The sequence below is a fragment of the Cydia amplana genome, chromosome 7, assembly GCF_948474715.1.
Source record: "Cydia amplana chromosome 7, ilCydAmpl1.1, whole genome shotgun sequence".
Lineage (NCBI taxonomy): Eukaryota > Metazoa > Arthropoda > Insecta > Lepidoptera > Tortricidae > Cydia > Cydia amplana.
The window spans coordinates 855622-927710 of record NC_086075.1 but is presented as its reverse complement, the minus strand read 5'-3'; the positions used below and the strand labels follow the sequence as shown (position 1 = coordinate 927710).

General features: G+C 37.0%; 2 protein-coding genes across 2 annotated transcripts; one reads left to right on the top strand and one right to left on the bottom strand.

Annotated features, from left to right (window-relative positions):
- Window positions 1-23268: 23268 nt before the first annotated feature.
- LOC134649802 (uncharacterized) lies at window positions 23269-37404 on the bottom strand. The gene is made up of 5 exons (XM_063504630.1): window positions 37339-37404; window positions 36389-36593; window positions 25016-25108; window positions 23975-24085; window positions 23269-23426 (listed from the first exon to the last, which is right to left on the bottom strand). The coding sequence occupies exons 2-5, from the start codon at window positions 36566-36568 to the stop codon at window positions 23301-23303; spliced, it is 510 nt and encodes a 169-aa protein (XP_063360700.1). The 5' UTR covers window positions 36569-36593; window positions 37339-37404; the 3' UTR covers window positions 23269-23300.
- Window positions 37405-49462: 12058 nt separating this feature from the next.
- LOC134649337 (sodium channel protein Nach-like) lies at window positions 49463-58571 on the top strand. The gene is made up of 11 exons (XM_063504048.1): window positions 49463-49722; window positions 50162-50359; window positions 51065-51234; window positions 51858-51954; window positions 52110-52224; window positions 53592-53716; window positions 54292-54443; window positions 54856-54909; window positions 55336-55433; window positions 57599-57704; window positions 58433-58571. The coding sequence occupies exons 1-11, from the start codon at window positions 49508-49510 to the stop codon at window positions 58555-58557; spliced, it is 1455 nt and encodes a 484-aa protein (XP_063360118.1). The 5' UTR covers window positions 49463-49507; the 3' UTR covers window positions 58558-58571.
- The last annotated feature ends 13518 nt before the right edge of the window (window positions 58572-72089 follow it).

Here is a 72089-nt window from a genome sequence, read left to right as displayed (position 1 = left end):
AAATTAAGTAGGATTTTTTAAATACTTAGTGCTGTGGCGCGGCGACCTGAAGTGGATCTTGGCCTCCGACACCAAAGACCATGCTTCTCTGTCCAAAGCCGTTTCTGTCCAGTCAACGGCGCCGAATTCGCTAAGGTCTCTTTATAACGATTTTTAAAATCAAGTAGCTAATCCATTAATAAGCCAACAGACAATAAATATAAATATTGTTACGCTTGCCATAATTTTCCTTCAAACACCACATTCTTAGGTTGTATTTTCCCTCGAGATCACCTGATATTCGCCGGATGTCAGTCAGCCCGGGGCCAACAAATTTGTTGTTCCACCTGTTCCAACTTTGGGACTTGAGATTAAAATCGGTATGAATATTTTGCCGGCTTTGTTTGACGCGAGACATTTGTTTGGAACTCATGAATAATCTTGTGTTTTGTGTAGTTGCTCAACCATGCTTGCATTGCTTGCTAAAGAATTTTTACAAGCTTTTAAGTGTGGGTCTAATCTTGGAAGCTAAATTTGAGATCACGATTTTCGATTCGTCTGAAATTTTGCATATATATAAATCGGATGACAATGCATAATTTTAATATCATGGAGCTGATCTGATAATGGAGACAGGAGGTGAATCTGTGATACAACAACGCAAACAAATTGTGTTTGGGGTTGATAGGATAAAATTGTCTGGATGACCATTAGTTGCCTGTGGAAAGAAAGTTCAGTCAGCGATAAAAACTTGTACCAACATTTTTTTGCCAATAACTTATGTATCCTCGTGATTGTAAATCATAAGTTGATCCTTATTATCATCTTTAACATGTCATACATTCTGTTAGATATTCCCAGCTTCAATTGACAAAGACTTTACCCCTATCCGCTTATTTAGCCCTTTAGGGGAGACCGTGGAAAAAAGGGCGCGTACCTGAATATTCAGAGTAATTCATGCAAACGAATGCAAGCCAATTAATTAGTCGACTGAATCTGCTGCCGTCGACTCAGGCCGTTATAGACGACGGAGCTGCGATTTCTAAAGGCTGCTACATACACAACTAGTTCCGTTGTGTATCTTACCGCGCTTATGAAAAGAGTTTCTTAATGGGCCCACTGATTACCTACCAGTCCGCCGGACGATATCGGCCTGTCAGTTGCTCGGAACTGTCAACTTTTTGTTCTAACTGACAGGCCGATATCGTCTGGCGGACTGGTAATCAGTGGGCCCCTTTAAGCAAAACGAAACGTGCCAAAATTTTGTATCTGTGGGCAAAGCCAATTGATATTAGGAGAACCTCGGTAAAAAATGCTGTCACAATCAGAATGCTAAGAAGTGTCTGTGAAAGTATTGAATCCAGAAATAATTGTAAGATTGCGCGAATTATTTACTTTTGGAACAGTAGTTATATCCCAAGATATAATCACCCCGTGTCTTCTGAACATAGCTTTTCGTATTTACCAGTCTTAGTATAGTCATTCAGTAATACAAATTTATATGCAGGGGTGTACCTTTTCTCTGCAGCTGACTGTACATTCAAGTGGCCGTTAGAGTAAGCATCATTCTAGATCTCGTCAAGATACACCCTCTCTTACCAGCGACCTTCTACTTAGGTGGTGTCTTTACAGTTTTTTAATTTTTTATTTTGTTTGTCTTGATCTAAATCATAAACTTAAGCCAGTGTGTTTTAATAACATGTATCTATATCTTGCGTTGCGTTTTGAACGTCTGGCAACGCCTTTATTCGAATAATTAATTTCCGCAGCGCTTCTACAATTAGATCTCGTAAAGATTAAGGTGTGCATTTAAAATGAAAAGTATCCGCCGTCCTTTTCTGTAACAGCTCAATTTTTTTCAGAAAATTACCTCTTTCGTACTTTTCTTTGATTCGTTCACCAGTGTTGTATATTGAAAGAAAAGTACATACATTCAGCGACAAAATCTTTAACCATAAATATTTTTTTTGTAAAATTTTTTTTTGATAACTTGACTCACTAAATTAGTAATGTTTTTTTTTTCTGATCGACATTTAGGTAAATGCGCGTAAAGCACTGATTTAGTCGATCTTATTTGTAAATTTTGTAAAGTTTGGACTGCTAAAAATGGTAATTTTGTATTACACATATCCTGTACCCCAACTTGCATAGACTACATTTTTGTTATATGATATTGAACAAGAGTAATGAAAGTTAGACGAAATCAATTTTCACCAGAAATTACTTCAAAACAAGTGAACATTTTTCGCGAAAATCGCCTTAATTTCAACGTAATTTTGATACTTAAACAATCTACAACATTTCCTGAAACTGTTCTTATACATAATTTTTTATAATTTATAACTATAATGTTTTGATGAATTTTTAAAAACTGCCCCTTCTCGTCATATGTTGCCGGTGACGCACGCTCGGGACATTATTATTAAAAGGCAAGACGAGAAGACGTGTTAATAGAAACCAATACTTGTTATTTAGATATTACGTAATAAAAGGAGTACAATTTCAACGACTAAATCTATCAATTTTACATTTTGGCTCTAAAATCGTAGTAACACAAAGGAGAATGTTTAGAAGTGTCATTTGTTCAAATATGGGAAGGTAATGCGGGGGTCGACCGAATCACCCCTCGGCAAATTGAAATTATTATTTTCATTAAAACTGCTTTCAGGTAAAGTTGAAAAGTTTTTAAAAGATAGATGACGTCGTCTTGGAATTTTAATGATATTTTTAGTTGGTTCTTTGAAGTATTCAGATAGGTTTCGAAGATAGTTCTTGTGGAATGCTCATTTTATATTCTTAAAGCCGCTATTCTCTTAACTGATTCAATTGAAATCCTACTAGGCTAGACTGTAAAGTGTAATTGGAATACATAATATTTATAAAGTAATTCATTAACAAAGCTTAATACAATTTAATGTGATTGGATGGCCGTGCGTGGACCTTATCTCTACGATATAAGATCTACGCATGGTTATAGTTGAGTGTGATGCTGTCTCGCAAGATAGATTTAAGATACATACATATAAGTAAATTTATGTTCCTAATGCTAACTTGTTACTATTAATAATTAGTGTACCTAATTTAGCTTAAGATTACTCTAGAGCGCACCGCCAACAAACTGTCTCACAGTTTGGCGAAACATTAGATTACGGTACTAAAAAAAAAAAAAAAAAAAAAAAAAAAAAAAAAAAAAAAAAAATTAAATCCTTAAGGTGGTTCGATTTTCATACAAAATTCAATCGACTTTCATTAAGTAACTACACACTATTACTACATAAATATATCCGCATTTATCTTCTTTCGAATATTCATTTTCGCTAAATGAATAGGAAAGCAATGTTTCATACAGAAATCATGCAAAAATCATAGTTAACTTTTCATCAATTTTACGTATGTGTGCGTCACAAATGTCGTGTACGGATACATTTGCGACGTTGCCATACCATTTCCGACGTTGCCGGGCTGACCACGGCGTGAATTTGAAGTGCCGTCATGTTTAGTGCAATTTTGTTGACCTACCCGATTTTGTTGAATGAGTACCCGAATTTCGTCAGCTTAGCTAAGAACTATCATGGTGCGTTTTGTAAACAGTCGCTTTTTTGCTTACAAACGGAAGGTTCCCGGTTCAATCCCCAGTCATTGTATGCTGGGACATAACTTTTTGTATTTTTTTTACACCTAAATTTCGTATTGTTTTTTTTATATTTTTATTTAATTTTTCTTATTTTCAAAAAAGCGTAGCGTAAGCTAAGCGTATTCGTTTAATTTTTACAAAGATAATTAGAAATTATACTTTACCTAATCTCTTTGATTTTTACAATCAGGACATCCTCACAGCAATAAAAAAGAAATGTATAAAATTTCCTGTGGTTGAAAATAATGGAATTTTGTCTATGAATGAAAAACACAATTATTACTAGTTACTACCAGGTAAGTAAATTATAACTTGATTATAACTTTATTAGAATCCATATTGTTGCATCATCTTTCTTCCTATTACATTAGAGATTTCAGTCGGAGATTCGGTCATTACGTCAGGTTTTAGTATCAAAAATGTTTCCCAGCCTGCGTGACGTAGCGGAAACTAAAACTTCTATACAAATATTTGGGACATAGTTTTTATATTAGCTTCAGGATTCAACAAGAATATGCTAGTGATTCTGAGTTGGAAGAACCCAAAAAGATCATAATCTCTGAAAATCAGGTATTGAATTATTTTTTTTGAAAACGTTGATAAAGTAATTTATTGATAATAGCGACCCGCCCCGGCTTCGCACGGGTTAACAAATTGTACATAAACCTTCCTCTTGAATCACTCTATCTATTAAAAAAAACCGCATCAAAATCCGTTGCATACTTTTAAAGACCTAAGCATACAAAAAGACAGACAGGAAAACGACTTTGTTTTATATACTATGTAGTGATAGTGATAGTGATAGCGATGATGATGATACTGAATATCTGGGGGAAGCGCTGGTGGCCTAGCGGAAAGAGCGTACGACTTGCAATCCGGAGGTCGCGGGTTCTAACCCCGGCTCGTACCGTCGTACCAATGATTTTTCGGAGCTTTTGTACGAAATATCATTTGATACCTATTTACCGAAACCTATTTATATACCCATATCTATTTTTCGGTGAAAGAAACCAATGTGAGGAAACCGGACTAATCCCAATAAGTTTACTCTCTGGGTTGGAAGGTCAGGGCAGTCGCTTTCGTAAAAACTAGTGCCCATGCCAATTCTGGGATTAGTTGCCAAGCGGACCCCACGCGAGGAAGAAGAGATTAAATAACTGGGAGACCGACCAAAGCTAAGAAAACATATAAAACCCAAAAATGCGCGTTTTCTCACAGATCAGACCTAGCTAAGAGATCAAACCCCTTATAGCAAATTTCATCGAAATCGTTAGAGCCGTTTCCGATATCATCCAAATATATAAATAAATAAATATATATATATATATATATATATATATATATATATATATATATATATATATATATATATATATATATATATATATATATATATATATATATATTTATTTACATATATATTTATTTATATATATATATATATATATATATATATATAATTTCTCGTTACGATAACACAAAAAGGACAAAAATAAACAAAATGAAATTATCTACTCGCACCAGTCTTGAACCCCAATCCTCTTGCACGTATTTCCACGAACATACCGTAACGCTATTGCAGCATACTTACGTTGTGTGAAATTGTCTACTACAAGCATCACTGAAACACTGTTTGCATGTGTGAGTTATAGTAGGAAAAAGCATGACAGCAACACTCCGTCGACTTTAAAGGGTGGTTTCTGTAGAATGAAGTATTCAATGTCTATTTTAATAGTTCAATATTTACTTAAAGAGTTCGCTAAACATACTTTTAAGTATACAAATACCAAGACCATTCCACAAAAAAAGTAAAACATGAAATTTTGCGAAAGTGGCGCCATCTAGCGAGGGTTAAGCTTTGAGTAACCTAGTCGAACCACCTTAAAGTTAAATTTGGTTAATTATTGTTTGGCAAGCTGAAGAAAAAGGCGGTTTTGCGAAAGATCGAGCTCCCATACGAATTTTGAATATCGCGCTTTTTTCTACAGACAAACTTGGTTTGCCGGACTATATTTAGTAAATATTTATATTTAAGTTTAAATATACATTTAGTACATTTAGGTTTAATTATTAAGTTTAGTTTAATTATAGGTATGTATTATTGTATTGTACTAATTAAATCACTTTTAATACGATGTGATCATTTAAACACCATCATCACCTCTAAGTATTTCTGAAGGACATATAAACTGATAGAAAAACGACCTTCAAGACTAAAATAACCTAGCATCCCCTTGAAGTATTTCTCCAAGTGCAGCGCAGCAGTTCGTGAAATAAGAGTGAAATCGTGTGTTTAGAGAACCGCCCGCCCCGCTGCGAAGCATTTGTCACATTCCGGGCGTAGGACTGACGCAACATCGATGGTCACTTATCGATGTTTTGTGACATCGACAAATATTTGATTGTATTCGGTTTTATTGCCACGCAAATCACGTGAAAGGTCCATGAAATTAAGACGTTGACTATCATAAAAAATTACACCACCACACCACTAACCACCACCAACCAACCAACGACCAATTACACCATATCACTACTTAGAAATTATTGTTTTTTTTTTTGTGGATAATGCTTATTTTATGTTAATCAATAAATCATCAATTTAAGAGTGTTCTGGTAGGCAAGGAAGATGATGAAAAATATGTTAGGCTGTTTACAAAGTTATGTTTTTACATCCTTAGTCAAACTGACTGTTTAGTAAGTTTTCCGATCTGTCATTTTGGTATTTTGGGATATTAAATAAGTATTCATTACAACACAATTTTAAAATTACTAGGTATTTCTTTCACTATCATTGTGGAGCAACAGATTATAAATAATACCTGCGCAAAATCGACATCGACTTAATCGTCCGTGTCCCCGCCCTAGCGACACACGTTGAGTTATGCAGTCTGGCGTCTAGCGAATATCGATGAATTATTGAGCTATTTACTTTACATCACTATGCCCTGAAATATGCCGGTTCCCAAGCCCACCTGAGCGGAACGCTGCCAGCGACATTTATGATAGTTTTGCGATGAAACATGATGGTTGCTTTTGAGAAAAGTAGAATGGGAGTTTTATTAATATTCCGATATAAGGCGGGTTATAGCATACAATTATAACCTACTTTAAAATATCATTATTCTTTTGGATTGCTTGAGTTGTATTTTCGTTCTACGTCATTAATTTATTTTTTATTTTTAGACTGTTTAAATGTTGATTGAAGAGCGGTAATTGGTTATTTATAAAGTTTGCATATTTTCAATAAACTACACGGAATTAAAACATGTTAGTTACGATTAATTTAATTGGAAATTGTAAAATAGTTCAACTTAATATTTATTAAAAAAAATCACATGATGCCAATGAAATGCCATAGGTACTAATCAAAACTTCAAGAGTGCAATTAACTAAATAGCGCATATTAAAAAGCTAATTGTTGAAACGTCTTCACAATATTGAAAAATGTAGATATTTAACATTTTTATCTTCTAGTTGATGAAATCATTCTTTACTATTATAATTTACCTTAATAACATCCTGATCTAATAAAATTGAATATTTACAGAAGAATATGTAAATAGCCTTAAATATACTTTTTTCGTTAATTCCAATGTACTATTTAGCAGCAGCATAAAAAAAGTCCAAGCCAATTTTTTTTATGTACAACATTGTATATTTTTCCTGTTTTTCACGTACCTAGATGTAACAAATATTTTATTTTTACCCCCACAACCTTTAAACCCAAAGTCCAATCTCAAAACACGTAAAACATCAAGGTAGCTGAAGGAGACGGATGGCGCAGATAACTTATCTGATGCTATATAATGGAATCCAGGAGATGGGTTTTGTTTTGATGGCCAAGGTGCGGGAGAAAAAGGGGAATGTTTGTTGATTGATGAACTTACCCTTACGGATGGAATTTACTAGTAATTATTGGAACTATTTTTTTGCATGCATTTTAGTAGGTAATTCATTTGTTTGACTGCATCTGCAATTTTGTAGATTTAATCTTTTATTTTGTACACTTACAATATATTTAAAAATAAAGTGTTATTCATTTTTAATACCACATCGGTGACAAACAAGCATACGGGCCGCCTGATGGTACGTAAGCAGTCACCGTAGCCTATGGACGCCTGCAACTCCAGAGGTGTTACATGCGCGTTGCCGACCTAAAAAAGGAGCGTTATCTGAAAATTTTCCCACTTTTCTAGTGGTATAGATTATTTTATTGTATTTGTTATGGCAGCATCAGCAAAAAAAAATTAAGTGGGCTAAATTGTTCAATTGAAACCCATGATATGTGGTAGGTAGTGACCCTGCTTATGAAGCCGATGGTCCCAGGTTCGAATCCCGGTAAGGGCATTTATTTGTGTGATGAACACAGATATTTGTTCCTGATTCATGGGTGTTTTCTATGTAGGTATATGATTATGTATTTATCTATATACGTACTAGTATGTATATCGTCGCATAGTACCGTTACTACAAGCTTTGCTTAGTTTGGGGATAGGTCGATCTGTGTAAGATTGTCCCCAAATATATATTTGATTTAAATTTATTTATTATAGGCCCCACGTTGGGTGCCAATTTTAACTTATTACGTGTGAAATAGTAAAGAGTTTATTTAAAATATAATTTAATTACACGTATTCAGGTAATATTTTGGGGTTCGAACGGAGTGAAAGAATTAAAACAGAGTGTAATATCGAAAATTACATACAATTTTAAGACAATAAAATTGGTTTACCTACAACACACTCGCATTACATAATATTAGGCTTTCATAGTTCCTTACTTTCTACAGTTCTCCCAATCCCTAAGTAGAGGTGTTACGGCAAGATCACGTTCGGTCCCCACGGATTAGTATTATAGCAGGTAATGTTAGTGCACTTAATACTGAGAGTTACGATCGCCATTCCAGTTATGGCTTAAGTGGGTTCAATTGAAACTTTGGGATTTGAGTAGATTTTGAAAGGATTGGATAATTTAGTTGCGGCTAAAACTGCGAGGATAGTTAGCTTTTGTCGTTTTATTTACAATTATAATATTTTTTTAGGCAAGACATCATTGTCAATCTTGCTTAAGTACATATCGTCGTCGGTAAAAAAAATCGCTGTGTCTTTTTACGATTTTTTGATTTTGGCATATTCTAATTCCTTTTTCAATTTCCCGTCGACCTATATCAATATTTTTTTTATATCTACATTAGTTTTGAAAATAACTAACAAATTTTGTACAAAAAAATAGCTATGTCATTTTTTTGCACATAATGAAATTAAATGCCTTGTTTTCCGTCGAATGTTGCACATGGCGATTTATTGACCCTAAAATCCGCTATGTATCATTTCTCGTGCTACGTTACTTTGGCACAAATCGTTGTGTGTCAAACTTTACACATGACGATTTTAAGTGAACCAAATTTAAGTCACTATGTAGCAAAATTCTGGTTAAAATAATTTATATTGTAAAAATTTACGAAATTTTTTTTTTATTTTCTGCATAAGTATCATGTAAAAACTATTGATCTACCAGAAAAAAAAATACAGGTGCAACAAATATATTACAAACAGGAAAATAAACAGTTTTTTTTTGTCTCCTGTAAAGTAGCTAAAAAATACATGGCGATTTTTTTATTCGCACCGACGATATATAATGTTGTACATAAATAAACTGCAATTAAATTAGTGATAACCTGGTGATTTTCCACGTTATAAGCTTAGCAGAGGTGGTTCTTTTTGACCTTTCTTTTTTTTTCTATGGTGATTTGCTTTTATGTAGTTTTATATATTATTATTCCCCTAATATACATAATTATATTTAGAGTTATCTGCTGTTAAATTGTCAGTAAACAATCGAAACGTGGGTGTTCGAGGTTCGGATTCGTCATCCGCCCACACCGGCCGTAATTGATTCCTACATTTGCGTCTATTGTCACGGCTCCGGTGATGTTCCTCTTGGCACTTAGCTACAATGGCTAAATAATACATGTGCTTGTGTAGCAACCAATCGTACTGTGAGGGATGAATAAATAAAATAACAATAACCACTTTATTTCTACTACCATAAATTTATACTTTATCATAAATAATGTGAGGGATATTACTCATTACTCTGTTACTCATGTTTTTCGTCAGTCTTGCAAATATTTTTTTATAGGAATTAAAAGTGAAATATGGTAAAATTCTTTAGTTTTATTTAATGATTGACGAAAAGGCATAGAAGTCAATATTAATAATTGAAAATTGTAAGTAAAAATTAGTTCATTATAGGTTTGTCACACTGTAATACAAAATGAAAATGTATAGGGCAAAGTTACCAGCTCCAATAAGAGAAAAACACCGTTTAACTGTAAGCCGAGAAGGGAACCGGATACCACCTTTTACCGCGTGCAAATACGGGCTCAGGTGTTGGAGGGATGTTGGAAAAAACGCTCACCACTGTTCGTCGAATGTGCATTACATTATACCAGTAGATAAGACCTGTTTTGTTGGAGAGATGGAAATAATGCTCACCAATGTTAGTCGAATGTGCATTAAATTGAAACTGTAGATAAGACCTGTTTGTTTTGGGTGAGAATATTGAGGGAAGGTTATCAACTTTCTGTGTGGAATTGTTTTTAAGAGTGTTGTGCTTGAAAGTTGAATTGAAAAGGTATATCTACGGAATTTTTATAAAACCCTGATCATCCCATATGTCCAATATCAGCACAACGAGATTGATATTAGACATGTCACCGCCACGGCTCGTCGCGGACGGACGGTAGCTCCATCACTGTCGCTCTGATCGATTACTTTAATTATTAAACTGCTCATTATCCTTCTTATGGGCCTGAGGGACCGTTAGGCAGTAGAGGTAAAAAACTTAGCAAAAGTCTATCATGTAGAGTCCGTCTACGCTAACTATACACCGACTTTTAGTAACAAAGTATCGTTGTGTCTATAAACGTCACATTTGAATGTCTCTAACACATTCTCTTACACTGTAAAATTTTCGGATGCTAGATTTGATAGAAAACCTATAGGTTTTCTTAACGACAAACTCAAAATCAGCAACAATATGGATTCTCTGTAGCATGTGTTATGTGTTAACCTAAACATATTTGACTACTGTCTTTGAATCCGATTCAGATTAAACAATTAGTTCGTTTTGATAATTAATTAATGGAAAGTGTCTCAGCAAATGTTTTTTCCAGTAGGACAACATTTCTTTTGAACTTATTATAATAAGAACATGAAGATCGCTCACGCTGATTGGTGCATGCGAAATGAAGTAAAAGTCGTGCGAGAGATGCGCGCAATCACAAAGACGATCGTCATAGGTCGTATCAAAACAAGTTCAAAACCGTAACAGATAAGTAAATCTGAACCAGGCTCTTTGTTTATTCGCTAACTTTACACTCAAAACCAGCTCTCGGCAACCACAAGTGATATACTTCAAACAAACTTACCTAATACCTTCTACCGGTTCAGTTCCCAAACTGCCCTCACTCCGCACGTACGCCATTACCTCAAACTAAACGATCGCCGGACCTCATTACCGTCTTACCCCCCCTAGGGTAAGGGGGGTAAGGGGGGTAAGTGACTCCGAACGGAAATAAAGGTGCATGCGACTGGAGGTAATGTTAATTGAATTTCTGCAGACGCTTGCGGTTAGGGAAGGGGGGGTTTCGATAGATTGTTTTTTGTCGTTAGAGTTTGAAGAGTGGTTTGGATAGCAGGCCGATTCAAACGTACACACGTCTCGCCTGCGACAATACACTTGTCCGTACATGTATTAATATGAACGAAATGCACGATAACTAAACAACAAGTTTAAAGATCGTTCTGATGTCCGGACAAGTACGAGCGAAATACAAGATAACTAAAATACGTAATTGATTCAAATATAATTTTGATGTTGATGTACGTTCGAATTGGCTTGTAGTTTGCAAGTTAATGTGGGATTCAAAAGTAAATCGTAGATATACCATAACAGAAAGCAGAAACAAGTCACATATGAGACCTGAAAAGTTATAATTATTATTTTTGTACCTGTAATCATGATGTGTTTTATTGACCTCTCGCTAAATTGCGAGACCTGAAACATGACCATGATGATGATGATATGATCATGATTACGGATATAATGTAGATTAACCTGGCATGAAAAAACATTAAAAATAAGGAGCTTAAAACATCGATACACAAAGACCCCAACCCTATCATCAGGCGGCAAGTGATACCCACGGCCGACGCGTTGTACGCAAGATTAAATGTCACAAACCTTCGGATATTTCTGCCAGAGGACGGCTGCCAACCCACCTATGCGCCCTCATCCTCCCTCTTCCCAATTCCTTAAAGCTCAAAATCGTTTAGCCTAGTTGTAATAGTCAATTTGCACGTCAACAATTCCAAAGCAGTTAAGCTAGCCTTTATTACAGCATTTTAAAGTTTAAAACCGTTTATTTAGATGGTAGTAGCGGTTTGGTCGGCTAGCAGTCACCCGCAGCGAACGACTTATGACATCGCCTGTAATTTTTAAAGACGAAGGTAATTTCGTGTCTGTAATTGTTATTGTTAATTGAATTTATTTTTTGGTGAATAAGTTCCTGGTGGTTTGGAAAATTAATTAAGGAAGTATTTCAGGTTTATGAATTATATTTTTATGCTTTTCTTTTTTTAAAGGATTTTATTAAACTTTGTGTACTTACTCTTTTGTTTTGGTAGGTACCTTTTAGTTTTCAGAATGAATATAAAGTATAAATCTCCAGAAATGTGACTTTAAAATACATACACTGTGTGTGTTCTTCCTAGAAATTGGTATATTGTGGAGTTTATATTTTGTATATATTTGAACTAATTGAACTTGTTGAATATATTTGTAGTTAAGTCGTACTGTACAAAAAGTCTGAGGGCTACCAACAAATCATCCTGGAACGTCATCAATTTATATTCTATATCTTATCCTTTTAAACTTAGTCAAATCCCAAACCAGTTCTCACAATTTGGCGCCCAACGTGGGGCAAAAAATAACAAACGTATTTGAAGTCTTAATTACTGTATTGACACTCAACGTGGGCCTAATGTAACAAATGTACTTATTTTATATATTATCGACCTTATATTTTTGACTTTTCCAATGAATCATAACTGAAAGTAGGAAATAAATCACACAATAAATCAAGCGCACTCGCATTACCTGCTAAGCCACTGTTACGGACGAACGTGACTTGGTCGTAACACCTCAACTTAGGACTGAAGAAATTCTACGTTATAGTTACTTTAGTTGGATATGTACAAATTTCACACAACGTTATTATCGGTATGATTATGATATTATTTTGCTTATTGAAGCTATCACAAATATTACTCATGCTGCAGGGGATATTTTAGAGATACATCGTATGACATCACTATCAATTTAATGTTTATCACGTTGAATTTAATGATAATAGTGTTGTATACGATAAAATACTTCATTAGTTATAAGTTAAGCATCTGTAAGTAGAGGTTGTAATAGCCTCCGCTCACGACTAATACAAAAAACCTATAAGTATAAGTAAAAAGTGCAAGAATAATGGCGAAAGGAGGTATGGGCCGAGAGCAATTTCCCGGCGAGGTAACAAAGTCTAAGGGAGTGACCGACCCCGATATATCGAAACGCTAGAATCACGAAAGAGCTATGAGGATATGACGAAACGTTTTTTATGTATAGAACTAGTATTTTGTTTCTCGTAGTTACTAATTTAGTCTTTCCATCTTACCAGGCGGTCTAGCATGAGTTGCGTTTTCGCGCGCGACTCCATACATCTGGCGCGACTTCAAGTATGGAGTCGCGCGCGAGAACGCAACTCATGCTAGACCACCTGGTTTACATAGCAGCAATTTCTGAAAAACGTAGCTGAATAAGTCATCATCATTACCTTACTAAATAAAAACAAAATAATCATTTGTTTCCGAAGAATTTAATTGATTTACTAATCCGCTAAATAATAAAATGCTAATCAATCAGTTCTAACCGTTCTAACTGCAATTATTCCTCCCAAAAAACCACATGCAATTAAATATAACAAACCATCACCAAACGTACAAACTCATCACGTGTTTCGCCTCTCTACGAGGAATTATGAGGTAGATGCTGAAGATGTTGACGGTCTGACGTCCGACAACGGAATCAGTTAACACTGTTTTAATAATCCATCTTTATCATTATCAGTAAACATATGAAGGAAAAGATTAGAGATTGAGGTGTGTCCTTGAGTTTCTTACGTATCTTGGGCAGTAATTGGAGCTATCAGCGTCCCTTGGTCGTAAAGAGGTAAGCCGAGGTGCGGCCGATACCGCTGGAGTTAAGTGTTCCGAGGAAAGAATAAAGGAGCATCCTGTATAGGCAGTATACGTAGGTCTAGTTATTGACTTTTCCTGCCTTTTGCGTCCCTTGAAGATGTTAGGAAAAATTAGTATTTTGTTATTTACTTACTGTGTTTTATACAGGGTGACAAACCTTGAAATCCCACGTAGGGTAGAATACGAGTAGAATTAAAACAAAAGATAAAAAAATAAATTTTCAAACAAAAGTTATTTACAATAATCTACAATAAAAAGAAACATACTGTAATAATCATTGGCAGTGCTTTTGACAATTTGTTTGAAAATATGCGCCAATGATGACATTTTGTTAGAAGTCAGAATCTTATTAATGTCATAAATACGTCACTGTATACCTATAGTTACTTCTTGTGTTATGTCCCACATCCTTTAGGGTGTTTAGGGCGAGCTAATAACGCAAATTAAATTGTAGCGAAAAAGATTTTTTTTATTGACTGTATTTTATATGGGTATCTAGTTATTGATTGTTATTATTATTGCACATTATGGTTTAAAAAAATCACTTAACACGCCAACAAGTAACATACGATCATAAATTCGGTCCCACCTTCGTTTCAGCGCAAGTAGGGTAAATGTAGCGTGAAAGAACCGTATGAATGGCTATCAGTGGCTCGGTCCGACCTGAGCATTACGTCCCTTGCCGTATTTTACGATCACTCTGTAGGGTTGACGGCTTTTAGAAATGGGATTTTTATATTAATTTCCTAGTACTGGTTATTTGAATCATCGTTTTCACTAATTAAATTAATTAGTTGTCGTCATCTCTTTGTTTATCGTGCTTTTAGTTTTTTATATTCTGTATTTATTGCACCTATTACCTACTCTAAACCTTATTCATAAAAGTATAGGGTCCTGATTTATTTAAATTATGTTTTATCCCTTTCTTACACACAAGTTAAAATGACAGATAAGGACAAAAGATTATTATTTTATCGAGGTTTGTAGCGCGTTTATAAATAAGGGGGTAAGTCTTTCAAATAACTGAAAACTATTTATTTGAGTGATCAAAATTAATCGTCGCTTTTTTATGATTATTCAAGCAGAGAAAAATCACGTTTAGCCTTTTAAAAAAATCTACCCATTTAAATCCACGATTGATAACCCTACAGTAACGCTAAAAGCCGTTTAAGGGTAGCGTGCGATTTGTAGCACAATTGACTATCGATGAATTTACCTTGCGGTCCTTTTTGCTTGTACATTCACATTTCAAACGCGGGAGATTCAGTTTTATCGTCCAGAATAACTTGCCCTTTTTTTGTTAGCCTGGTTTAGTGTCCCACTGCTGGACAAAGGACTTGTCCTTAGGAAATGTAATAAAAAAAACACTAACATACTGGAAGTTCATTTAAAAGAACAACTCAAATCTCAATAACTTCGACTCCAAGGTAAGTATATTGAAGGTACTAACTGCTTGACATATATTTTTTAAACGGGCAGCATTCCTAAAATACACAACACACCCAAATCAATTCAACTGAAATCTTTTCTTTCAGTACGCGATTTCTTGAAGGTTCTAAAACACAAGGTCAAGGTCACATCGGTCCGGAAATACCGCAGAAGACAGTCGTCTTAGCTCCCCACAATTTTTGTTACACTGTACCTTGTATATCAATACGCTTGAGCTCCAGCATAGTCTAAAGCAAGCAGCATGATCAGTCGATCATTCCATAGTTTAGCTGTGCGATACGGGAAGTTTCTGGAGAAACGCACAGTTATATTGGTTTGACTAAAGTTGACTCGTGTAAAGCTTTGGAATGACAATCCTTTCCGGATTACCTTCATCACCTCATTGACTTTGGCATTTGTTGAGCTTTTACTTTGGGGTTAGAAATGCGTTGTATGTGGTACCGTGCAAATGGAGGTGTAATGGTGATTGGTGGAAACGGAAACCCGTTGACATTTGGGCTAAAAGCCTTCTTATTTCAAATTGTAGCGATGCTGTTTGGTAAAGGTTTGAAATAAGTGTAAAAGATGTAGTGGGTGAAATTAAATTTAAATCTTTTGTTACAAAGTTAGTCTTGATTGTCTACAGTATTATTTAAGATTACTTTGTAAGAATGAAAAACAGTTAACCTTCTGCGACTGATGTGCGGTCTATCAGACACCGCCAAATAATTTATTTGTTGATATGTCGGCGTACGGGCCCGTATAGCTCTGTCTCGCTCGTTACCTTCCTCAAACGACTCGCGGCATCGGACAGTGCTGCCCGAGCGGCAACATGGTGCATGCACCGGAAGATATGAGCTGCGGGTGTCCCACAGACGTGAGCACAGCAATAAGACCTGGGTCTGATAGACCTCACCTCATCAAAATATGTACTTGTTCATAGTAATTATGGTGTCTGTCAGACGTCACCTCACAAAAATATGAATGTTTCTATAGTGTCTGAGAGACCTCACCATATAAATAATTATATTTTACATGGCTGATCGAGGAAAATCCTTTAAAATAAGTACCAACTTCAGGACTGATTAGTGCCTTATTTTGTCTTTAGATTTTCTTTATGTTTTTTTAGGTATAAATACAATGTTCAAAAAAAGGAAAATTATTTAAGTTACTTGAAGTCGTTGATTGTTAAGATTTTTTAAAATTTTTTTTTAGCCTAAGTACAAATTGTAAGAAACTGTGATGTTGATTAAAGTTTTTTTTTAATGTATTACATTTTAAACCTATTTTACAATTGAATTTATTAAATTATAAATGGAATGGTAGTTATATAAGACAATAATTCATTACCATTTTGCCGTTCGTTTATTTTTAATGAATTATCGAAAATGACGTCTGATAGACACCACATCAGTAGAATCTCTCTAAAAAAATCACCACAGTTGCAGAGGGTTAAACATTGAAACTGATAATAAATCTAAAATTGTATTAAACGCATTAAAAAGATTAAATCTCACAATACCTTAACAACAATAGAAACCTGCATTGTTACACCCTCGGCATTCCACACACTAACCATAAACCAGCCATAACCATTGTCAACTTTTCTTTATCCGTCATGGCCGACATTATTTGAGGAAAATTCTACTTTTCTCAATGACATCTCGTGATATGGAAAAGTAAGAATTTTAACGGCAATATACTTGAAGACACGTTATATTTAGGTACGTGTGTTGTGTGTTCAATGTGATTATTAGGTACCTACCAGAAAAAAAAAACAACCAGACTTCTAAGGTCAGATTTTTATAATAGGTTCTTATAGTAAATGTAATCTACAAAAAATAAGCAACAACGGTTGCACTCCGGGAGTGCCGATAGAAGTGAAAACTCACCTCACTATGTTACCGACGTCCGGTAACACGATACATACGTTTAGCGGAGGTATTCTATTTATTTATTATATATTATTATCATTCTCAAATAAGATCACACTTTTTCATTGACATGTTTATTTACATACTGCCATGACAACGTCAAATTATTTGAACATAGGTAGGTAAAGAGTCTTGAAAAGGAGTCCGCAACATAAATGTCAAATAACATTGAGTTTTTCTTTATTGATTTAAATGCCATTTAAATTATGGGTGGTCACCTTACGGTCACGTGATCGCCTTATACTGTCTCGACTCGACTGTGCCCAGCGCCGCTAAAGAAGTTTTCACTTCAAAAAAAAAAACAACTCTTAGTAGCTACCTACAAATATGTAAGTATGTATGGTGTATGGACACCATCAAATGACAATGGCTATATTTATTGATAACCAGTAAGCAATTTTCAAAGATTCAAATGAGCCATCATGGTCGATTGAAAGTTTGTAAAAACTACACAATATCACAACATTGTCAAATGCAGTTAAAGGTCTTCAAAAGTGTTTAAGTAAACGTAAACATAAGGACCACATTATTTCGTCTATGTCACGAGAGCTGTCAAATATAAAACAGCGCCCCTACAATAACACGTCTCGGACATATATCGCCGACTTTCTGGACAGTATAATTCAATTTGGCAAATTAGATTGCTGGCTACCTGCGCCCCATGATATCTCGTGATGAAGAGAAAAGATATTACCGACAGCCAATGTTGGGCCAATGTTAGCTGTTGGGCCAATGTTTGGGATTCTAATGTGTGATAGTCTGTTCGGAAAGAGAAGAGTCGTGGAATGTATTAGGCCTCATACATTCCACGACTCTTATCTTTCCGCACAGACTCAAGTCTGATAGTGCAGATAGAAGATTGGGTTTTTTAGTAAGTGATTTGAATTGGTATTGGTATTGGTTGGTTCGTTGAATTGGCTTATTGGTTTGTAATTTTGTGTGTGTCTGTATTAACTTCATCATTGTTTTAAAAAGATGTATTTTGATAGTCGCATTTTCAATATTCTTGGATTTATTTGCATTTTAGCCGTAATAGTAACGAATAAAAATGCTTTTACTGCTTTAAAAAATAAATACTTAGGTCTAACATAAAAAATTATAATTATAACTAAATCTACTTCGAATCACTAGGTATTTATATTTATAATTTTAGTTTATGTTTTAGTTGTAGCTTTATATAGTTTTTAATTTTAGTTTATAATTTTTCTTTCATGTTACATTATTGTATTACAATAAATAATAAATAAAGTAGCAGCATTTATATTTAATAAATAGTGTTACCTAATGCAATTAATAAATAAAAAAAATTCTACGTAGTCTGTTGGATGTTCAAAATAGTTTAAATTTTCTTTTCTCTATTTTTGCCATAACTGTACATTTTTGTTCTAACTGTACATTTGGCAACATTGGCCCAACAGGGGGGCAAATTAGATTGCCGGGTCAAGCGACGGCAAGTGGACAATGGAGGGGGAAATATGAAATTATTGTGTCTCCAAAAATACCCGAGACGTCGTCGAGTTCGTTACTTATGGTATTACCTTGGGTTGGAATGTTTTCAAACTTGAAATAGTTTTTCTATTTGAAGGGTTCTTGGACATATAAATGTTATTTTTTTTTTCTAAAAAGTCTGATATATATTTGAAGAATAAGTCATCCAAGCTTTTAATCAGATGTTCTTAATAACAATAATAACCTTAAAAATTTAAATACGTATCAGTTTTTACCTACCCCAATTTTTGTTGTCTTACTCCGATTTTTCGACTTGCTGAATACAGATAAAATCTGCTAAAATTGTGCTAATGGACATTGGACGATGATTTATAACTCAAGATATGTTATAGGCGCTCCAAAATTGAAGCGCTTACCTTGTGACAAATTGGACAATGTGCATGTGCTAACGAGCTCCCGCACACCGAAAAAGAAAGAGACGACTTTATGTTTAACAACGAGTGTGACAAAGATGGATGGAATGAGAAAGTTAATAAAAAATAACAGATTTCTTCGTAGACACAGAAATAAATATGGAAGTATTTTTTGTGCTCCTAAAGTATGAGTATAACCTATCTATGGTTATATAATATCATTGCTAATAGATCAATGGCTAGATCAAGTGACTAGAAATGATAGAATTCAAACGTAACTTAGGTCCTATAAATTAATACAAGTATAGCTATACTAACCTAGGTTTACATAATAAGATGGACGTCGAGTATGCTCACTGAATCGTCATTCGTTACCTATTCGTCTCAACGCTACGCCGCCGTAGCTTCGTAGCACGTTATTCTGGTTGAGCTTCAAATATCTCTCCTAAAGGTTTAAGAACGATAAAATGTATATAGTATGTTTTTTAGGAAATGTGTATATTGCACATGTGCATGACAGTCATGTCATGGTCCTATAATGTCACTAACAAATCAAGTTAGGTAGTAAAACGTCGAATAGACGGCTGGTCGTAGTAATTATCACATCCGTAAGCCATGCATCTATAAAAATTGTTTTAAGTAGCTGCCTCTAACACATTTACTGACTTTTAACGCTATAAATGTAGTGGTACCCTTAGGCTACTAGTATCTAACCACACGATTCATTTAAAGACTCCTGCTATAACAGAGCATTTCTAAATCCAACCACGGCCCGTTACCCCCGAGAGTGACTTGCGGAAAATTGGAAAGCGAAACAAGGTGAAAAATATTATTAAGCTGAGCGCTCACCGGGAGAGCTGCCGAAGTCAAAACATTATTTACAGTATATTGACTCTGGATATAGGTACCTACTCGGAGGTTCAGGGAAGAAGGAGTCACGGATTTGGGGGATTTCGGGGGTATATTCGTTTGTGACTATAACTAGTAGGTAATTTGTTTTAGTTCAGTTCAGTTTTAAAAAAAAAGCTTCTGTTCATTGGGACAGATGGGTTCAGTTTTAATAAAGCGATAGCTGAATGTTACAAACAGCTACATTAGGTTACTGTATAATAATATTACACTTTAAACAACATTAATAAAAAAAAACACGAGACGCCATCACGAATTATGGAGCCCAAACCTAAGTATATACCTACCGTATTTTGTTTTTCACTTAGAGCAAAGATTGTACAAACAATAAAATATCCTATTTTATTTTTGCTTATCATTATACTTATTTTTTTCTTTTTCCATTTTGATCCTCTGTAGTGTGTCGGGCAGTCGGGGCCGCATTGTACTTACTTACTAGTTATTTGCGGAAGTGCCGCACTCTTATGGATGCTTTTGGTAACATCATTTTATTGATATTACTAGCCAATGATGCTAACTGTCCCCAAATTTCCTAAAGTTTTCAAATTTTAAATTTTCTATAAGTAGTTAAAATACTGGCTCATGGTTATTTTTGGTACTCGTAGGACGCCCGTGGGAGTCGGCCAATCGCAGCGTGTTGTTTAAGACACTGGCTTTAAATGTTAACTTTGTAAAGACTTTGTTTTGAGACGAGGAATTGATGGCGTTTGTATCGTTGTCAGTTAGAGAATTAATCTCAATTTTATAGAAAAGCATCGAAAATTTGTCTTAAATTTCTTCAATTTTGATCGATTTAAAATATTAATCTCATTGATCATGGTTAAGGATGACTCACGTTAGACCGGGCCGTGACCGGGCCGTGTTCAGGCTGGAGCTTCCGGCGCTTTCTTTTTTATGACACATGACAGGACACGTGATGCTTTCCATAGAAAACAAAGCCCCGGAAGCTCCGGCCCGGACACGGCTTGGTTTAACGTGAGTCATCATCTATCCTCCTTATCCATTTTGATTACGTTACAGTTATGGATCAGGTTTGGCTGCAGAGTAATTATGGCTGGTCTTCACATTAAGGCCCATATTTAAACATTGATTATTGTTTACTGCAAGTCCAAACATTTGCCACTAAACGCAAGTAGCAAATCTATGAACTTGCAATAAACACTAATCAATGTGTGAACAGGCCCCAAAACGAAGGCATCCACCTTCAGGCGTCACTTACCCATATTGACCTTACGTAAAATTAACACACATTGCACATATTTGCTAGAATCAGACTGACTAAAACGTAAGCACTTATATTAATTGTTCCCGGTCCCTCTACAGATGTAGCCAAATTGGTTTTTTGCTGCGGTTACTTGGCTCGTCACGTGAGTTAGCTACAATTTATATGTAAATCAGCGAGGGTAGGTGTAGGCGAAGAGCTAGGGTCGTAAATAGAGCGCTATATTTAACATAACAAATCTAGAGCATAGTGAATATTACCTATTATGTTTTATTTGGCAGTTTCAGTGTATACCTACCTAGTGTTTTGAGAATTAAATATGACTGCGGCAATCTGATCCCGTAGACACATGCACATGCCAATCGCTAAGTAACGCTCCATAGCGAACGTAACGCAACTGTCACTGTCATACTAATATGGAAGAATGATAGAGACACACAAAGCGATTTGATGGCGAAGCCCAATCGACCGTCATCTTGGCTAGGCCGCCTGCGTAGATTGCCAAATAAACTAAATAGAATGATAAATGTTTGGATTATCTTAAATAGACAGTTTTCTAAACTAGCTCTTTGCCTAAACGTGTCGGTCGCGTCATTCTCCCGAGACATATCTAATTGCATTTCGCTGAGGTGAGCTGCACTCCGCTTTCCTCCTCCCCTGGCGACCTTCACCAACAACCGATATTTAAATCCTGCATTATTATGCATGCAGAATATCCTGGGGAAGAATTATTGCTGTTAATCTTTTTGCAGGCGCTTGTTTTTAAGGAAAAAAGATGTTTGTGTTTTACATATTTAAATCGCGCTTGGTGCATTGAAACAATGTGAAAATATTTCAAGAATATTGTTATTTTCATGTAGTGAGATAATATATACTTACTTTACTCTTTGGATAATATCTTCAAGCTCTTAAAAAGGAGGATAATCGCAGAGGGAGTGTTGCTTTTGACATTGAAATACTAAAATGGCCCACATAAAAACTAATAATTTCACCAGCCAGTTCGGACATATGACAGACTCAGGTGACATCTGTCACGCTACATACTATCCTCGTCTAGCCAATCCTATCTTATCCACTTAAAATATCACCCCTCTAACACCTTATTACGAGTTTTGAAGGTCTATTATCGCTTAACTGGAGTTACAAATAAGTTTGTAGTTATAAGCTAGGGTCAGCTATAGTTTTTGTTAATGCTTTTGTTTGATACACATGTGGCCTGTATCATCCCTTACTACGGTGACGCAACGACCCAAAGTGAGTCCTGGCCTCCGATACCAGATCACGCCATGCGTCTCGGTCTTGCGATAGTTCTCGCTAGTCGCCATTATTTTTATTTTATTTATAAGATAAGATAAGATAAAGATAAAATAAGTTTGCCAACAGCGGTTACAATGATAAATTATTAGGAACATTCGATAGGTATCTTAAGTTATTGAACAGCTAATTATAGGCAGACACCACTTTTGTTAACTTAAAGTTAAATTAAGATTATCTAGAAAATCACCACGCAAGTTCCTGACAGAGGTTGAGCAGGTCTTGAGACTCTTGAGCGATTACGTCGATTCAGCGGTACCTAGGACGTCCAATCGGGCGTCTCCCATTTGGTTGAACCAAGAACGGAGCATTCACGGCACGATCCTCTGCCATTCTCTCGAAGTAGGTATCCCTACTAACTTTAAAATGCGATAGATGAATGATAAAATCTATGCATCTCTTCATCGGGTCTGACACTATCTTTATTCAAAATTTCATCTAAATCAATTCAGTGGTTTAAGAGTGAAAAAGTAACAGACACACCTACTGACAGGCAGACAGGGATATTTCACATTTATAGAATTAATAGTTAAAGGATCCTGAATACTACAGAAAGTGTGTTGTTATTCTTGTGGTTTATAACTTCTAAATAGACGACAGATAAAAAAGTGGGTCAAAAAAGGAATAAAGAATACATCTGAAATAAATTTAATATGTAATACTATAAGTGAATATAATTATTATATTTCATTCACTACGCTAATCCTACACAAAGTGGTAAACCTCATTGCCAACGTCGGCGTCGTTTTCCTCCTTATCATCCATCAGCTGAACGCGCATGTGCGTAGAAAGCGGACCGTCGCGACGCGCCGAGAACGCACGGACGCGTACCTATAACACAATACAAATTCTCATTTCATTCCATTCATTCACATCATTCATTCCATTCCATTCATTCTCATTTCATTTGTCTTCTCTCAATTGCTCAAAGGTTGACTGGAAGAGATCCCTTATAGGGATAAGTTCGCCTTTGTACATTGTATACTCTCTTTTTAATTGTATCTTAACCTGTCTTATGTACAATAAAGTGTTTACATTTACACTTGTCATTGTATGGAACTTGCTAACTGTATAAACAAACCGCCATATTGAAAATTGACAAAAAATATGAATTTACTAGTGACCTTTGTTTACATAGTTAGCAAGTTCCATAGAATGATACTTTAGATAATCAGCCGACCTAGCCAATATGACAATCGCTGTCGCGTCGACAACGAAACGCGTTGTGTCTTTCTATCGCTCTTCCATATTAGTCCGACAGTGACAGTTGCGTTTCGTTCGCTCGAGAGCGTTAGCGATTGGCATGTTATCTACGGGGCCAGGCCAATTGGAACATAAACTTTATGTTGTACATTAACATCAGACACTAGTTTAATTACCTCATAAATAACGTTTAGTTTGATGCTAGGGACCCTAGTTTTAGAGGCATGTGGTCCGGGAACCACGATCTCCCTGGCGTCTTTTTCTGGAGGTGTGTCGGCATCACCGATCTGGAAACATTACCAAAATAAAAATTAATTTCAATTAAAATTTTTAATTTATTAAATTGTATGTGCTTTCTTTTTTTCTTTTACTAACATAGTTCTTAAGTTAAGATTTACTAACCAAATTATGGAACCTGTTTTCTGAAATAAATTATTTTTATTTATTTATTAGCACACTTAGGTTTATGGGGAACATAAAATTTTGACGTAGGTAACACAGTCGCCAACAGATATATTGGAGCCTTGACAATAGAGGCGTGTCCAGATATTTGTGAGCACCTTGGCCGCTCCGATAGATCTGATGGCGACTGGACCACATAGCCGTTATGTAATTTTTAAGTATTTGAATCGTTTTTACCATAAAATGAACTCGAAGTCGAGTCAATTTAAAATGTCGGATATTTGCAAGGCAAATATTATAAGCAATTGAAGAGTTAAGACTCGGACTCACTGCGTTTGAGCGCCAAACTACCTCGGCAGAAAAGTGCCTTTCATCCCTTAATGATTTATGATTTACTGCACTGGTGCTGTGCTGTGGTAGCACTGGTAGATGGGCGTTTTTTTTTTAAAGTTGTCCCCTACACTTTTTTTTCATTTTTGGGATTTTTATGTTATTTCTACTCAGAATCACGAGCTCTTTCTATCCTAATAGGAGAAAAAAAGTGTCCTAAGGTTTTTATTTCCATTCCGTCACCATTTTTCATAGACTTTGTATGGCGGTCGCGGAATGGAAAGATCGAAAAATGTATGGAAATTTTGGGACACTTTTTTTCTCCTATTAGGATAGAAAGAGCTCGTGATTCTGAGAAGAAATAACATAAAAAATCCCAAATTTGAAAAAAAAAGTGTAGGGGACAACTTTAAAAAAAAACGCCCAGAAACATTTTGCCCCCAAAAAACCGGGCTATGACAATTATAGTCCGTGACTGTACTTACTTTAGGAGGCATCTCTTCTTGTACTAGTGTCTTCACTCCGTCTACGAACTCATATTTGTAGGTTTTCACAGGCGGTAGCTCCCAAACCTTGACCTGAAAAGACCAATCATCATCATCATCTTCCTCGCGTTGTCCCGGCTATTTTTGTCACGGCTCATGGGAGCCTGGGGTCCACTTGGCAACTAATCCAATAATAATGAAGTAATTTATTGTTTTTTTGCGACAATAAATTACTTTTTTTTTTAATCCCAAGAATTGGCGAAGAAACTAATAGTTACGAAAGTGACTGCCATCCTGACCTTAGTTCCAACCCAGAGGCCAAAGCCTAGTTTACTGCTTTATCGGGATCTGGAGTTCGGGTTCCTCACGATGTTTTCCTATACGACATATTATAAAAACCAATACGACATATTGTTTAATCAACTATCAGAACCCCTAGTGTACATCGATAGCGTGACGGACGTACACGTTTGCGTTAAGTAGCATTTTGTATGGGATTTTGAACAGCGCGCCAAGCGGGACGTTTTGGAAACTCCAAATCCCATACAAAATGAGATTGCACGCAAACGCATACGTCACGCTATCGAATGAAATTTACACAAGGAGCAGCCATATTCCAACTTTAAGATAGGTACGTCAAATATTAGATATCTATTAGACATCACCAAGATATGTCAGTGTCAAACAAATGTCAAAAATTACATTTCTTCAAACAAAAACGTCACTTTTGACACCTGTTTGACACTGACATATCTTGGTGATGTCTAATAGATATTTAATTAGGGGGCTTCTTGTCGACCGCCATCTTGGTCACATCGGGTCGTGATTAATTTCTTTGTTTTTGCCCATTAATGTTGTTTAAAGTGTAATACTGATAGCTTATTATACAGTAAACTAATATGGAAGTGTGCGGATAATGAAGAATTAATCTTGATACGAGTTTAATCGCCATTCTGGCGTCAACGCCAGGTAGCCCCACGTGGCCCTTGTAAAGTCCAGCTATCGCCTTACAAGAGCTCATAATACAACCGAACAACGTCGTGCTCTACGAGCATTTGGTATTTCTACCTCTAACCGTGGCTGGCTAGAGCCCTAGAGGCCATAATTTTATAGTTTTATATACCGTACACTGGCTGAAGTTTATTTATTACAAATAATATTAATTCGATCCCACGAGGGATCCACTTCGACGTTGGCGAAATCATCGACAGTATCGATGGAGCCATATTACCCAAAGATTGATTGATATTTAATTAGATATCTAGTTCAAAACCCGAGTCAGGCCCTAGGCCTTAATAGGTTAAGTGACAATTAGTATTGAAAACCTTATTATCCACCGAAGTCAGTTATGAGTGTTGCTTTTAGTGCAGTCAATGAGCGTACAATACGTAAAACTAAATTTTCCTGCGACCTTGTTTCACAAATAAACCAGAATAATTATCTTTTGTGTTGATTTATCTTTCGATCTACATTGTATAGATGGCAGAGGGCATTTGTTTTACGTAGTAGGTAACAAACTAGGTACCTACCTACTTTGGTTATGCTGTACTATCTACCAGGTCCAGTATTGCTGCTAATATATATTTGTTTCAAGTGTTCTTCAATACAAATACACGTCATGATTGTTTACCCTTTTTCTAATGCTAAAAAATGAAGATAACACCTTACTGAGATCCAGGCCCAACTGGATATAATGGATAAAATTGTTGGGTTCGTGTAAACTTCGGTAGCTTAGTTGGTATACAGTGCTTGAGCATTCCATTGTTGTTTCGTTATCACACAGTTTTTGAGCGTCTTTTAGAGCGTCCGCTAGCTGGCGCGGTTGCACGGAGCGGGTGAGCCGGTTAACGAAAAATAGTACAATACTATTATGAGCGTGCGACGGATTTTACCTACAAAAAGGCACCCGCGTGCGTGCGCCCGCTCCGTGCACCCGCGCTAGCTAGCGGACGCCCTTATGCCTTTTCATAACTTAAACATAAAAGCCCTAGCTCTCATAATATTATTAATTATTGTCTGGGACAAGGTACGCAACTACGCAGTGGCATAGAAATCTCATACCTTGACCACACTCAATACAAATACAATAGGCAACTAAAACTACGAATCAATCAATCGTGAGTCACTTTCTAAGCGTATGTTTGCTCCCAGTCACTCTATAGAAGTTGTTTAAGCAACAGATTGCGTCAGCGCATCGCGCTGATCCACGCAGATCAATCTAGGGCATAAACCAGCAGAAACATATTGTCTTAGTTGCACTTTACACGGATGTAATACAAATAAGATTTACATATGTGTGCTATAGGTAAAGTTGTGTATATAAAGAAATGCAAATTGTAAATAAATCAGATACCAATTGTCCGTTGGTGTTTCACTACCTCTATACCCAAAACCTCTGCGTGCTCAGGGCGACACTCTGAGAGTAGAGGCTCCCATCCACCACCTTTTTACAGGAACCCTTGCTGTGGCATAAGACTCCTTCAGCCTTAATCGGTCGCTTGAGCCTGGGCGATCGGCAGCAAGTATCCATCCAAACCACCTTGATCCCCCCCCGTAGGGAATCCGTCTGTTACCGATAGGTCTCCCGGTACAGACATCCTTGTCATAGAATAAGTTAGGGCTAGGGAAGTAGGGACTTAGGCCAATAGGATCCCTTGCTATCGCCTCCCACCTTATTTTATGCAGTCTGTGCAGGCACATGCAACGCCTGAGTACCATTTGATTCCATAACGATTCAGTCCATTTAGTAATCCAGGTACTCGGCCTTAGCGTGTGGCTGTACATTTGGTCCTTCGAGCCGGATATCCCTTAAGGATAACATTGCTATGAGTACATGGTAACTTAAGGGGTGTCTGTTGAGTCGGTGATATTGACAACCAACCAGTCAGTAGTATCGACTATTAAATTCACCCTCCACCACTAGGTACGTTATACACCGCGACCTTGTTAACATTGTCCTCCCACGGTTAGGTATAAATTAATTTGGTAGGGTTTGACTGACAAACTGACAACATGGACGCTGTTAAACTCAACGAACTTCTGAAGAGCCAAGAAGAATTAGGAGGAGGACTTAAGACCTTGTTGACGAATATGAAAAAGGATTCGGCAAACAGGAAGACACATAAGTACATCATGGACAAAAGGACGATGCTTAACGGAATTAAAACACAAATCGAGGAAAACCACGCCCGACTTAAGCCGGAAGACCGGTTAGCCACCCACACCTACATGACCAGCTACTACGGTAGCCTCCAGAGCATCTATGAAGAAGCCACAGCCTACCTAGACAAGTGTGAAGAAGCGTTGATGGAAGTTAGCCAAGGCGGGTCTACGGGGTTCAAGGTTGTAGACAGCCAGGAAGTTTCGCCAAAGCTAGGGATGCAGAAGTGGCGCATATCCCAGCTCGTCAAGAAGTTAGCCGCAGCCAGGCAAGCCATTACTGAAAACAAGCCAATCTGGTTCCTACAAACAACTCTCCAAGCCATCCAGAAACAGTGGGAAACTGTAGAAGAGGAGCATTTGGGACTATGCGTAGAAGGAAGTTCATTTAATGACGAATATTTCACGAAAGAAGGTTTTGAAGGATGCCAAAAAGATGTTGAAGACACGTCGTACCAATTACAAGCTAGAATTAACGAGTCAGCCGAGCCCGCTATTTCACGTAGTTCCACCGAAACCAAAAAACGGGTCAACTTGCCAAAAATCACCATCCCGATATTTACGGGGGAATACGAAGCCTGGTATTCATTCCACGATTAATTTAAAAATCTTATCCACAACGACGCTACGTTATCAAACACAGAGAAAATGCAATATTTAAAAACACATTTAAAAGGAGAGCCTGCAAAAATGATTCAACAATTGAATATTAGCGAAACCAACTACGACACCGCGTGGGAATTGTTGACGCAGCGGTATGAAAATGAACGACTAATCAGTTCGAAGTTTATTGACAAGTTGCTTGATTTACCTACAATAGAACGTCCTAGCGCTGTTAAAATAAAAAACATGTTTGATACAATAAAGGAGAGCTTAGCCGCGTTAATGAACCAAGGAGTAAATACGTCGCACTGGGATCCGATGTTAACTCGTATCATTAGTCGAAAATGGGACGCTGAGACCAATAACATCTATGAACTAGCCTTGGAAACACCAAACAAAAATCAGAGTTTAACCGAAATGATGGGATTCATGGAAAAAAGATTTAAATGTTTGGAAACTGCAACCCAGGTCACTTCCACACAGACACCGAAAGGGAATGGAATTACTACTTTGCAGATGGTACAGTCAGACAACGCACACGGCCAAAAATGCTGGTACTGTCAGAATGAGGACCACAAGATTTATTCTTGCGCAAAGTTTAAATTGCTAAGTATCCCCGAGCGCCTTAAGGTGGTTCGAGACCGAAAGAAATGTTACAATTGCATAAATCATGACTCGGCAGAGAAATGTAACAGTACAGTGTTGTGCCATTTTTGCAACAAACCCCATCACTCGATGATCCATATAACTCCACCAGGTAACGTTATCAAGCCCAGGTCCAATGATATGAGAAACCAACGTGGGTTTAGATTTCAACCCCAACATAGGGAAGGTCAGAATAAGGAAAGGCGCATTCAAAAGATGATAACTCACACAGCCATGACTGCAGAGGACTCAAAGAAGACGACGTTACTAGCTACGGCGTTAGTAGAGACCTCTACATACTACGGTGAACCACGGTTGCTAAGGGTTTTGTGTGACCAAGGGTCAGAAGCGTCATTTTGTACAGAAGAAGTAGCGCAAATGTTGTCGTACCCAAGACAAAAAATATACACCCAGGTCAAAGGAATCGGGGACGAACAGCCAAAAACGTCTAAACATTGTATCACGATTACAATGAAACCACGGTTTCCAAGCCAATATAAACTGCCAGTGACACTTATAGTATTGCCAAAATTAACCTCCGTACTACCAAAACAGGACATTCCACAAGTGAACTCCAAGAAGTTAGGGAACAAGGTCATAGCAGATCCCACATACTACAAGAAAGGCCCAATTGATGTAATTTTAGGAGCGCAAGAGTACAGTCAGTTCCTGCGAAAAGGATTTGAAAAGGTAGAAACGAACATGATAGCACAGGAAACGGAGTTCGGGTGGATATTATCAGGTTGGCGAATATCTAATATCGCAAATCCTATGAAAGTATTATGCATGACATCGTTTAATGATGAGATCAGACAGTTAACGGATTTTTGGGAACTTGAAGAGGTCCCGAGAAATATTGAATTGAATGAAGAAGACCGAATTTGTGAGGAATATGTCAGTAAAAGCACTGTAAGAGGGAAAGATGGAGCATACACGGTTCGTATTCCGTTGAAGAATCCAAACCTTGAGTACGGGGAAACGCGTAATAAAGCTGCGGCACGACTATTCCAACTAGAAAAATCATTTAAGAAAAATGATATCCTACGGAGTCAATACAACGAGTTCATGGCAGAATATCTGCGTATGGGACACATGAAAAAGCTAAACAAAGCTGAGTACGGCAAAGGAAAGTTCTACATACCACACCACGCAGTAATCAGAGACGATAGCTTGACCACAAAGTTAAGGGTCGTGTTTGATGCTTCTAGTAAGGAAAAGGGATATCTCAGTCTAAATGAAAACATGTATAAGGGTCCGCGCTTACAACAAGACATATCAGACATTTTGTTACGTTGGAGAAAACATGAAGTGGCATTTATGGCGGACCTGGAGAAGATGTATCGGTTCATAAAAATTCACGAGTCAGACTTAAAATATCAGAGAATACTATGGAGATGGTCCACAAGTGACCCAATTGACCACAGTAACATATGGAACAGCCTCGGCGCCATACTTAGCTGTCAGAACCCTGCAGCAATTAGCACGTGACGAACAAGAAAGGTATCCGTTAGCAAGCAAAACAACATTACACGATTTTTATGTGGATGACATTTTATCAGGAGCAGATAGTGAAGAAGAAGCCAAGATATTACAAGACCAGTTAGTAAACATGTTGAGTGCCGGAGGATTTAACCTAAGAAAATGGTCATCGAATAAGATAGAGTTGTTAAATAACATCCCAGAAGGAAGTAGGGAAGATGACATGATAAAATTACCACAACATGAAACAAGAAAATCACTAGGCGTGATGTGGTCACCAGCAGAGGACAACTTCCACTTTCAAATAAAAATCGCCAATACCGAAAAATTAACAAAACGATTCCTTTTATCCGAAATTTCCAAAATATTTGACCCAATGGGATGGCTGGCGCCGATCATAGTAGAAATGAAGTTGCTAATTCAAGAATTGTGGACAAATGGAATAGACTGGGACACGCCCGTAGACGAAGCCATAAAAAAGAGATGGGAAGAGTTTTATACACAAATCAAAACAATTGAAACAATTCGAATACCCCGATGGATAAAACATAAACACACTACCATCGAGTTGCACGGATTTTGCGATGCGTCTGAAAAAGCTTACGGAACGGTGATATACAGCCGAATTAAGATGAACGGCCAGTACTATGTTTCTTTATTACAAGCGAAATCCAAAGTGGCCCCAAAAAAGACCAAAAGCACACTGCCCCGACTAGAGCTTTGTGCAGCACATCTATTATCCAAACTAATAATAAAAGTGAAGGACGGCCTAGATTGCGATAAAGTAACAATCCATTGTTATACAGATTCCATGATCACTATCGGCTGGATCAAAGGAGAAGCAGGGAAATGGCAAACCTTTGTCGCGAACAGAGTATCAGAGATTCAGAGAAATACGCCGAGCGAATGTTGGAATCATGTGAAAACTACAGACAACCCAGCAGATGTACTGTCAAGAGGAATAGAACCACGCAAGTTAGAGCATCATGAGTTATGGTGGAAAGGGCCCAGCTGGTTGCAAAACGACGAGATACCACATACCAAAACCATAATAGAAAAATGCCAAGAAATTGAAAATAACCACGTTACGATTACAGAAGACAAAAAAGAAAAGAAAATATGGGAAAGATTTTCACGGTTCCAACGTATGATACGGGTTCTATCGTTTTGCTACAGAATAACACGAAGAGAACAAAAAGGAGACATGTTAACGTACGTTGAAATACAACAAACAATAGGCAAAATCCTTAAACTGGTACAGCAAGAAGCCTTTACTGAAGAATATGAATCATTAAAAAACAATAAACCAGTCACGAAGAAAAGCAAACTGCGTAGTTTGGATCCATTCATAGGAGACGATGGGTTAATAAGAGTGGGTGGACGACTACACCACTCACAGTTGCCATACAATCAAAAGCACCCAATTATTCTACCGCACCACCACCACGTCTCCAGAATGCTAATTAATGAAGCACATCTTCAAACGTTGCACGGTGGGACCAAGTTGACAATAGCATTTTTAAGGCAGAAGTATTGGATTTTGGGATTAAAAAGAATGACAAAATCTAGCATCCGCAACTGTGTTAAATGTATACGGTATAAGGCGGCCCCTGCATCACAGAAGATGGGACAGTTACCAGAACCCAGAGTAACTCCATCCCAAACCTTCAGCCACACTGGTGTCGATATGGCAGGACCAATACAAGTAAGGACTACGAAAGGCAGAGGGAATAAGGCCACAAAAGGCTATATCGCAGTATTTGTCTGCCTGGCAACAAAAGCCATACACCTAGAACTGGTGGGAGATTTATCCACAGAATCATTCATCGCTGCATTTATCAGATTTAAAGCAAGACGTGGCCACATCTCACATATATACAGCGACAACGGAAGAAATTTCGTAGGTGCAGCAAGAATGCTACACACGCAACTATTAGAAATCATGCAAACGCCGCACGTCCAAAATGCCGTAACTAGTATGGGAACACAATGGCATTTCAACCCACCCCTCGCACCCCATTTTGGTGGAATTTGGGAAGCAGGGGTCAAAGCAATGAAGCATCATTTGAAGAGAGTAATAGGAGAGTCAACATTAACATACGAAGAGTTATCCACGCTCTTGAGCCAGGTAGAGACATGCTTGAACTCAAGACCCCTTTGCGCACAAAGTGATGATATCAATGACAACACTGTATTAACACCAAGCCATTTTCTCATTGGAAGAGAAGCAGTGGGCATCCCTGATCCAATAAATGATGTTAGCACAAACCTACAACAGCGATGGAAATTGATTCAAAAAATGAAAAAAGACTTCTGGAAAACATGGAGTAGAGACTATTTACATCAACTCCAGCAGAGGTATAAGTGGCAATTAGACCAAGGAAACATTAAAAAAGGAACCGTGGTTTTAATAAAAGACGAAAACATCACACCCAGTCAATGGCCATTAGCAAAGGTAATAGAAACACACCCAGGAGCTGATGGGAAAACAAGAGTACTAACATTACAAAAAGCCCCTGGAAATTGTTTAAAAAGGGCAGTCCATAAAGTAATTCCATTACCCAACAACGAGGAAGATATGACAGAGACTCAACATGTTGACGTCAACAGCAATATAGCACAACGAACACCAGTCGATGCTACGTCAGATCAATCAAACAGAACCTTTACAAAGGAATCACGAAGACGAAGCAACCAACGCACAGGTAGCAAATACCCTTGGACATTATTCATGACCCTGTTTACCTGTTTGATAAATATGACAACAGCAAATTACACAATAAAAAACATCAACGAAGGAATTTACGTGGAACACGTAGGGTCAGCGACAATTGACAGAGGAATATTCCGGATTCAAACCAATTTCGCAAAAAGTAATATAGAAAGAGATGTTGAAGACATTCGAGGAGTCACCGCACAATTCAAACACTACTGTGACACAGTAACAAAAACCAATACGGAAATTCACTGTGCCCAATTGTATCGCCAATTATATGAAGGGCAAGAGAAACTAGAGGAAGTCACTAATTTAATCCTGAATATAGGACAAATCAGAAAAAAAAGAGGATTATTCGGCCAAATGTTGACTTCAATATTCGGGGTAAATGACGAAGTCTACAAAGACATAGATACGTTACAAGGGAATCAAAACAAGCTGATAGAGGCAGCCAATCATCAAACCAAATTCATGATATCAACCATCGCAACAGTCAACCAAACAGAAGAAAGAATTATAAAAAAGCTAGAAACGTTCCAGACCAAGTTAAATCAAGCAATACAATATATGAACAATGTGAACAAATGGTACAAAAGAATAGACATCAATCACGTAAACATTAACATTCTTCACATGTATCAACTCGCAGCACATTACATAGATGAGATTATAGAACACTACTCCAGACTTCAAGAGGCATATCTACATCAAGGAACGATCTATGATGTACTACAACTTAAAGAAGTTAACCAAATTTTGACAAACGCCAATAGCAAGCTACCAACGAAGCTAAGAATAGTGCAAAATCAACTAATAGATACGAAGGTCACAGAAAACGCAACATACATAAAAGTATATGGTTATTTCGCATTACAAGATATAACTAAATACACTTTGATTCACGTGACACCAGTACCAAAGCAAAATAAAAAAGGAAAAGTATACAGTTTAGAAGTATATCACAACATAATTGCGATTGATTACAATAATGAAAATTACTTCGAATTAGAGACAGAAGAATTCAAAGCATGTCTCAGAAAGAATACCGAATACATTTGTTACCCGACATCAGTAAAAAATATGCAGGAAAATAAGAATTGCATCATTGATCTTTTATTCAAGGGAACTGAGATGGTCAACTGTAACACGAGAGAACTGAACCTAACAACAACCGTATGGAAACAATTATATATGCCAAACACTTGGCTAATCATGACAACAAAATCAGTGAAAGCGTCAATAATTTGCGATGGAGAAAGGGAAGAAATTATGATCCAAAATACAACTGTCATCCACATTGCAGAAAACTGTATTATCAAAACAAGAAGAAACATTCTAGCAGCAAGAAGAGCTAACACAATATCGGTGTTAGCAACGTTTTCAAGACAAGCCAACTTTTCATTAAATACAAACGAAACAACCAATCAAATAGAAGATATAACCAGAGATGAGGAAGTTCTTGACAGCTCCAGAGACATATTTAAACATCTCACTAGCAACGAGAATTTACTCCAAAAGCAATTAGACAATACAATTTGGAAACAGATACAAAGTAACTCAGTAGCAATTAGTCTCGGTTCGTCATTAGCAGTCTTTATTCTAATGATACTAACAGTCTGTTATGGTCCACAGGTCCTGTTACACATTCGTTCCTGCGCAACCAGCCAGCGGTCTGCTTCGCTGTCCGCCGCCCCCGCCAGGTCGGCTCCACCGAAACCCAAGCGCCACAGAACAAACCCAACGGTCAACAGCAGCCAGTTCGAAGAAATAGAGTTACGTCCGATACAGCCGCTATAGAACAGCTTCCCATCATCCCCGCTGCCTTCGGGAGTCGCCAGGATGTTTAAGCAACAGATTGCGTCAGCGCATCGCGCTGATCCACGCAGATCAATCTAGGGCATAAACCAGCAGAAACATATTGTCTTAGTTGCACTTTACACGGATGTAATACAAATAAGATTTACATATGTGTGCTATAGGTAAAGTTGTGTATATAAAGAAATGCAAATTGTAAATAAATCAGATACCAATTGTCCGTTGGTGTTTCACTACCTCTATACCCAAAACCTCTGCGTGCTCAGGGCGACACTCTGAGAGTAGAGGCTCCCATCCACCACCTTTTTACAGGAACCCTTGCTGTGGCATAAGACTCCTTCAGCCTTAATCGGTCGCTTGAGCCTGGGCGATCGGCAGCAAGTATCCATCCAAACCACCTTGATCCCCCCCCGTAGGGAATCCGTCTGTTACCGATAGGTCTCCCGGTACAGACATCCTTGTCATAGAATAAGTTAGGGCTAGGGAAGTAGGGACTTAGGCCAATAGGATCCCTTGCTATCGCCTCCCACCTTATTTTATGCAGTCTGTGCAGGCACATGCAACGCCTGAGTACCATTTGATTCCATAACGATTCAGTCCATTTAGTAATCCAGGTACTCGGTCTTAGCGTGTGGCTGTACAGAAGTGTTAACATGTAAGAGTGAGATGCTATGAGGAATAAAGGAATTCGATGTTGATGAACTGTAAAGTCTGGAATCTTATAATAGAAGGAAATTCTATCTAGAACATTGAAAATCCAAATGTAATCTCGGTATATCCTGAAAATTTTAGTCACTTACACTCACAGTAGTTTATTTATAGATACACACATACAAATTTCTTGAGAATAAGTTGAAAATACGGTAGATGAGAACAGCCGGACATACGAACATATTTTTGCCACAAGCTGAACAGGAGATGCTTCGCTTCGCATTGATAATTAACATAATACATACCTTATATCCCAAGATAGGTTCACTCGGGTCATCATGCTTCACAGGTGCCCACTCCACTTCCAAAGACGGAGGATCCAAGGCCGTCAGCGCCAGAAGATCAGGTCGCGGAAGGTTCTTCGTCTTCTGGACAGCCAGACCCTGACACGAAGACACAAAAGCCAGGAGCAGTAGACACTTCATCGTATACACTGGTGTTGATATTATGCTGTCAAATTATTCCAAAGATTATTGTTTTGTGAATATAATTACCTAGATTTGATCATATTTTGATATGACCTTGAAGATTTCTGACGCTGATTGGTGCTTGCGAATAGGGAGTATTACTGCAATGTTCTGCCGCCAGAGTGCAGCACTAGTGCCCATGTAAACCATAGAGTAACTTATACATACTATGCCTTAAACAGTGTTTTGAAAAGTTTTCAATATGACAATTGATGCACCAAGGAGGTTTTGTTTACAGGTGGCCTGCCGCGAAACGCGAAATTCGAAATTTCGTTATCTGCCTCTCTATCGATCGAATATGCAAGAGTGATTGTGCTAGTGACGCCCTCTACGCAGAGTTTTGCGCAATATTCTCTATTGAAGTGAAAGTCGTGCGTGAGATGCGTGCCACAATCATCAAGACGATCGTGTAAGTCTTATCAAAACCAGTTTAAAACTATAACAAATTATTAAATTAGAATCGACGTCATTTATTCGAATTTAAACTGTTGTGAGACATATAATAACATTGCATAATTTTACGGTTTAGACTCACATGTTTTTAGCCACTCGCGCGACATATTTCGGAGAGCCTACGTCTCCTTTCTCAAGCACTAACAGTGCGAGCAGCGTCAACACAAACATGTCGCGCGAGTGACTAAAACAAGGGAGTCTAAACCGTAAAATTATTCAACGTCATTTATTGTTCCGGTCGTGTATTTATAGTATAATTTTAATTTCATGCTTACATAAGGGTTTCTCCAAATAATATATATTGGGCTGTTGATGCTATGGTAATATGACATCCACAGAATTACACAGAATTTATTGTATAGGTACACAAAAACCTTAACAACCCAATCTTTGGATTAGTTCAAACTTGCTAAAGGTGGTGGTAAATTTGTTGGTGGATTTCAGAAAAGTGAGAATTTTGTTAGGTTAAATAAATACGTGTGTCTCGAACGGCGGTCGAGACATGAATGGTGATTGAATGACCGAATGTTTATAAATAAACCGGTCGTGAACTGTGGTTGATAAGTGGATTATGGTGGTAAAGGCTAGGTCAGACTTTAGCGTTTATGGTAATTCCCAATTAGATAAATATTTAATTTGTGGGTACTACTATTATTAGATATGTCTGAAAGTTTTTGTTTTTTTAAGGAATCTTCTAGAGTCAAGAGCAGTAATTTGGCTGTGACCGACCAACCGACAGTATGGTGAAAAATATTAGGAGACTAATTTTAAATGGCGGCCTCCATTTCTAAATTGTTTCAGATAATCCTACTACGTAATATTATTATGATTAAAATAAATATGTTCCTCTATTACGCAAAAATTGCTGAAAAAAACCTACGAACTTTGGCTCAAAGATAGTTTATACCGAGGCAACGGACACAGAGGCTATTTCGCGTTTCATATCTTTATTGTAGGTGCGTTGGATCAAGTTAACACATTCCACATAGCCGATAACACGGGAAAAACCATATGTAGCGAAAAACGCCTACGAACAGGGAACTCCCCTAGCGAGTCGCTGGCAGTTAATGTGTTAACCAGTGTGAACTACTCTGTAGAGTCGTATAGATTTATATTTACTTTACTCACTGTATGGTTTGTTTCTAGGAACTAGGTATGTAACTGATGTTGTTGCTGGTAGTAAAACATTTGAAGCCACTAAAAAAACGTTGTTTGTGCATTTGGAATCAATGGATATATTTTGTAGATATTAATATGATCGACACGCATTTTGTGATTATTAAGTAAGTACCTACTTGATTAGATTAGATTAGATGATTTATTTCTTGAAAGACAATTACATAATAAGTTTGCATTGATGTCAAAAATACAGGGTGCTTCCTGTAACAGGAGCAATAAATTAAACTGTAGGCTGTATTCCACAAACTGACCAACATTTGTTCAGCAACTTTTGAAAATGACTCATGGTTTGATTTTAAGACGCAATGTATTGCAAATTTTGTTATGTTTAAAGCGTGACAAGCAACGTCAAACACACTGATGTCAGCGTACATTGAAGGCAATATTTATTCTGTATGAAAAAGAGGAAGTCTAAAGGGTTCATAATTTTTAAAAGTTGCTGAACAAAATATTGTTGGTCAGTTTGAGGAGTACAGCCTTTAGTTTAATTTATTGCTCCTGTTACAGGAAGCATCCTGTATAAGAATTTCTATCATGATCGTCAAAATAAAATGAAAATAATAACAATACTAATGAAATAAAATTATTATTGATGGTGCTATTATAATCGAAGAGTGACTTACCAATGTAATTAATATTGGTTTTCTTTTTAACTTTTCTGTATAACGTCATCATACTCGTAGATTGGTCGACTTCGACTAAATTAAAACAGCGTGTGAGTCTAGTGAATCTTCCAATATTTACGTATTTTAAGTCCCGGCGTACTTGTACAAGTACCTACAAATTAATTTCGAGTTTTGACCTCTTATAGAAATAAAAGAAAATTCCTAATTCAAAAGCGCAACAATGAAATAAATACTTGGTCAAGCAAATCTTGTCAGTAGAAAAAGGCCGCAAATTAGAAAAATCGCGGGTTAGCAACACTACGTTTGAATTGTGTACGTGCGTACTTGTACCTGTGTTGTTAATGCATGTTTTAGAATTAAGAATTAAGTTAAAAACATATTAACTAGTAATTCTGTATAATTACCTACATATCTTAGTTAATACCTAATGTTAATAAAATAAAATAAATATGGGATGATTTATTAATATAAATTACTAAAAGACATATGTAGACAGGAATACAAAACTAAAACTAACTACAATTAAAAAAAAATTGTACTATTTATAAACCTAGGGAAGAGCGGTGCCTCCCAACACAAGCATAAGCTTACCGGGTGGCTCTATCCCCTGTATCACAAAAATGTATATTATTATGAAATAAAGAATTTTGAATTTGAATTTTGAATTGTTCGAAATTCGCGTGTCATTTATATCTTCTCTGTCGAACTGTTTTGTATACATTTCATCGGTGTACGTTGCTGCTTTTTGTTCGTTTCTTAGGGATACCATACTTTAATTTGATTTACATTGCTGCTGACATATCCAGCTTGACAGACTATACTTAGGTATGATCTTAAATAGATTTTATATCCAGTTATGGGTTCATAATCGGTTAATCTACAGGAAGTGTTACTCATTGATACATATATGTCTCTCCTCCTTTAGTGATGCATATTTAGTTGGGGTTTTTCCACGGTCATCAAATTTGACTTTGGTTTTAACAATATGTACTCTGGATAAGTGAGTTTCGTTATTCCCATTACATGCACTAACTCTATAAACCATTTAGTGAGTGTGTTGTGAGTATCTCACTCTATTATGTACCTACTTCATGTGTTTGGCTTGATACATCTTTGAAAAAAAAGGTCATCATAGAAATTGGAGTATAAGTATAGCTGTAAACCTTAGGTTGTATTACAAATTTCAAATGAAACATCTATCCGAACACTTTACGCACACAAATATAGTAATTTTCACATAGCTTCGGTACGGCCACAGCAGTCATCTCCATACAATTTATAAAATTTAAACGCAAAATATAGAAAATATGACTGTATTGAAATGACAGGTCTCATCGTACCCAAGCTATGTGAAAAAATATTATAAGAGTTGTTTTCACTAAGTTTATCTATTTCGCTTAGTATGTATTTAAATATCCCTCACAAAGTGCATATTACTCCTATAAACTATAAAAAACCAATAAAATCGTTATTCACATCGATTGCCTTATTAGACACGAAACGACTGGCCGAAAGAATTTAAATAAAAAACAAATCGTAAACCCTATAAGCCGGCAACACCGAACACATGTTAACGCCCTTCTGCCATCGGTATAAGAGCCAATTTCCCGTAACATTAGCTAAAGGTTACTCCACACCTATTCGCCGTAAGGCAGCTACACACGATCAAATAAACGGGAACACCTCCTAATAAAAATTCCTGCAAATCAATACGTTTTTACGCCTTTCCGTATTGTATTTTATTTTGCCGTGCGACTTCGTATTAAAGAAACGATTGTCGCTTTTCGTAGTGCGACTGAACGGTTTTGGTCGTAGCTGTGAATTTATGTGAATTAAAATTTAAATTAAAAAAAAAATTAAAATTATTTATTTTCGTAAAATATACAAGTAAAATAAAGTAGGGGATAGTGCTGCCCGGTAAGCAAAATTTGCCTGTGTTGGGCAACACCGCTCTTCCTTAATTAACAGATTGTTACACGAAAATTTCAAGTACTAGTTTAAGTAAGTGTAATAGTATAACATATGTTCAACATCATAACAACAATCATATATAACAATTGTTTATAGAACTAGGTAAATATCTGGGTTGTACAGACATGCAGTAATAAATAAAGGAATAAAGGAGCCAGTAAGTGTGTGTGTGTGCGTGTGTGTGTGTGTGTGTGTGTGTGTGTGTGTGTGTGTGTGTCTTTGTGGCTGTATATGTATGGATGGATTGTATGCATATACTTAGTTTATAAAGTTGATGTGTGAATCTCTAGTTAGTTATAGTGTCTGGTTAGTTTTGTAAGTCTTCTATTTCATTGTAGCTTTTTGATTTTAACCATTTTGTAATTGTTGATTTGCAATCGTAGTAAAGTTTTGGGTAAATATTTAGGCACCTATTGACTTTGTTGTAAATGTGACTAGACTTCAAATTGTATTGTGAGCGTGCAAACTTGGTTTTAGTTTTAGTTATATTAGCAACGTTTTTTATTGTCCTTCTAGAAAAATAGTCGGCACTGTAGGAAAGGGTTTTATGTTTTTTTAAAGTAATTTGTAGAATATATAGTTTTCTTATTGATAATACGTCGCTTAGTTGGTATAATGATTCTGTAGGGTAACGGATTTTTTTAAAATACATTGTTTTTAAGAGTGCACGCTGAGCTCTTTCCAGACTAATGAGTCGCGTTTTAGCCGCCCCACCCCAGACAGGTATACAGTACACCAAGAGAGACTGTACCAGGGATGTGTAAATCTCTGTTAGTATATTCCGTTGTTTTGACGGGGTTGTTTGTGATCTACCTGGTACAATATGCCTTAGTGTCCTGAAAATCCAGTGCAGCTTACGGACCCTGTTGATTAGCTGGTCAATGTGATTGTACCAGTTTAGGTGCTCGTCTAAGGTGACTCCTAGGTATTTAATTGTTGATACTTTTTCAATGATTGGACAGCTACAATTGTTGAGATTCGTACTGTCACAAGTGTGGATTTTGAGATTTACATCAAAGTTAGGTTGGGTGAAATTCGTGATGCTGAAACACATATATTTTGTTTTATCTGTGTTAAGCGTTAACAGATTTAGTTTTAACCATCTAGAAATCTGAGCAAGACCCTTTTCAGCACTAGTTTTTGCTTCCATCCAGGTTTTACCGGAGAAGACTATGGCTGTATCGTCAGCGTATGAGAATACTTTAGCATTTGTTATTGCCATGTCACAAAGATCGTTTATGTAGGCCAAGAACAGTGTTGGTCCTAAGACGCTACCCTGCGGAACTCCATACGATACATGCTCATCGTTGCTAACCTGCACATCCAGTTTAACTCGTTGCTTCCTGTCCGAAAGGTAACTTTTAAATAAGGACAAAGCAGTTCCCCTAACCCCCATCTTTTCAAGTTTTTGAATAAGGATAGGAATAGAGACGGTGTCAAAAGCCTTTTTCAGGTCTAGAAAGACTGCCAAGCATTTGTTCTTATCATCAACGTTATCTACGACTACCGAGGTGAGAGCTGTTATAGTATCTTCCGTCGATTTCCCCTGCCTAAAGCCAAACTGCGATTCTGATAGAAGATTATATTTTGTAAAAAAGTTTAGTAGTCTAGTATTAAGAATTTTTTCAAGGATCTTCGACACTGCCGGCAAAACAGATATTGGCCTATAATTGCTGACATCGCCTCTATCCCCACTCTTATAAACAGGAGTGATCAGAGATTTTTTTAGAGAATTAGGGAAAACACAGATTTATGAGGTGTGTTATGACTGGAACTATTTCTTTAGCTGTATATTTTAGAAACTTTGTTGACACATTGTCCCAGCCAGGTGCGCTACTAGATAGAATAGAAGACTTCATAAAGTTAAATTTTAGAATTTAAACTAGGTACCTATGCAGAATGTTAGTAATTAATTACCTACTGAATGAAATGAGATTCGAACTTTAGAACTGCTACTTGGTAAGCTACGGTAGCTCGGTTGTCACATCTCTTCAAGAATATCAACTTTCGAAATCTACTCACCCTCACAATGACACAAAAATCCTTTAAAATAATTAATTACAAATGACCTACTTGTGTCGACAAACCTAATGTGTAATATTTGTCTATGTGCTCAATGTTGCAATTCATATGCGCGTTATCGGTAACTTGTCTAAAATAAACAACATACCAATGTAGTTTATGGAAAACATTACTATTAAGCAATACTTACTTTATCACCAGCATAAACGTAAGTATTTTGGTGCATTAGACTACTAGGCGTTCAAATAAGGAAAATGATTTGTGATTGACGTGTTTTTTTTTACTTTCATGGAGTTAGAATAGGTACCTACTATCCACATTTCAGACCATCAAATGAATAAAATCATTTTGTCACACCGGAACTGCAGACCAAAAACGGAAACTGTGGAAGCCTGATAGAACAGGAGATCGCTTCAAATTAAACAATTTGTTATGTTTTTGATACGAACTTTCTATCGTGTTGGTAATTGACGCGTATCTAACGCACAACTCTTCATTTCGTATATATGCACCAATCAATATGAGCGATCTTCAAGGTCATACCAACGTAAGAGCAAACGGAAACAAGTTAAACAAACACGTTTTGACAAAAGTTCTAGACCAGAAACAGTAAAGTATCAAGACACCTCACAACTACAGGGACAGAGGACACGGTGCCCGTATCCTTGCAATTTGCATGCGGCTGTGTGGGTGCGATTGACGCTAAATGCCTCCGTTTGAACACTTAGAGTATTTATTGGCACGTACGGCGGAAAAATTCCAATAAGAGCGAGGGTGAGGAATTTGGACGAAAAGAATAATGTTTAATTTGTCCGGACGATTTATGTTTGAATTAGGTTTGTGATTGTTTTAGTTTGCGGATTGATTGGGTTTTGTTAAATGCTTACTGGGTATTTCTATTGGTTATTTTATTTAAAGTTGTAGATTGTGTGTGTACCTATCCTAACCTAACCTACACTTTTTTAAAATTTACATTGTTTCAACTCAGAATCATGAGCTTTTTTCATCCTATTAGGAGGAAAAAAATCCTAAGACTTTTATTTCTTGCCATTGCTATTTTATAGACTTTGTATGACAGTAATGACATGGCAGAAATGAAAAATGGCTGGAAATTGTGGAATAGTTTTATTTCCTGTTAAGATCGAAAGAGCTTCTGAGCAGAAAGCATTTCTAATTAGGAATAACGAATAACAAGAAAATTCCCCAATTAAAAAAGTGTAGTAGAAGACATTTGTACAACTGAAACAGTTAGGTACGACTGACACTAATGTGGCACATATCACTTAAATTTATACTTTCTCCATACATATACCCCGCAGCATTGCAAAACAATATTTAAAAAAAAGTTGCGATTGGTCAATAAAACTTATGATTGGCTTAGATGCTTCACCCTATGTGTTTCTACACGTAGAGTGACTTTTAGTGCCGTTTTAGGTAATTTTAGTTACCTAATTCACAATTTAAAGGTAGATACTAATTACCAAATACATCAGTAACATTAAATAAACCTAATTAATTATCCGACATCATTAAAACAAAACCAAATATTCTTAAACAACCTCAACAAACACCGTTAACGGAAAATTCTGAATTCAAATTTCGAATTGCTGAGCGAAGGCCGTAAGGGCGTGTTTACACTAAACAAGCGAAAAGGTACGGATTTGTAGGATGTAAATCAAAGTGGATGTTTTATTAAACATTCGGATGTTCAAATTAAGTGGCGATGGGTAGGGTTGTGTGGAGGGGTGTGTTTTTAATTGATTTTATGTTTAGAACTCGGGTTTTTTTGCTTACACTTGTATGTAGTCATGCTAATATCGCAAAGAGATAATTATTGTTAAGCGTCCCCGGCAAGCTCTGTTCTCCATACAAACGTAGTTACGATCTCATTTTAAAACGACCCTAGTTTGCTCTGAAACTTTGTACTTACAATAGGATAAGGTATAAATATCTATGTCCGTAAATAGTTTATGTAGATTTAGATACAGCTCAATAGGTACAGCGAATTTAAATTTCATTAGAATCCAACAGGTTTTGAAATCGAAACTCCGTTTGTATGGGAAGGTGAAATTCGGCCGAGTTTGCCAGGGACTCTTAAAAGTACAAATAAAAAAATAAAAACTGAAATCTAAAATGTGTAGAAAATGGTATGTGTTCGTAGCTCGGTGACACAAAATGCATAAGGAAATGGGAAGTTTCTACGAAAAATCATAATAAAAGTCCATCTCCACATTTACCAAGCATCCCGATCCACCTCTTGCTCGCGATATTTACACGGTACTTTCAAGCGTCTTGGAATTATACTTGTTTCGTGTATTTCTTCCTTTATACTTCAAGCACTCCTCATCACCCTTATACCTATCAGTAATAGGGTTCAAATTTGCTTGATTCATATGTATTTAAAGTTGGTTTTTTAGGTTTTATATGTAGTTAATTAAAGTAGCAACGTGTGCTGAATTCATTGTGATGATTATGTTTATTTTTAACGTGGAAGGGTTAATAATTTTGGATGTATGTCAGGGGGGTTGAAACAATAAAGGTAACATTTGTTTCTTGGTTGTATCAAAATCATCTTTAATCAAATGTTACTGGGTGTTTGGACGAGTATTTTTTTGTATAGGTATTTCGGTTTTGTAACTAAGCTAAGTTTTAATGTTTTAAATAAATAAGTAAATATTATAGGACATTATTACACAAATTGACTAAGCCCCACGGTAAGCTCAAGAAAGTTTGTGTTGTGGGTACTCAGACAGCGATATATATTATATACAAATACTTAAATACATAGAAAACAACCATGACTCAGGAACAAATATCTGTGGTCATCGCACAAATAAATGCCCTTACTGGGATTCGAACCCAGGACCGCGGCTTCACAGGCAGGGTCACTACCCACTAGGCCAGACCGGTCGTCTGTGTTCGATGCCGGTGGTCGATGTTTTATTTCATTATTATTTAAATGTTGTTCATGTTATTCCACATCAATTTAAATAGGTAAATTTATTATTATTTTTAGGTTGATAGGTACCGAAGTTTACTTAAAAGACGTTTATATCTGTAACGTAGGTATAATAAAAAAAATCGTTATGTTGGTAGTGAGTGTAGTGACCCTGCCTACGAAGCAGGGTTCGAATCCGAACCTCGTAAGGGCATTTATGTGTGTGTTGTATGTATGTGTTCCTGAGTTATGGATATTTTCTATATACTTCAGTATTTCTCTTTATCTATTTTTTTTTAATACCACATAGGTGGCAAACAAGCATACGGGCCGCCTGATGGTAAGCAGTCACCGTAGCCTATGGACACCTGCAACTCCAGAGGTGTTACATGCGCGTTGCCGACCTTTTTTTAAAAACCTGTACACTCCTTTTTTGAATCTAAATAAAATCTATTAAAATATATAGTACCCCCAACATAAGCCTTATTGGGCTTACTGCGAGACTAGATCGATTTGTATAAGATCTCCCATAATACTTATTGAATGTGTGAATAAGTGCAACAAATTACTCGCAAGCACATAAACCTTTTGCTTATTTAAAACCCCCGTAAGTAATGTGCTGTTTACACTTCTTTATTGCAGATGGTGCTGCAATCACAAAACTTTGAAAACTTTTACTTGAACCCGTTGCATAAACCCATCCAATTCCTTGAAGATAATGAACTGCAGGCATCTCTCTCCCTCCCGCAGCGATGTTCTATCTGCGTCTTTTTCATCGCGACTGTCAACGGCGTGGTGCTGTGACGTGAAATTAATTAGGGAGCCACGGGAATAATGGAACGTTGTGATTTTTAGGGGTCCGTGGGGGTTTTAATGTTTGGGATTTTTGATGTAAGGGGTATTATATTGTACATATTTATTTTAGGTCAAACACAAGCAATATCGACTTGAAGTAAGTTTGCCTATTAGCCCAACGGTTAAGATGTGCGGCTGAAAATTAGCTTTTTTATGCTATTAGAAGGCAAATAAGCAGACGAATCGTCAGATGGGAAGCAATTACCATCGCCCATGGATACCTGCAACATCACTTGTATTTTTTTTTGTGTAAGTATTAAAATTCATATACAAATTGGAGGTTTTTTTTTATTCCTGCGAAATTTTCCTAAAATTTCCGAGATTTTTTTTGGAAATTTTACGCATTCATTTAATACCTAACAGTTTAACGACTTCTACGGCGATCAGGACGTGGAAAAAATCGAATAAGTATTTAATAAGGTTCCTTTTTTAAGAGACCCTTACGGAGCCTGCCTCTCAAATTAAAAAGTGCGCACTTTAATGGAATCTATTCCGTCCACTTCATTTGTTGGCGCCCTGATACCGGACATGACGCCGGTGTGCCGTGTTCACCTTACTTCCCCTTTTTCATTATGTTACTTTTGAAACGTGTTGCCTTTTTATTTAACATATTTATTTAAACCTTATTTCACGATATTAAATTTTACAAATGGCGGATTTAATGGTTTCAGGCATGAGTCACCAATTAATTTCTTCAGGGGTCCGGTTTTTAACATAAGATGACCATCGCGGTCTGTTTATACTTGAGTTTATTAAATAAGTAAAAAAATATCTAGGTCGGCGGTCCGAATACGGACCATTTGGTGACCCCTGCTTTAAGGTATTCTTTACCAGTCAACCATTGGGTCTAAAATATAGTTGTAGTTAGTTTAGGATTGTTTTAGTACCTTTTATAATTTATTTAAGAACACCTCTTCTGAACCCCAATCTCTTTAGTAGTGCACAGTTCATTTAACCATGTTTGTTAGAGTGATTCGATCCTTATGATTGTCCTTATTCATTCGTGTTATAAAACTACAGGATATCTTTTATTTTTATTTTAGCCGGTTTGATTTCTGGGTGAGGGAAGCGTATTTTAAATCTGTGAATGAAGTTTTGTTTATTTTCGAAAATAAAGGAATGTTTCTTTTAAGTGAAATTTGCTATCTCCATTATTAGACAGTAGACAACATGCCAATCGCTAACGCTCCGAAAGCGAAAGCGATTCGATGGCGAAGCGATAGCGATTGTCACCTTGGCTAAGGCCGCCAGGTATTAGAAAATTCTACCCTGTATATATTTCGTCGCTGCAAATAACTAACCAAAAATAATCGCAATAACTCTTTCCCATCTATTTCCTTCCAAGACCTAAAGCCATCACCATCATCCATCATCAGCTAACTGGCGTTAAACGTGTCCGAACTACGAATTTATTAAACCACCAGTTTGTTGCTTCACCGTCAAAGCGATGACGTGGAAACATTTTTCTAAACCCCATTTACCAAAAAAAACAATACACATTATTCACCCCTTATGTTTTAACCTACAAGGTTGAAAATTGTCTGCGCGAACGGTAGGAGATAAATTGGCCGTTTTTTTTTCTTTTTTAAACGAAAGTGATTTTGATGGCTTCTGTCATAATGGCCATTAATTTTGTTTGTAGAACATCTTTCATGAAAAACGCTCCTGTACGCGCATAATTATTCAATTTTTTTAAATTCTTTGTTTTTAATGGATATTTATGAATGTTTGGATTGGATGGAAGTGCTAAGTGCACGGTGCCAATGTCAAATTATCTGTGAAGTGTTTTTTTTTGTTTTGAATTGTGAATTAAATAACATTTTACCTGTATAAAATAATTTCAAACAATACTATATTTATCTGTTCCATCTTTTAGGCGAAGGAAAACATCGTTAGAAAACTCAAATCCCTCCTTTTATCTGTGTTGAAATTAAGATTTTTTTAAATTTCCAGATATCCTATATGCCCAACATGATTTGTATGCTAAGTAGGTACGCTAAGCATAATTATATTATGTATGCTAACTAAGTGGGCTGCTATTAAGGGATATATTAATTAAACAAAAAAAAGAATTTTCATTACTTCGACCATTGCTCGTACCATTTTGTCAGGCGCTCAGCATGGACGTTATTAATTTATTTTATATCTCGGTTAATAAACAAACAATATTTCAACCTGTGGGTTCAATAATTCATAATTAGACCACATAACATTATAATAGCTACCGTGACAGCCGCAATCATGACAAAATGGATAACATCACCTTTCGAGTGGAAACTCATTAAAATGACACATAATTGCGATGGAATCATTGGGTTATTATATCATTGAACGATTGGTTAATGAAAGTTTGTCACGATTTGTAACAGTTTTATTAGCATTGTTATTATTTTGTTCATTAGTAGCTGAAAGAGCTTTGGGCAGTGAAAATCATTTCGTTACATGATTTTTAAAGTGTTAATTATCTTTTCCCCTACCGGTCTTCATAAAAATTAATAACTGCATTTTTTTTTAATATATTATCGAAATTATAATTTTTTTCGCATGACGTATGGAGAGTTATGTTTCTATCACGTTTCAATTTACTGGCTCTCTTGTTTTCGTTTACTGGTCTTTTCTGTTTTAATTATATTATGCTTGGTCTTTTTCGAATAATATTCATGAAAGTATTTACCTAAAGCTGGTTCACTAGAGTTTACGATTTTTTCTGGCACGTGACTGTTTTACAAGTCTCTCTGTCTTTTTGCCATTTAATTAAATTTTCTCTTTCTTCGTGTATATAAATCAAGGTTCTTAGTCAGGCCTTTCTAAGCAGAAATCATCACTTACTGAGGGTTACATCAATCCATAACCATGTTCTCTGAACGCACATACCAAGCTCGCATAATTCAAGAGGACTATCGCTCAGCAGCAACCTCAAAATACGTACCTGAGGAACCTAACAAAGTGAAGTTGCTCTTCCAAGCTGTGAAGAAGAAAGCAGCGTCGTACTTGGTGATCTTTCTGGATACGTCTTCTATACATGGACTGAACCATCTTGTTGCGCCTGGGAGACATCCTTTGGAAGTGTAAGAAATTAAGTTATAATATAAGACTCCTCCTGATCTTTTAGAAAACTTAAAAAAATCTTCGGGTGATCTTTTTGGGTAAGTCATCTGTTCATGGGCTGAACCCTCTTGTGGCACTTGTGTGAAGTGTATATCAACCACTGACTAAATAGGCATTTTCATGAGTCCAACTTATCAGAGAAGGAAATTAGTCATATTTTGTTTATAGACCCAAAAAATAATGGCCCATTGTCTCCCTATAGTTCTCCCTCGCTTTTCTTGGCAATATATTCCCATCTGATGCTGTAGTCTGTCTTCCTCGTTTTATCGATCCATTTTGCCTTGTCCAAAACGCTATATCACCGTCTTTCATAAAACTAAATCCATCCACCTTTTCGGGCTTTTCTTCCTTCTTGTTCAAGTGCCCTGTGTCCTAACAAATCATTTACTTATTTCCCAGCTTGCTCTGGCTAGCTCTGGTGATCTTCTCCGTTTTCGGCTCCGTGTACCTCTCCAGCACTACGTGGGAGCGCTACCAGTCCTCGCCCACCGTGGTGTCCATGGACCGGGACATGTTCGCGTGGAACACCACGTTCCCTTGCGTCACCATTTGCCCGCATAAAAGGATTGACCAGAAGAAACTGGAGCTCTATGTGAGGTACTTACCTAAGTTTTGTAAATTTATAATACTTAGCTGAGTGAGTACCATTTAGCGCAAATTTTCATTTTGTGTAATCTCAGTTGGTTTTAAGGTTAGGTTATTGTGCTAATAAATTATTTCTTCTTCTTCTTCTTCTTCTCCTCATTTTGTAATAAAGCGCATTTTAGTAAATAATAAACGAAACAACTGTTTAAATTAGAATACAAACCAGGTTTTTGTTACAGTCATGTTCCATCATAATCTACATAGTAGTTAAAGTTTATGGCATACGTGATCCTACTAAATAATTGATGAAAGGTAACAGCAAAATGTGAAAAAATATCCGGTTTTCTTGATCGTTTTTGCCAATTTTGTCTACAGCTTCTTTTCCACGTTTTTATAGGGTTCCGTACCACAAAAGGAAAAAACGGAACCCTTATAGGATCACTCGTGCGTCTGTCTGTCTGTCCGAGCATCCCCCCCGCCCCCCTTTTTTTCTCCGAAACTACTGGGTCTTGGAAAAAAATACACAAATTAGTTTTTTACATAATATATAGATGACAGGAAAACCTATTAGAAATGTGCAGTCAAGCGTGAGTCGGACTTAATGTACGGAACCCTTGGAACGCGAGTCTGACTCGCACTTGGCCGGTTTTTATTCGTTCACTTTGTTATTGGACTAAATTCACATATTTGTCTCATCAAGCATCAATTTTTTTGCAGAAACTCTCCTGTCCCAGACAAGACAGCCCTCAAAAAATTCATAATGCAACTATCCAACTCAACCTACAAAAATTTTGAGGATCTACCCGAGTACGACCCAATACCTACCACCGAGTACCTACCTACCCTTCTCAACTTGACTGCTTATTTTGGACCCACATTGACCATAGGTGCGTAATTTTATTTAAAGTTTATAAAATGCCATTTCTATTCACAATCAAGTCCTCTTGCGATCCCAATACGAGAAAAAAAAATTACAATTTCCATCCATTCGTTTTTTTCATTCTGTTACCGTCATACAAAGTCTATGAAAAAAATGGTAACGGAACGGAAAAAGAAATCTTGAGATACTTTATAATTTCTACTACGAAAAACTTTGGGCGTCCGCTAGCTGGCGTGGTTGCACGTAGCGGGTGAGCGGGTTAACGAAAAATAGTAAGAGCAAAGTCACAGAATAAATAATAGTGCCTACTAGGACTCACTCTCTAACAAAACGAGTCTGTTACGATCAGGACAGATATGGCCGCTAGGTGGCGACAGCGCCACGCGCGGCTTATGGCTAGCCACCAAAATTGGTGTGGAACGGATGTACTTTTAGCTACCTGTAGCAAAGCGACGAAATCGCGGAGTGAGCCACGCCTGGCAAAGTTGATGGTGCGGACGTGCGATGGATTTTACCGTCCGCCCGCCCGCTCCGTTTACCCGCGCCAGCTTGCAGACACCCTTCTGAGTAGAGAATAGTAGGTACAAACATTTAAAAAAATACGTACTTCTTTAATTTTTTATGGCCCAGGTGCTTCGGGAATTCTTCTGAAAGTGCAACCCACTATAACAGAGATGGGTCTGTGTTATGCCATCAATTCGAAAGTTGCTGAGTATAATTCGCCTGCGTAAGTACCGAAATCTGGCACTATAAATCTAAATAAGAAGTTACTTTTATTTTATGTTCAAGTGAGTTTTTGGACACGGCTCTCAAATATTATTATACCTACGCTTCAATCTCATATTCAAATGCTGTGTTATATATTAATTAATTCGTTTACAGGTATAGAGAAGCAAATAGATGGGACTTGATAAAACATCAAAATGATACGTTTTTCGTTCATCCTTTGGATGGTGAAGTTTTTGCCCAAGTGATTAATTTATCGACTGCTTATGATGTAAGTTACGACTGAATTATATTTTGTCGAACTATTCATCTTACATAAAACATCAATATTTATTCAGCAAATAGACCACAAGGGCACTTTTACACGTCAACATGGAATGTAATGTAATGTAATTTATTTATTTGCTAGAATCACACAGATGTTACATAGAGATATAAGTACAGCTCAATTCTGCTGACTTACGGCGTGCAAATTTACTATACATACTTAATACTAACATGCATTTACTCTATATTTACATTTCACGGATTAATTATTACTTAATAACAATGTTAATATTTATAAATTGCTAATTACCAAAATGAGTATAATTATATTAACGGATGTCCTACAGAATACTAATGTATGTATGGAATTTACATGCAAGCAAAAAAAAACACATCAACAATTATAAAATATATCCAAACCGCAAATTTATATGAATTCTAACTTTAGTTATACTTTAGTATTAGAACTACTTACATAGAGATTTATAAAGTCTCTAAATGTCGAATTACAAAAAAAAAACTATAATTATAATAATAAAAAAAAAGCGGCCAAGTGCGAGTCGGACTCGCCCATGAAGGGTTCCGTATTTAGGCGATTTATGACGTATAAAAAAAAAACGACTTACTAGATCTCGTTCAAACCAATTTTCGGTGGAAGTTTACATGGTAATGTACATCATATATTTTTGTTAGTTTTATCATTCTCTTATTTTAGAAGTTACAGGGGGGGGGACACACATTTTACCACTTTGGAAGTGTCTCTCGCGCAAACTATTCAGTTTAGAAAAAAATGATATTAGAAACCTCAATATCATTTTTGAAGACCTATCCATAGATACCCCACACGTATGGGTTTGATGAAAAAAAATTTTTTGAGTTTCAGTTCGAAGTATGGGGAACCCCAAAAATTTATTGTTTTTTTTCTATTTTTGTGTGAAAATCTTAATGCGGTTCACAGAATACATCTACTTACCAAGTTTCAACAGTATAGTTCTTATAGTTTCGGAGAAAAGTGGCTGTGACATACGGACGGACAGACAGACGGACAGACGGACAGACGGACAGACAGACAGACATGACGAATCTATAAGGGTTCCGTTTTTTGCCATTTGGCTACGGAACCCTAAAAACACAAACATACAAAAACAAAATTATTTATTATCAGGCCTGCATATTTTTCAAGGAATTATCTGGTAGAAATCAAATCCTGGTTAAAGAAATTTCCAAGATTCAATCTGTCCTTAGCCCCAATAGTTATCTACCTACTAATTACTAAACAAATTACTAATTACCATGACGGAGAAGTTAACTAACTTAAATAATTTCGACCAGAGTTTGAATTTTTCATAAAACGAAATCTAAATTGTGTAGGTGTATATCCACGGTCCCCTGGAAGTGCCAGACATATCAACGAAGTTCCAGCATTCGGCACAGGACTTCTACATGAAGATGTATGTGACCGCTCTTACCGTCTACACTTCGCCTGAAGCTGCTAAGTATGTCAAAGGAAATTATAACTATTATTTATCCAAAGTCAGTCCAAGCTAACAAAATACTGTACGTTTATGCTTCCATACTCCAATTCCAAGTCCATAGGAATTCCTATACATACATCTATCTCGGCTGAGAGTAAAACATTGATTCCACAAAAAGATGCGATGTTTTTTATCGCAGATCACAAATTAAAAAATGGGAGGTTGCTAAAAATCCCAAAATTTGCTATCGGTAATTTGGTAGGCGGTGGTAGTGATCTCGGTGGTGGAAAAAAGTTAATGATAACCACAAAGACATTTCAGGCAGAGTTTGGAGTTGCAGGCTACGGAGACTGCTTACCTGCAGGCCGTATGCTAAGTCTGTGCGGAATGAGAAAAGTCGTGGAATGTGAGGGAACTAATACATTCTATAACTATTTCCTCTATAATCTTTTCTTCTTGTAATGAAAGTAACGGAAGCGAAAGAGGTATGTCAGGATCGTAGCAAATGGAAATCCGTGGTCTCTGCCTACCCCTCCGGGAATTAGGCGTGATTATATGTATGTATGTAATCTTCCTGATTTAACCACTTTTTTCAGGCTAAGTGTAGCCCAGCGTCGCTGCCGCTTCCTCAACGAAAACCCGCTAAAGCATAACTCTGTCTACACTTATACTATGTGCCGTATGGAGTGTCGGATCCACCTGTGTATGAAGTACTGTGGCTGTATACCTTACTTCTACAGGAGAATTGGTGAGAGAAACATTTGTTGATTAATAGGGAATATTACCCGAAACTCTGCGTAGGGGGCGCCACTCCCACAATCAGTCACAATCTAAGGGTGTACCGCAAACGAAAGAGTCGAAATTTTGTTATCTAACCTCTCTATCACTCTTGCATATTCAAGCGATAATTTCGCGTTTCCTGGTAGGCCCTTTGTAAACAAACCGCCTTGATATATCAATGACATATTTGATTGTCTGTGCAAACTTGTCAAAAAACAGTTTAAGGTACAGGTAAGGTATCGTATACTTAAGTCGCTAGTGCTGCACTCTGGCGGCAAAACATTGCAGTAATACTCCCTATTCAATCCCTCTCAATTTTCAATAACGCCTAATGATCACTAAACTGTTATTGACTTAGTATTGCTAATAATTTCTTGCAGGCGATGAAAAGATTTGCGATGTGGCTGGAATGCGCTGTCTCTCTAGATACCAAGGTAAGGACTGCCTCTCAAAGGGTAACAGCCGAATCACCAATTTGTATACTCATTCAATTGTTCATTTTACTAAATTAAAAATTTCAACAGATTTTTCAATGTATGTTACAACTTTATTTATTGAAATAGGTAACAAAAACTTAACAGAAATAAATAACTAACCTATAAATTTAAACACCAACTAAAAACTGTGCCCCTGCGGCATGGTATCGTAGATTCTGGCAGCGCGTCCTCGCTGTATCGCAATAGGTACTTACTTATTATTTGTGCGAGGACGCTGCCAGCTCTACGATCACCGGTCAATCTCGATTTTGAATGTTTTGTTATAACTGTTATAGCTACGTGTAGTGACAGTGGGCTGAAAAAGAGTTAGAGTAAATATGTATATGTGAAAATAAATATGTACCTAATTGTATTTAATTACAGATGAGCTGTACGAGCTCGAAGTGGACAAGGACAAGAAGAAAATTAACTGTGGCTGTTTTCCAATCTGCGACGATGTCAACTATGTTATACAATCCTATGTTCGTATCTTTTTTTATCATACTTCACGTCATCATTATAATTATTGTATTCAGCTCAATTTTTGACACCATAAGCCCTCAGGAAATTGCATACCTAAACATAAAAAAAAAAGTACTTGGAAAAAATCGACCTATGCTGCCGTGGCCCTGGAGGACGAGGGGCTTAGGCACCTGCCGCAATAGCAGAGGACGCTGGTGGCCTAGCCAAGGTGCCAATCGCCTCCGCTTCGCTATCGAATCGCTTTGTGTATATCTATCAACTTCAACTTCAACTTCAACTTCAACATTTATTCAGCAAATAGGCCACAAGGGCACTTTTACACGTCAACATTGAATTTACATAAAAGCAAAATAATAATAATTATACATCAACAATTATTAAATACAACTACAACTACCAAATCAAACTAACGTAATACAATTACTTAGAGATGTATAAGGTCTCTTAATGTCGAATTACATAAAAAAACTATAATAATAATATTAAAATAAAAACAAAACAGATACATGGAAAAAAAATCTAAACTTATTTAGAGGTGTAAATGTCTCTAAGTGTCAGAACTAAAAAATAACATAGTTTATCAAATTATCCTTAGAGATGTATAGGGTCTCCAAGAGTCACAATCCTGTATGATTAACACATTACGAGAAAAAAAAACATACGAGAACCGAATGAGGCGTCTCACTGCAATTAAATTAAAAAATAAAGTTACTAAATATATTCGTGTTAGCTTAAACAGACCCGTCTCCACAAACAGCACCCGTTCACGAGTACGACGCGTATCTCAGCCATCGCCTCCCTCAACCTTCATTCGGGAAAGTGGCGACCCGATCAACGACGCCACCGTAAGCAAAGACTTTTAAGCGAGCATGACATGTTCAAGCTACCGGCCTATATTAATATTAAAATAGTGATAACACTTAGCTGTGAGACACAGCATTTTGTGCTCGTATGTTACATAAAAGACGGTATAGCTTCACATAATTACTAGCCTAAATTGACTTAGAGATGTAAAGGTCTCTAAGTGTCCGAATCATTAAAAATATAAGTATGTACAATAAAATAAAAATAATAAAATGAATAAATACTTAGGGATGTAAAGGTCTCCAAGTGTCAGAATCATTAAAAATAAAATAAATAATTACTTAGAGATGTATATGGTCTCCAAGTGTCCAAAACTAAAATTAAATTAAACAATATAATCAAGCGAGAACATGATTGTCTCATGTGTCAATTCTACTGGACACTAGCATATTTAATTTACAATGAAAAAACAATATTTATTGAACTCTTATCATACTATCGAAATCAAGCTACAGGCTTAAAGGCATCTCTATCGTGTATAAAATCATTTACAGTGTAGTACGCCTTACTTAACAAGGAGCGCTTAATGTGTGACTTAAATTTGGTAAGTGGTAAATTCGCTATGTCAGTAGGGACTTTGTTATAAAAACGTGTACAGTTCCCGACGAAAGACGTACTAACCTTACGGAGGCGGTGGGCGGGCACAGCAAGTTTATGTTTGTTTCTAGTGTTATAGTTATGGATGTCACTGTTAAGCTTGAATTCGTGGATGTTTTTCCGAACATACATAATATTCTCAAGTATGTATTGAGATGCAATGGTAAGAATGTTAACCTCTTTGAATTTCTCTCTCAGAGATACTCGAGCGCCCAGTCCATAGATGGAACGTACAGCTCGTTTTTGCAGCACAAATATTGTCTGAATGTCTGCCGCTTTTCCCCACAACAGAATTCCATACGACATAACACTATGGAAATAACTAAAGTATACCAGCCTGGCCGTCTCTACGTTTGTTAGCTGTCTGATTCTCCTCACTGCATAGGCTGCTGAACTGAGTTTGCCGGCTAGAGTGGCTATATGTGCATGCCATTGCAGTTTTGAGTCTAAAGTGACTCCCAGGAAAACAGTTCGATCTTCAAATTCCAGCGTATCACCTTTTATTTTATTTTCATCACTCTTCCATATTAGTGTGACAGTGACAGTTTCGTGTCGTTCGCTACGTAGCGTTAGCGATTGGCATGTCTACGGGGCCTGGTTCGTTTCCAGCCCTTGAGGCCTTGGTCACTTTTTCTTCATATATGACATTTAAGACAGTCGTTTGCAGACACAGAATGGGAAATGATGCACCTTAATTTTTCAGGTTTTGCAAGAGTGGTTTCTCGGTACGAACCTTCAGTGGGGCATCGTCACCTATCCCCGAATGCGGTACAGGAGGGACATTATTTTCGGTTTCACCGACGTGCTAGGTTGGTATAGACGTACAGTCGCCATCAGATATATCGGAGCGGCCAAGGTGCTCCCAAATATCTGGACACGCCACTATTGCCAAGGCGTTAGAGTGCGTGTTCAGATTTTGTGAACACCTTGGCCGCTCCGGTATATCTGATATACAGGAAAATTTCGGGGTCGTGTAGCAAGAGAACAATTAAGACATCATACAGAATTCAAAGATGACCCTAATGATGAAACTGATTTAAACTTTCACGGGTTTTACACATTATTAAATTATACAACGGGACTTAATCGCGTATCTAAGTTTTAAGATTTACCTCTGACGTTTCGAGGACGGCGTTGTCCCCGTGGTCTCGGAGAAGACTCCGTCTCCGTCCGTCTGTCTTCTCCGAGACCACGGGGACAACGCCGTCCTCGAAACGTCGGTGGTAAATCTTAAAACTTAGATACGCGATTATGTCCCGTTGTATAATCTAATGATGATGTTAATAATTATTGTGTATCACCAATAATGATGATAATTTTTCAGATGACAAGTACAAAAAAACATTTTTGCATACAATTTGGTCACCCTACTCAATGTGACGTCTTGTCGCTTTCCATACAGCGTATGTCAAAAGTCATAGGGTGACCATGATTACTTAGTATAAGATAAATTTTACATGAAAAATAAGAAAAATTAAACGAATTATCTTTTTATCAAATACTATCATATGATAATATTCGTAACTTTTGTGTTCAGTGGCTGTGGGCAGTATGGCGGGCCTGTTCCTGGGCTGCAGCGTGCTCAGCTTCATGGAGATCGTCTACTTCCTGTCGCTGAGACTCTTCTTCTATACGAAGGATGCGCTCACTAAGAATACTTAATCGAACAATTTACTTACACACACATTTTACTTAAGGGGCCCACTGATTACCAGTTTGCCGGGCGATATCAGCCTGATAGTCTGTCAAGAGGCCAAACACGAATCTGTGACATTTTTCGAGACGATTCCGGTCAGCACCGATAGATATCGGCCGGACAGTCCGTGGTCTTGGGGCGAAAACTGATGACTCTCAACTGCTAGTGTGTAGCCGCGAAGGTGGCAGCAGGCCATTGCCGGCAGGCAATAATCGCTTATGTGTAGACGTTATTGGCCACATACTGCAGGCGGACTGGTAATCGGAGGGCCCCTTTAAGCATGTCAGGAGTAAAATAAAATTTGCCTAAGCTGCATTAATTGTTCTTCTTTATACATTTGTGTAGGTATGTCTTCTTCTTCCATGGCGAAACCTCACGCCATAATGATTGTCCTTTTAAACACTAGCCGATTTTCTAAGATACCGATATCTACAAATATTAAGATACCTATAGATCACTTGAGTGAATAGTACAGGCGGCCTAGCGAAGGTGACCATCGCTTGCGCTTCGCCATCGAATCGCTTTGTGTCTCTCTAACACTCTTCCATATTAGTGCGACAGTGACAGTTGGATTTCGATCGCTACGGAGCTTTAGCGATTGGCACGTCTACGCGGCCAGGTAGTTATTTCCGAGGAACTTGTCCTGTATTCCCCAGGTGAACAAAATGGACGTTGTATTCAGTACGATTCCGAAATGCATGAACATATCGGTACAATAGGCATATTTGGTGTAATATAGCTAATATTCATTACCTTTGTCTACTCCCTATTTTCTTAATGCTATATCTAATACCTTTAACATGTAACGAGGCATAGCCTTCTCAACCCAACTGCTTACGGGACCAAAACGGCCCTAATAGTTTCAGGTAAATTAAATTCCTAAGGTAATTTCCAACACAAACACTTAACCCATCTTAAACCTTATCACAACCACATAAGGTCTACCTATTGTTGGTACTGTTATTAACACGTCACTTGCCCCTCGATAATTTGAGGTCGACAATTAAACAATACCTTTGGGTAATGTGGGTCATTTTGGGACCGTTAAGATATTGTTGATGGGTTAATTGGGTAAGGTGAGGATAGGATGTCAAAGGGTGTAAAGGGCTCAATCATGATAATATCTTATGAAGGTTACCTATTACGGAAATCGATTAGTTGGTAGTTTTTACTAACAGGCCAATTTGAACGTACACTAACATGAGAATCATAACAGAGGGTTGCTAAGCTCTTGACTTCTGTAACACAGGTCTTTACCTAGCTCAGAAGTCAGGGACTTCAAAACCTACTTGGTAACTTGTTATTTGTCAATATTTTTTTTTTAATTTAAGTATAAAGTCTAGTCGATAGTATTTAAATTTTACTCCAGGACCCGAGTAGGCCCTTTTGGCTGCCCGGTGCCATACTAAGCGGATTATATACACTCTCAATTTAAGAATTTTCTTTTCCGTAATGTTAATAAATGCACCGTTTTGCACTCTCAGAGTGACCTATATCCTAAGGTTACATACTAAATTTGTTATAAATAAATATTTAAATTTTACAACTAATGTTAAGATTAAGGCTGCCTACTATAAGTGTAGGGATCTACGTCGCCCCATTAAAAGCTCAGAATATTTAAAGCACTAAACCTATTCTAGATAGTTTAGGCGCTCAGGCACTGCAGTAAAAGGACTAACATAACCGAGTTATCTGCTGTCGGCAAGCTGCCGATATGAGGGACTTAGGATTGAAGGAGTAGGAGAGCGCAGAGGGTTCCTGTGAGGGATCACAAGTTATGTATCAGGTATTTTTTAACATTAATAGTTTTGGTTCATTCTTGGAACTACTATAGGTGTAAGGCCTGAGTGGACGCTTGAGTTGAGCGTGCAGCGGGGCGGGGCGTGCGGCGTGCATGTTAAACAAATGCAAACGTATAGGAGCGGCCTTAGTGCACTCTGCTCAAATCACTTGGGAGCTCGACGCCACGCTGCACGCCCCGCCGAACGCTCCGCTTCGAGCGTCCACTCAGGCCTTACACTAGGTGTCGTCGGGAGAGTTTGAAGTGAATGATTTCACACTCAATTAAAATCAAGTACCTATTTATAAATTACAAGTATTACAACCATGAACCAATGAAGTTGCCACTAACTACTAACGCGTATACAAAAAAAAACAGAACGGAATAACACCGATATATCTACAGAACAAACATTTGTCGGCATTACTATAATAATAACAAGCCTTTTATTCAGACCAATTTTAATTTTTTTTACAAAGTACCTATCCTTAATCTAAGACATCGACAATCGGTTAGTCTGGTTGCCTTTGCCTTTGTTGGCAATACTAATGACTTTAAAAATAAAAGAGATAATAAATAGAAAAAAATAGCTAAAAGTTAAAATATTCTAAACATTAAGTATTCAAAACATACTTAAACTTAACTTACGGAATGTTAAACATATCAATGTGTGAGAAAAGATTATTATTACACTTGCACGCTTTATCAATGAAGGAATTCGCTTTATATTTTTTTCGCGTAAAGAGGATGTGAAAGAGTTTGTGTTGTCGTGTGTTCAAACGAGGAGTTCTAATAAATTTTATTTATTAAATTATTAGACAATTGATTAGGCAATAACGAGTCCTCATATTTGCTACTAGCTGGGTTTAGTGGCAATAACTGTCCGTTGGAAACGTACAAGATTATTTCATAATTTTAAAATAGTATTTTTGATTGCATTAAAATTACCTTAAATCAAATTGAGGGTACGTTTGGGAAGAGCCCGTAAGACGGTGGAGGGCCACGCTAAAGATTATTGTTGGGAGTTAGTCGCAATGCGAGGTAATTTAATTCCCCCACCGCGGTAAGTACGGTGGGGCTGACTCGATAAACATTCACGATACATTAGACCAACTATAACCACAGAATAAATAATAGTACTAAGTACGGAAGATTCACTCTCTAACAAAACGCGTCTATTACGACAGATATGACCGCTAGGTGGCGCAAGCGCGAGCAGGCGTCAGTTTCGTAGCGGTGCGCGGCTATGGCTAGACAGTAGACACCAAAACTGGTGTGGGCCGCAACTTGTAGGTACCTACTTGTAGCGACGCGACGCAATCGCGGAGTGAGCCATGCCTAATAGAGTCTGTGCGAAAAGAGAAGAGTCGTAGAATGTATTGGGTCCCATACATTTCACAGCTCTTCTCTTTCCGCACAGACAGATAATATTAATCCCATTCGGGGTTTTTTACATATTTCGTAGGAAAAAGTTCCCAACAGATTTGTTTTGAATATTTAGGGAAATCAAACATGAAGTAGATCAGTGGGAACTGGGACAATAAATTATAACAAGTTTCATGGCGTGGTACAGATGGCTAAGTTTCGATATCCTGTCTAAAATAATGTTTTGGAATTAAAATGTATTCTTGTCTTAAGTTAAGGTATAGCTTCTTATTAAAAAATCGAGTAGTTCTGAGTTCTGAGTGACGTTTTTCTTACCAATTTTCTTGTGGAAAATGAAAATGTCAAGTCAATTGTCAAACTGTAATGATGTAAGTATGTATGATTTTTTGATTTGATTAGGTATCGATAAGTACTTAAAACTCCCTCGCGGCAGCCCTATCAAGATGGTGTTTATTAACCTTATACATTAAGATTTTAATTGCGGGCATCAAGTGGCTTACGTGTGTGAGGCAGCCCTAGATTGTTACTACAAACACTTCCCTTTTGCAAGTGAGCCGAGCGAGCTCAGTTTAGTTTGAGTTTAGTTTAGTTTGAGAGCACTATCCGTATTTTTACGAGATCCAGATGAAGTTACGCTACCGACGCCATTTACATGCGAAAGCGGTCTCCAATTTCCCACGCGGTCAACCGCTAGGGATTGACACCGGCACTAGTGTTGTCGTAAGTTTCGATTTTCCGGCTAACATGAAGGCGTAATTAGAGAGAAAGACGAAAATGCCCACAATTTGCGAACTACGACTTTCGCGGTATGTCACTTTTTGACAGATTTTGTCAGAAAGGGACTTCCGCTGGTATTACAAGTTACAAGTTTTTGAGAAACGGGCCCCTGGTCGTTATGAGAGTATGACTCGCGTTCGCTCGCGGACCAATACGAATGCGGTCTGCGTGTAGGGGTGCCGCTTTATCGCAGTCTGTTGTTACCTTTACGACTTATAAGTTACGGGACTTACGGGGAAACAATTGCCGACATGGGATGGCTAAGCTCGTTTTGTCTTTACAAGTCTTTGTATCATCATCATCATCATATCAGCCCTTTATCGCCCACTGCTGAGCATAGGCCTCTCTTCTAGTACGCCACTTGTCCCGGTCCTGAGCTAATCTCATCCAGGAGTGACCCGCAATCTTCCGGATGTCGTCCACCCAACGAGCCAGGCGCTTCTGTCATCCGAAAACGGCCACCATTCTGTTAACATCAGTCTTTGTTTTGTATACAAGAAGTATTTGTGTTGTAACAAAAGAGTCGAACCAAGGTAATTCTGCACAAACTTTGCAGTGGCAGAATGTGGTGTTACCTACCATAAACGTCGAATGCCTATGGTAACTATAGTTCCATTTTTGCCACGTTATAGCCGGAGCAGAGTTTGTGCAGATTCTAAATATTTGGTTTTATACCCTCTATCCACCCAGAGACTTATAAAAAGGTCTCATTCTATTTTGATTATTTATTCTGATACCTAGTTCAAAATTGCATTGGTTTTGGCATTTTCAAACAAAGGTTGAGAATAAGAATGTTTGCCATTTCATACATTTTAAAGAAACAATGAATACTTTTTTGTTTATACTAAGTGCTACTGAATAATAGGAAATAAGGTCTTAAAACTCCTAGAGTAGGTAAGGAGTGAATTAAAAATAAATTTAAGTACCTACCTACAAATAATGTAATGCTTATTTCTCCCGTAAGATTGTATAATAATCACATACTCGTATAATATCCTACCTCTATGCGAAGTAATCCAAGTGAGAATTGTGTAAATCCAAGGGAGTTTATAGGCATTAAGATTTTAATTGTCTGCAGCTTATGAGAGGCAGCCCTAACGCAGGGGTGTCACTTCCCCACATGCGGTTCTAATGTATTGAGGTGAGGTGTGTTGGTAATTTTGAGTCTTTTGTGAATTAATATGATTATGTCTAGCGGCGAGGGTTGTCACGAAGTGTAAAATAAATCTCGTCTTAGATATTTTATATGTCTTTTTTTTATCGTTTCTTACAATATTCACATTTATGCCCTATTAGGCGTGAGGCCATTATATTTTTAAGGATAGGTGCCCTACCTAGATACCTAAGTGTCTAGTACTTTTATTTGTGGTGACAGTAAGTTTTTGCTTGTTTTTTACATTCGATGTAGATGTATCAATATTTAAGACAAGAAACATTTTTAAACAGAAACAAAAATTTATTGAGGCATGTTAGCTTGTTAGCTCTAGTTAAAAGAAATAAATCAAGAAAAAATATGGTATACAGAAAAAAACGATGTTAAGTTCTTTGTCATATCTAACCACTGCAAATTTTAACCCTTACCAAAAAATGCAATGCATTTAAGAACTATATATATAACCCTTAACTCCGTTACTATTTCTTCCCACATTATATAAATTAAAGTACCAAATTTGTATCAAGTTCATAAAGTTGTGGCAACCCTAATCGTAGGGGTGTCACCTTATCTGCCACACGCGGTAACGCGAGGTGAGCTGTTTTGTTAATTTCGGGACTCATTTACTTTGAAATGATGTTCTCCGTCTTTTGTCTTTAAGACAATGTGATTTTAACAAGTAGGTGAGTTAGTAAATCGTGTCAAACGAATCCATATTAAAATTATGATAACAAGATATTTTATCAGAAAATGTTATTGCTATTTATTAAGTATATCGTCGGTGCGAATAAAAAAATCGCTATGTTTTTTTTTTTACGATTTTTTTGATTTTGGCATAATTATTTGAATTCCTTTTTCAATTTCCCGTCGACCCACATAAATATTTTTGGTATAATATCTTTATTAGTTTTGAAAATAACTATTCCGCTATGTGAACACAGAACAACATTTGTACAAAAAAATAGAACAAAAAAAAAAATAGCTATGTGATTATTAAATTATACAACGGGACTTAATCGCGTACCTATCTAAGTTTTAAGATTTACCTCCGACATTTCGAGGACGGCGTTGTCCCCGTGGTCTCGGAGAAGACTGGCTTAAGTTGACATCAGCATCGTCTAACCGCGCGAGTTTTTCGAACTACCCGCACTTGGTCTTGTTGTGTAAAAATCGTGAAAGTTTAAATCAGTGTTATCTATGTGATTTTTTAGCACATAACGAAATTAAAGGCCTTGTTTTCCGTCGAGGGTGATAGCGATAATGTTGCACATGGTGATTTATTGTAGAATGGATTACCCGACATAGACCCTAAAATCGCTATGTATCATCTCTCGTACTATGTTACTTTGGCAACAAATCGCTATGTGTACAAACTTCACACATGACGATTTTAAGTGAACCAAATTTAAGTCGCTATGTAGCAAAATTTTGGTTAATATAATAATATTATAAAAAATTACGAAAAATACTGTTTATTTTCTTCATAAGTATCATATAAAAATCATTGATTTATTAGAAAAAAAATACAGGTGCAACAAATATATTACAAACAGGAAAATCCCACCAAAAACATTTTCATGTAAAATGTTGCCAAGACGAAACCATAAGGCTCGCACTGACAAAAAGTTATCAGATCTCTTGTAGAGCCAAGCTTCTAACTCTACAAGCCCTAACTTCACAAACTCTACGCCTTAGTCAAAATATGTGGCTTGGCCGTTTCGCTACTGTCACATGGACGTAAGGTGAAAAATGTATTCACTATTCATTATTTTTTATAATACAATAGTTCTTGGAGTAACCAAACGGCCAAGCCACATATATTTTGACTAAGGTGTAGAGTTTGTGAAGTTAGGGCTTGTAGAGTTAGAAGCTTGGCTCTACAAGAGATCTGATAACTTTTTGTCAGTGCGAGCCTTATGGTTTCGTCTTGGCAACATTTTACATGAAAATGTTTTTGGTGGGATTTCACTTCTTTTTGTAAGTTGCTTCCATCCCCTAATTTAAAGGGTTGCGCATGTGATTTAAATACCTACTATTAAAAATCCTGAAATACGTACCTGGGGGCATCTTTTATACAATCTGCTTTTTACCGATTCCCCATACAAACTTCAACCCTCTTTTTCCCCTAACGCCCTTTTCCACCCCCTTTTCACCCTTACAGGGTGATTTTGGTGTTGAAAACTATTATATGCCATTCCCCATTACAAAAACTATCTACATATCAAACTTCAACTAAATCGGTTGAGCGGTTATTGATTTCCCATACAAAATTCCACCCCCCTTTTCCCCCCCTTAGGGGCAAAAAATTTCAAGTTTTTGAATTTTTTTGTTGTTTGTGTACTAATACTATCTTAAATACCAAATTTCAGCGTTCTAGGACTTCAGGAAGTACCCTAGAGGTTTTGATGATCAACAGTGAGTGAGTGAGTCAGTGACGAAATCGGGGTTTTTTAGATATGAATAAAATCTAAAGTATAAGAGCTATGCAATTGAAATTTTTTATGTTTAATAAGTCCACTATTGACATCATATCCCGAGAATTTTGTTTATCTGGTATAATCCAAACTCAAGTTATGAGGGTTAAAAAAAACGACGAAGCGCTTCGAGAAAAGGTAGGTAGTGCCCTTGCGCTTCGCTTTGCTCGTCTTGGCGGGGGCACTACCGTGCCCCCAGATAAACAGTTATTTTTGTCTCCTGAAAAGTAGCTTAAAAATACATGGCGATTGTTTTAATCGCACCGACGATATGTAAGTGGGGTTACTTGGAACTAGAACGAAAATAGTAGTTATAGTAATCATCGTCATCTTCTTCGCGTTGTCCGCTGCGTTGAGCCTGGGGTCCGCTTGGCAACTAATCCCAAGAATTGGCGTAGGCACTAGTTTTTACGAAAGCGACTGCTATCTGACCTTCCAGCCCAGAGGGTAAACTTATTGGGATTAGTTTAGTTTCCTCACGATGTTTGCCTTCACCGAAAAGCGACGAAAATAGTAGTAATAAGGCAAATCTTTACAACGTTATAAACGATTTACCTTAACGTTAATGTTTATAGTATACGTGGGCAATATTGAGAGTTTCTATAATGAGGCATTTAGAGATCGCGCAATGAATAAGGGGGGGATTCATATACAAATAATTCACGGAAATAGTTTACTAATAAGGTCAGAATCTCAATTGTCTTCTGAGGCTGTGATCTATAATGAAGGTTTTGAAGGGGAAGCTATTATTTTTCCAAAGAGAACACCATAATAAATCTCTCTATCCCAGTAACTATAATGAAGAGTCATACACCCCATAACGCCATTTATTTGAAACCCCATAAAACGCTTACCGTTGCCACCTTGTTATTTACCCCACCTTCCCGATTGCCAGATAAAAACTCCCTGATTTATGGGAAACTCTTAGTGATGTACTTGGGAAAATTTCCCATGGCTATATTCTCGGGAACGTTGCATAATTGTTATAACAAAACTTTCGCGAGACTCTCGACATAGGTCTACCTAATATGTCTGAGTCTCACGAAAGTCATTTACAGATAGAGACAATCAGAGTGAGGGGTGATATTTTATTTGTTAAGTTACTTTTACTCATTCTTAGGTTTATTTTAGTTTATAATTTGTATGTTTAATCAGTTAACTACCTATATTTTTGAAGTGTAAATTAAATGTATTTTACAGATAGATTATAGATATAAAGTTGTATGCTGATTTTCTTATTAATAACTACTTAACATAACAGCCATTGTTATACGTACCTGCCAGATTATGCTGGAAACAAAACCTACTTATTTATTAGAGTTATTTCTGGTGTCACATTATTTAGACTGACTTTTTGAGTTAGCCAACATCAAAAAACACGAACACATTATGGTTTTGACTGTTTTGAGTTAAGAAAAACAAAAATTACCCAATATTTCCTTGTATGAGGAAAGTTATCCGATACCACCCCAACACTATTTCCGATAAATAGTTGTCTTAGGCCGAAGGGCGAGCATACCTCATTTTTCTGAGGTGGATATTGCCCTTTTTGTGATAAAAGCCATGACTGATGCGAAGGTGCGACCTGCTTTTTGGGAATGGTAGATTTATGATAAGGCCCGAGTGCCCGGGGATTTGCTTTTTACAAGCTTATTTGAGGTGATATGAAACGTGAACGGTTTGTTTTAGTGCGAGTTAAGGTCGATATCCAATAAAATGTTGATTGAGAGACTAAAGGGGCCCACAGATTACCAGTTCGCCGGACGATATCAGCCTGTCAGTTGTTCGGAACTGCGTTTAACTGACAGGCCGATACCACCCTTACAAGCCTTAGCTACAAGCCTTAGATACAAGCCATAGCTATTAATTGTTTACCATTTTGACTTTAAGTATTTTTAAGAAAGGGATAAGACATATAATAGCTAAAGGAGGCTTGTAAAGTTTTACGAATGAATGGAAAGGTAGCCATTTTGGTTGTCCGTAATATTATAGACGCAAAATTCTATACTTATAACCGTAAGTTTCAGTATCGCACCGCGTCGGTATGGAGTGATAACAATTCTCACATAATCATAATTACGTAACGCTAACGCCCCAACCCCCCTCTTCACCTACAAACGTTAAGAAGTTACTGACAATAGAGGTGACTTAACGTCTTGTAACTACGGGATGTTTCGTGAATATAGCAATCGAATAAATTTGCTCTAAAAAATCCTTAAGTGAGTACTTTGCTGGCAGAATGGCAAATTCTTAGCGTCTCTATTTTGTTAGTTACATCTGATTTCTTATATATGTCTTTATGTATAGACATACATAGGTATAATATACAAAAAAAAAATCTGTCCCTGGCGAGGGCTACATATTTGCGCCGTTTAACCGTTTAGACCGTGGGGGCCTAGCGCAAAAACCTTTTTCAAGGAAATTTCCCAGCGCCTTATTGAAACTTCAGGTGACCGGAGGGCTGGCAGCTACCTCGGCCAGAGGATAAGCCTGGCCATCCAAAACGGTAACACTGCCAGCCTTTTGGGCACCATAACGCACGAAGGTGACCTAGGGAGCATTTTTTAATTTGAAGAATTATTTGAATTCGTTGTTTTTTTCTTATTTTTGTTCCCCGATTTATCGATGATAGTAGGCCGATTAAATTATTTCATCAGGTAAATAAATATCTGACTAAATGATAATTTGATGTCTTAGGTTTTACAAATAAACAATTTGACTTTGATATTTAAAAATCCTAACCACGATAAAGACGCGCCCTGTATAAGTACTCGTAACATCGTTAAGTAAGCATGTTTTGTCTCCCTCGACATCAAACGACAGGAAAGCCATTGTGAAGTTTCAGGCTTTATGAAGTGTAACGATCTGAAGCTACCTTTACTTGACAAATTAATGGCTAAATTCAATTTTGAGTTATAAGCCTGGGCCCATTTGACTCAATATGACGTGGCTACAATTATGTAATTATGGGTAGGTAACTACTATATTTATTTTGAAACTATAAAAAAATACAGTAACCTTGAAAAGAGAAAATAATGGACACTAAACTGAATTATTCTCTTTCTAACCAAATTCCAAATCTAAAAGGAGGAGGTTATCAATTCGGTTGTATATTTTTTTCTGAATTATTTTCAAATAAGTAAAGTAATTTAAATTCTTTCTGATAAAAGACTCTAAAACACGTTCTATTACAGTATAAATAATTACTGATTTCAATAACAAGTGAAGCAGAATTTAAAATACATAGTTTCTTGAAATATATTTTCTCTTTCGCTAAAAATGTCAGCGCAATACGTGTTTATAGAATAGAATAGAATAGAATAGAAACACTTTATTGACAAACTGTGTACAGAAGATGACATATAATGATGATATGAGTATGTGAGATTATAGAATAGTGCATTCACAATATTCCCGTACAAATGACCAATATCGGAAACCTTTTTAACATGCGTTTAAAGCCTCAAACAGAGCAAATCAACCATTTATTTGTCCGAAGCCGGTCGGCCGTGGCGGATCCGCGGGTTGTGGGATTTGCGCGGATTTTTGTGTGCGGCGCTCGAATTGCTTTTTAAACGGTAGGTGTTAATGTGGATGCAGTTTTTTATAGGCCAGGGGCCCATTTGGCTCAATATGACGTGGCAACAATGATATGACGTGGCAAACTGTACCTACTTAATGAATATTTACAATACCTATACAGTTTCCTTAAATACGTTTCCGTTTTTGTTTTTTGTGTGCGGCGTTCGAATTGCTTTTTAAACGGTAGGTGTTAATGTGGATGCAATTTTTTGTACTGCGTGTTTCACGTACAAATAGGTAGAGTTAAAACACGCTAACTGTGTTTGTACAGTCACCACACGGGATTGTTACGCCATTTAGGGTCGTAGCTAAATTGGTTGTTCGATACTTATTAGCTATGGAATGTCCAATTTAGCTAGAACCCTAAATAGCGTAACAATCGCGGAGCGTGATAGTACATACTTTGCAGTGAAAGAGTGTAGACTGTAGAGAAGTCAATAAACTTCACATTTCCATAAAATATGTCACACCAACACTTGGCAACACTCAGTGCAGTTAGCTAAAGTAGAGTCCAGACGAGCTGGGCAAATCGACCGATTTGATCAGGAAAATAATTGGCGCCAATCTCATCTAGCGTCCAAACGTATACAATTTAATTCACCAATTTGCATTCCATAGATACTAACTACGAAAATTGGCATTTTTGTGTCCGCACCTGCTGATTTGATCGGGGAATCAAATTGGCGTTTGCGTCCGCACGGCCTGATTCGATCGGACAATTTCATCAGATTGGCAGACTTTAGTGTTTGTTTATTTTTTGACAAAAGAAAAAAAAACGATATAGGAACTCCCTGCTCCTGTCATTATATTTTCCCCGAAATTCTAGTGGCTGCTCATAACTGATCGATTGCGAATTCCTCTTTGGCTTTCACATTTGATTCAGCAAACAGGTAGGCAAAGCGGTTGCAATCATCATTGGCTAGTTCCGAATAGCTTCAATTTTATAATACGAGTAGACCTACACTGAATTCAAGCGGGCCGATTCTCGTTTCAAAAGTATGACATCTAACTGATATAATTCAAATATCGATACCGGATTGATGTCAAGCGCACGAACGAATCGGCCTGTGTGGCTAATCCCAGTTCGGCACTGACATAAACGCTTCTATAGAGAACGGAACTTACATTCTATGCATCTCGCTCGTACTCGCATATTTGTGCGAGCAACATGTATAGAAAGTAGATTACGTAGACGTTAGCGTATAAGTATGTCAGTTTTGACACTGTCAATGACTCATGGTACGGGTAACTGTTAAATAATGTATGGAAATAATAGTCACGTGACTTTTTGTAGCATTCACCCCGATACATTTTTTCTGTTAGTTTGGCGTGTGTCGATCTACGATTGTCATTTTAGCTAGTTCCCCTCTTCTGTACATATCTAATAAATGGGCACAAAAATGGTGAACTTACTCAAATTAGAATGAAAATAAAATCAAAACCATACAAAATTGTTAAAAACAGATTCGGCCTCAAGCATCCATTGGCGTTGTTGGAATCAAATAGTGTACAAACAGTCTCATTTCGAGTGCACATTTGTTTGCCATCAAATTTACATCTGTTGCGTGAATTCGATGCCTAGTTAATTTCACGGGCTCATTTCAAACATGGCATCAACACTATCCCTTTATTACGAAAGGTTGCAAAACGTGCAACGTTTCACGCAAACGCGCGGGAGCTTATTTTTATTTTTTATTTATTTAGAAATATCTTATATCGAACTACAATATTATTAAATAGGCATGCTTCAATATAAAGCGAAACAAGTATGAATCGTTATCACGTTCATTTTAATATGCAGTGTTAGGTACATTTTGAATCGCGGTCTACCTAATTTAAACGTTCTATAGTAGCGATGATGAGATTAGTCTACGAAAATTGTAATTTGATGTATAAATTACATGCTGATGTTTTAGTTGAGAAATGACGAGAAGCTATTGGCTCTGTGAGCTAAAGACCTCGCGATAAGCTTAATAAACTTTAAATTGAAAACAAAAAATATGCGTCGGGTAATGATCAAGTGCCGTAGGGTGGCACATTTTTACAACACATTTTCAAAAAAACGAAACGACAGTTAATCTAACTACCGAACCTCAGAGAATCAGCTGAGAAAATTGACCTGGAGAGGAGAACATCCGGATATACGAAACCATTTTTACCCAAGAGGGCCGCGTAGCCAACGTGCCAATCGCTTACGCTCCGTAGCGATCGTAACGCAACGGCCACTTTCGCAATGGAAGAGTGATAGAGAGACACAAAGCGTTTCGTTGTCGAAGCGATAGCGATTGTCAGCTTGGCTAGGCCGGCTGTTACGTTGACCTTCGCTAACGATCGGTCAATGACTAG

What these genes read in the sequence shown, in the direction of transcription:
- LOC134649337 (XM_063504048.1), top strand. Translation starts at nt 49,508, where the DNA reads ATGTTCTCTGAACGCACATACCAAGCTCGCATAATTCAAGAGGACTAT. An exon ending in TGGACCCACATTGACCATAG is followed by an intron (nt 51,235 to 51,857) that starts GTGCGTAATTTT and finishes TTTATGGCCCAG; the next exon opens with GTGCTTCGGGAATTCTTCTG. An exon ending in CTGTCTCTCTAGATACCAAG is followed by an intron (nt 54,910 to 55,335) that starts GTAAGGACTGCC and finishes ATTTAATTACAG; the next exon opens with ATGAGCTGTACGAGCTCGAA.
- LOC134649802 (XM_063504630.1), bottom strand. Translation starts at nt 36,568, where the DNA reads ATGAAGTGTCTACTGCTCCTGGCTTTTGTGTCTTCGTGTCAGGGTCTG. An exon ending in AACCTATCTTGGGATATAAG is followed by an intron (nt 25,109 to 36,388) that starts GTATGTATTATG and finishes TGGTCTTTTCAG; the next exon opens with GTCAAGGTTTGGGAGCTACC. An exon ending in AAGAAGAGATGCCTCCTAAA is followed by an intron (nt 24,086 to 25,015) that starts GTAAGTACAGTC and finishes TAATGTTTCCAG; the next exon opens with ATCGGTGATGCCGACACACC.